Source organism: Lithobates pipiens, unplaced genomic scaffold (genome assembly GCF_037356315.1).
Source record: "Lithobates pipiens isolate NorthernLeopardFrog02 unplaced genomic scaffold, aLitPip1_a1.2 Scaffold_1, whole genome shotgun sequence".
NCBI classification, from domain to species: domain Eukaryota; kingdom Metazoa; phylum Chordata; class Amphibia; order Anura; family Ranidae; genus Lithobates; species Lithobates pipiens.
This window is the reverse complement of record NW_027507685.1, coordinates 178,134,164-178,206,252: the sequence shown is the minus strand read 5'-3', so window position 1 is coordinate 178,206,252 and position 72,089 is coordinate 178,134,164. Positions and strand designations below refer to the sequence as shown.

At 48.2% G+C, this 72,089-nt stretch overlaps 1 long non-coding RNA gene across 1 annotated transcript; it reads right to left on the bottom strand.

The window, feature by feature from the left end:
• Positions 1 to 35,385: 35,385 nt before the first annotated feature.
• On the bottom strand, positions 35,386 to 58,506 carry LOC143979754 (uncharacterized). The gene is made up of 2 exons (XR_013274079.1): positions 58,358 to 58,506; positions 35,386 to 36,013 (listed from the first exon to the last, which is right to left on the bottom strand). It is a non-coding gene; the product is annotated as an uncharacterized LOC143979754 (long non-coding RNA).
• Positions 58,507 to 72,089: the final 13,583 nt, after the last annotated feature.

Here is a 72,089-nt window from a genome sequence, read left to right as displayed (position 1 = left end):
AGTATTGGCAGGGTATTGCAGAGTATTGGCGGGTATTAGCAGGGTATTGCAGAGTATTGGCAGGGTATTGCAGAGTATTGGCAGGGTATTGCAGAGTATTGGCGGGTATTAGCAGGGTATTGCAGAGTATTGGCAGGGTATTGCAGAGTATTGGCGGGTATTGGCAGGGTATTGCAGAGTATTGGCGGGTATTGGCAGGGTATTGCAGAGTATTGGCGGGTATTAGCAGGGTATTGCAGAGTATTGGCGTGTATTGCAGACTATTGGCGGGTTGTCACGTACCTTACAGCGGAGTCAGACTGTTGAGGGTGGCCTCTTGCACGGTTCCGGTCTCCACACCCCTGGAGGTGGTAACAGGGAGCGTGAAGACAGCGAAAGGGTGCAGGTGCCTGAAGGTGGAAGTTGAAGACCTGGAGACGCTGGGACCTCACGGAGGAAGAGGTGTTGGTTGATCACGGAGGTAGACAGCGGAGGTTCAGCAGGTATACAGGAAACACTGCGCGTCTGGAACAAGCAAGGTCGGCAACTGGCAGGCAATGCGGTACAGGAACAAGAGGCAGGTGCGTAGTCAAGGACGAGCAAGGGTCTGGTAACGTGATAGCAATGAGGTACAAAATCAGGAAGCAAGCCAAAGTCAAAAGTCCAAGCCGAGGTCAGAGGTAGTCCAGGAGATCAAAACAAGGAGTATCCAAAGGAATGGGTATCAGGAACAAGGTCACAGGAACAAGAGCACAGGAACAATGGTCAGGGTGTCTCAGGAGTAGCTGAGGACGATCCAGCACTGGTATCACGTCAGGATCCTGTTTATATAGGGTGAGATGTGCCCAGATTGGTGGACGTGGCCGTGCGTGCGTAATTACGTACACACGTTCGGTTGGCGCGAGTGCGTCCACGTGTTCGTATTGGCGTGCGTCCGTTCGTACCGGAACTCGCACGCCTCCGACGGGGACACCGCGCATGATCCTTGGGTCGGAAGTGAGCTGCTGCTACACGGGGACGGATCTTCGCATGGTGAGTTCTCTGACAGTGCCCCCCCCCTTAAGGGCAGCCTCCGGATGCCTCTTCGAACCACACTTTGAGAATGATGAAAGGCCCGTATGAGCCTCTGGGCATGGAGGTTTGTTTCGGGTTCCCAGGAATTCTCCTCAGGACCAAAGCCTTTCCATTTAATTAAATATTGGTTTTGTCCTTGGCGTTTCCTGTAATCCAAAATGGCTTCGATTTCGAACTCCTCCTGCCCTCTACCAACACAGCTTCTGGAGGGCCTATTTCACGACCTGGAAAGGAATTGGGTACATCAGGTTTAAGTAAAGAAGCATGGAACACAGGATGGATCCTAAATGAGTCAGGAAGTTCAAGTTCATATGCCACTGGATTGATTTTCTTTTTAATTGGAAAAGGTCCCAAATATCTGGGTCCCAATTTTCTAGAGGGACATGCCAGTTTTAGGTTTGCGGTTGAAAGCCATGCACAATCACCAACCTTTAAATCCAATTCTCCCCTTTTCTTTCTATCGAAGAATCTTTTATTGTCTTCTTGTGCTTTGGCAATGGTTTCCTTAAGTACCTGATTGTTGGCAACAAAGAAATTTAGCCTGTCCTGGACAGCTGGTACAGGAGAATCCACTACAAATGTTGGCAGAAAAGAAGGATGAAAACCATAGTTAGAAAAGAATGGTGACTGGTTTGTGGCAGAGTGAGTAGAATTATTGAATGCAAATTCTGCCAAGGGTAATCATGAAGCCCAATCCTCTTGGGAAAAGGAAGTGAAACAACGTAAATACTGCTCCAACGTCTGATTAGTACGTTCCGTTTGTCCGTTGGTTTGGGGATGATAGGCTGAAGAAAAATTCAATTTGATGCCTAGTGCCTCACACAAGGATTTCCAGAATTTTGACGTGAACTGAACTCCACGGTCAGAGACAATATCACTGGGAATTCTGTGGAGCCTAACAATTTCTTTAATGAATATTTTGGCTGTTTCAGTCGCAGATGGAGTTCCTCTCATGGGAATGAAGTGTGACATTTTAGAAAAACGATCCACTACCACAAAAATGGAAGAAAACCCTTCAGATGGAGGAAGTTCAACAATGAAATCCATTGCGATCTTATCCCATGGTCTTTCGGGAATGGGTAGTGGTCTCAACAGTCCCCATGCTTTATTCTTGCTATTTTTATTCCTGAGACAAGTTGGGCAAGAGTTGACATAGTCCCTACAGTCTTTTGCAAGATTTGGCCACCAGAAGTGTCTTTGAACTAGATTCGTAGTCTTGTGACCCCCAAAGTGACCAGCCAGAGGATAGTCATGGCAAACCTGTAGAACAGAAGTGCGAAGATCCTGAGGGATGAAAAGTTTGTCTTTCAGCCAGAAGAGACCATCCTTCTCTTGGAGGTTTGTATCTGGAGGGATTAATGTTCCTTGGGAGGACTGACGAACCTGTGATAAGAAACTAGGTTGTGTTAATAAGAAATTTCCAGCTTGCAGGATAGTGTCTGGAGGAGATGAGACTTCAGTTTCTGTGAACATACGGGATAACGCATCAGGTTTACTGTTCTTGGATCCTGGTCTGTAAGTGATGTGAAAATTAAAATGAGAAAAGAAAAGAGCCCATCTTGCCTGCCGAGGCCTGAGACGTTTGGCCGTTCTGAGGTACTCCAAATTTTTATGATCTGTGAAGATCAATATTGGGTGTGTTGCCCCTTCCAGGAGGTACCGCCATTCCTCTAAAGCTGATTTTATTGCCAAAAGTTCCCGATCCCCCACATCATAGTTCTTTTCCGATGCACCTAGTTTTTTGGAAAAGAAAGCTACAGGATGCATTAAGGACTGAGGCCCTTGGCGTTGAGACAAAATGGCTCCTACAGCATTTTCTGATGCATCCACTTCCAGGGTATAAGGCAGAGCAGGGTCAGGATGTTTTAATATTGGGGCAGATGTGAACAGTCCTTTTAATTTATCAAACGCAGCTTGAGCTGCAGCAGTCCATTGAAACCGACTTTGTTTTCTTGTGAGTTGTGTGATAGGTGCAATAATGCTGGAGAAGTTCTTGATAAATTTTCTATAGAAATTAGAAAACCCAATAAAACGTTGTACCCCTTTCTTATCGGTTGGAGGTGGCCAGGATAAGATGGCTGAAACCTTCTGAGGATCCATTTCCACACCCTCAATCGATATCACCAAGCCGAGAAAGTGAATGGTCTGGCGCTCAAACTCACATTTCTCGGCTTTGGCATAGAGTCCGTTTTGCCTCAGTCTGAGAAGAACCTGTTTTACGTGGTTACGATGTGTTTCTAAGGAGTCTGAAAATATCACAATATTGTCCAAATAAACGATCACAAACAAATCCAAAAAGTCTCTAAAAATGTCGTTAACAAAATGCTGGAACGTAGCTGGTGCGTTGCAGAGTCCGAATGGCATGACCAAATACTCGAAGTGGCCAAAGCGTGTCCGGAAAGCCGTTTTCCACTCATCCCCTTCACGGATTCTGATCAAATTATAGGCCCCTCGCAAATCTAGTTTTGTAAATATTCTTGCCGACCGAAGTCTCTGGAATAATTCCGGGATCAATGGAAGGGGATATCGATTTTTAATAGTTACTTTGTTCAAGTCCCTGTAGTCCACGCATGGGCGGAGGGAATGATCTTTTTTCTCCACAAAGAATATTCCAGCACCAGCTGGAGAGGAGGAATGCCGGATGAACCCCTTCTTGAGGTTCTCATCAATATATTCTTTGAGGACCAGAAGTTCAGGTTCCGATAAGGGAAATATCCTTCCGAAGGGAATTTCAGCTCCTGGTAATAATTCAATTGGGCAATCGTAAACCCGATGTGGGGGAAGAGTGTCAGCTTTTTGTTTGTCAAAAACATCTAGAAAACTGTGATAAGTAACCGGGACCAGTCTTTGAGCCTCGGATGCGGGCTCTGAGCAGGCAAGAACTGGGACCAAGTGATGGGAGATCTTGAGGCAGTTCTGAAGGCAGTAGGCGGATTGAAAAACCACTTCACCAGTCACCCAGTTTATTTGAGGATTATGGGCTTGTAGCCAGGGCATCCCCAGAATGATCGGAAATAGAGGTGAAGAAATAACGTCCAGGCAGAGTAGTTCCTGATGGTTGGGTAGTATGTTGGCGGATAGTGGTTGAGTCTCATGGGTGATGGGGCCAGATTTAATGTTTGACCCATCCGCCAACCGTATGGAGAGTTGACGTTGCTTGGATATCAGAGGTATATTATGTTGAAGGACCAGAGCGTGATCAATGAAGCAGCTGCAGGCGCCAGAGTCAACTATAGCTTGAACCTGGAGTGTTCCTTCTGGAAGCTGTAGGGAAATGGGAACAGCGATGTGAATGGATTTTGTTAAAGGCAAAGCATTGGGTTCAAGAAATGAAGGGTGGAACTTACGAGTCTTGTTTGGACACGTATTTGCATAATGACCAGCTTCTCCACAATAGAGACAGAGATTGTTCTGACGACGGCGCTGTTTTTCTTCCCCAGATAACGGCGAACGAAGCAAGCCTATTTGCATTGGTTCTGGAGTTTTAGAAGTGGTAGCAGGTGTATGAGATGAAGGAATGGGAGGATGATTCGGGATTTTAGGCAACATCCATGTGGGAGGAATTTGGCTGATTCTCTCAGATCTCCTTTCCCTGAGACGACGATCAATTTGAATTGACACTTGTATTAGGTCCTCTAAAGAACTGGGAACTCTGATACGGGCCAACTCGTCTTTTAGAGCCTCGGATAGTCCAATGCGGAACTGATAACGGAGGGCGGCGTCGTTCCATTGAGTATCAGAACTCCACCTCCTGAAGTCCGTTACGTAGTCCTCTACAGGTCTGCGACCCTGCTGAAGGGCATGGAGACTGGCCTCTGCAGTTGTGGCACGCTGAGGGTCATCATATAACTTAGCCATCTCATTTAAAAAAGAGTCCATGGTATCAAGCAGAGGGCTGGCCTGTTCCAATAAGCGGTGGGCCCAGGTTTGGGGTTCGCCCTGAAGTAAGGAAACCATGAATCCCACCTTTGTGCTTTCCAGGGAAAAAGTACGAGGCTGCAGCAAAAAATATAACTGGCAGGCGTTCTTGAAGGCGCGAAATTTGCTGCGATCTCCGGAAAACCTCTCTGGGGTAGGAACTCGAGGTTCTGGGGGTGGCATCACTACTGTATGTGCAGATGCGGATGTTGTCGGAACGGAGGATCGGGATGCTGTGGCCCCTTGGAGAGCAGCGGTGCTTGGTGTAAATGACTCCACCCTCTGCTCGAGTTGGTGATAACCATCTTGCAGGCCCTGGACTGCTTGGGTGAGGGTGGAAATTTGTTGGCACAAGGCTTCCAAGGGTGAGGCCCCCCTGTCGGACTCCATTCTGGCTGGATCGTACTGTCACGTACCTTACAGCGGAGTCAGACTGTTGAGGGTGGCCTCTTGCACGGTTCCGGTCTCCACACCCCTGGAGGTGGTAACAGGGAGCGTGAAGACAGCGAAAGGGTGCAGGTGCCTGAAGGTGGAAGTTGAAGACCTGGAGACGCTGGGACCTCACGGAGGAAGAGGTGTTGGTTGATCACGGAGGTAGACAGCGGAGGTTCAGCAGGTATACAGGAAACACTGCGCGTCTGGAACAAGCAAGGTCGGCAACTGGCAGGCAATGCGGTACAGGAACAAGAGGCAGGTGCGTAGTCAAGGACGAGCAAGGGTCTGGTAACGTGATAGCAATGAGGTACAAAATCAGGAAGCAAGCCAAAGTCAAAAGTCCAAGCCGAGGTCAGAGGTAGTCCAGGAGATCAAAACAAGGAGTATCCAAAGGAATGGGTATCAGGAACAAGGTCACAGGAACAAGAGCACAGGAACAATGGTCAGGGTGTCTCAGGAGTAGCTGAAGACGATCCAGCACTGGTATCACGTCAGGATCCTGTTTATATAGGGTGAGATGTGCCCGGATTGGTGGACGTGGCCGTGCGTGCGTAATTACGTACACACGTTCGGTTGGCGCGAGTGCGTCCACGTGTTCGTATTGGCGTGCGTCCGTTCGTACCGGAACTCGCACGCCTCCGACGGGGACACCGCGCATGATCCTTGGGTCGGAAGTGAGCTGCTGCTACACGGGGACGGATCTTCGCATGGTGAGTTCTCTGACACGGGTATTGCAGACTATTGGCGGGGTATTGCAGAGTATTGGCAGGGTATTGCAGAGTATTGGCAGGGTATTGCAGAGTATTGGCAGGGTATTGCAGAGTATTGGCTGGTATTGCAGAGTGTTGCCAGGGTATTGAGGGGTTAAATTCGGTGAGCAGCAATGTGGGCACTGCAGATGCAGCCCACAGCACTGCTGACCCCGATCTCTTCCCCCTCGACTGTACTGATTGGTACAGAGAGGGGAGGGAGGAACTGGCGTCATAACATGACGCTGGTTTATTTACAAGTGATCACTCCGTCATTTGACAGAGTGATCATGTGGTAAACGGCCACGATGAGCGTTTACCGTGATCCGTGAGCGTTTACCATGATCCGTGATGCGCCGGGTCCACTGGATGCTCTTGTGTGTGCGCCCCAGGGGGCGCACAAGAGCAGAATTCTGGGAGGCCATTAATTAACGGCCTCTCAGAGTTAAACAACCGCCCTGAAGCCGTTACTCGGCTATGGGCGGTTGTTAAGTGGTTAATGGAAGATTGAGGGATTAAATAAGATTGCTGCCCCCTAAGTACCAGTGAATCACCAGCATAGGTGTGTGTAGCCTATTGCATTAGGGTGTGCACCTCAAAGATCAAACACACATGCGTGATAGATATATATATATATATATATATATATATATATATATATATATATATACACACGTGTGTATGTGTGATATACATTACATATACATACAGACAAACAAGTCAAAGAAGTACAGTGAAAGAACGGTAGCACTTCATGAATGGCAGAACTGGTCAGAGGGAGATATGTCATCTCCCTGCCTGCATAAAGAGCGCTAATGCACTTAGGGTGTGCCCAGGGTCTGCACATGCCTATTATTATAACCAGTTGGTTGGCAAAAAAAAAAAAAAAGAAGCAAGCAGCGCAAATCTATAACGGTGAACCCACTGCCATTACCTAATCCTTTACAAAATCCCAGATGTGAAATGCATTTAATCCAACAATCATGTATAATGATAAACTTTGTGTCATTTCATAAAATAATTCACTCATACAAAAATTGTTTCTATGAAACAAACCAAGTGCAAATGCTGTTAAAAAAAAAAAAAAGAAGAAAGTGATAATAATCTTGGATTTTTCCTGGGATTGCAAAATGGACTGCAAATATATTTAACACATATGAATTTTTGATGCATGCACTGTACTAAAGAATATTTTCATTTTTTAAATGTCAACATTTTTTCTTTTGCACTTTTTTTAACAGCATTTGCACTTTAATTGCTTTCATAGAAACAAATATTTTTTTTATGATAGATGAATTATGTTATGCAATGGATTGAATGTATTTCACACGTGTACAGTAAGGGATTAGGTTAATAGCAGTAAATTCACTATCACCAGATTGTGGAATTATAGATTTGCGCTAGTCTGTCAAATCCCCAACGATTGGGGAATGGGCAATAGAGATAGTGCTGTGTAATAAAGATGGGGAAGAAGTTGCACAACAACATGATAGATGCAAGGTTTTTTTATTTAAAGTGGCCACCCTGGATTATCTATATGGAAATAGATGATTTTAGGACCTTATGGTGAAGCTTTGTATCTATGAAATTGATGAACCCCTTTGCTCCTAAGGGTAAAACAAATCTAAATGCCACAATTTTACAGCTTTTACTTTGTGCATCCAGGTGGATTATACCTTGTTTTTTTTCAGGACTAATTGGGCTTTCAACTGGTGATAAATGCTAAAGCATATCTCCTGATTTATTTATTTTTGTTATAAAAGGAACTCTCGCCCAAAATAGTAAACAAATATACATTTTTTTAAATTTAGCTGTATATTTCTTGGTGCTACCATAACCTACCACAAAAGAACAACCCCTAAATTTTCCTGCTCCTGGCGATCGCAGTGATACCACATGTGTGTATGTTAGTTGTTGTACGTACCGGTAGTACAGCCCAAAATCAATGGTGCACGTTTTGCTTTTTTTATCCCACCTACTGTAAAACACACTGGCATTAACTGACAATAATAGTACTTAAAAAAACTCAGACCTTGATCCAAACACTAACCCTGGCACTGTCCTGGATCAAACCTTGATCTAGGTATTTTTTGTATTTTTTTTATTACTATTTAAAGTAACCCTAACACTTACCTGAGCCCCATCTCTAACCAGCGATGTGCACGAGTGCCTCAACCCTCCGGGACTCTCCTTCCTGATTGGTTGAGACACAGCTGCATCGCCATTGGCGCCTACTGCTGTCAAAGTCAGTTAGCCAATTTGGAGAGAGAGGGGGTGGGGCTGAACCATGGCTCCATGTCTGAATTAACACAGGGAGCTGCGGCTAACCTCGGGTATCCCCATAGCAAACTGCTTGCTGTGCGGGCACTCCACAGGAGGGATAGGCCAGGAGCACCGGCGAGGGACCCGAGAAGAGGATTGGGGCTGCTCTGTACAACACCACTGCACAGAGCCCTTAAAGAAGAAGTAAACCCTGATGGGTTTACTTCCTCTTTGATTCCCTGCAAAGGTAAGGCATAATGGACTACTATGCATCACATAGTAGTCCATTATGTGTCACTTACCTGACACAGGAGCCAGCTAAGTCATCCCTGTCCCCTTGTGTACGGAGCCTCCATCTTCTTGGTGGGTCTCACTGCTCCGGCGCTGTCATTCGACAGAGCTGCAATGACGTCACTCCCGCGCATGCGCATGGGAGCCGCCACTCGCCGTTAACAGCGGCGCGCTCAGTGTGCCTGTCTTTTGGCAAATATCTCCTAAACCATGTAGGTTTAGGAGATATTTCTTGGATCTACAGGTAAACCTTAATCTAGGCTTACCTGTAGGTCAAAATAGTCTGTAATGCCGCCTACACACGATCAGACTATCTGGCGGACATAGTCCGTTGGACTTTCAAGCGAACGGACTTGGCCACACACGATCACTCCAAAAGTCTGGCGGGTTCAAACGCGATGACGTAGAATAAGGAAGTTCATAGCCAGTAGTCAATAGCTGCCCTAGCGTCAGTTTTAGTCTGCCAGACTAGCACACAGATGAACAGACGGTCCGCTAAAAGCCCAGTCCGGCGGAAAATTTTGAAACAAGTCTTATTTCTAATGCCAAGTACACACGACCGCACTTTTTGACAGCAAAGGTCCGACAGAACGAGTCCGTCGGACAATTCAATCATGTGTGGGCTCCATCGGATGTTTTCTTGCCAAAAATCTGGTGGACTTTAGAAATAGAACATGTTTTAAATTTTCCCACTGGAACTCCGTCGGACCGAGAAATCCGTTTGTGTGTATGCTAGTCCGACAGACAAAAACCAACACTAGGACAGCTATTGGCTACTGGCTATGTACTTCCTTATTCTAGTCCGGTCGTACGTCATCACGGTTGAATCTGTCAGACTTTGGTGTGATTGTGTGTGGCCAAGCCCGTTCATTCGGAAAGTCCGTCGGAACTCCACGGAAAGTCCGTCGGAAAGACCGTTGGACCTAGTCCCTCGAAAAATCCAGTCGTGTGTGTACGCGGCATAAGTCCGCTGCACTTTTGGGAAGAAAAAGTCTGCTGGAGCCCACACACTATCAAATTGTCCAGTGGACTCTGGTCCGCCGGATAGTTTGATCGTGGGTACGCAGCATAAGGGTTTACAACCACTTTAAAGCAATATTGCAATAATACTCAGTGTGCCTGTCTTTTGGCAAATATCTCCTAAACCGTGTAGGTTTAGGAGATATTTCTTGGACCTACAGGTAAGCCTTAGCCCCTGTACACACGGTCGGACATTCTGCCAACCAAATCCGTCGGATTTTGTCCGTCGGATCTTGTCCGAAACTGTTGCATACACACGGTGTCAGGGAGTGATTAGACCAGACTGTGTGGACTGCACAGAGGGAACCCAAACGCATGTGAATGAAGTAACAACGTGTTTATTATAAATAAAAAGGAAAATGAAAACAAACAGTGCACTACCAACCAGAACAAGTAATATATATATATATATATAATAAATGGGAACTACCAGTGACGTCAACGGAAGCCAGGCCGAGGGCAAACACCAGGGAAACAGTAGAAGTGTAAGGACGGATGGATGGGCTGCAGAGCAGGGATCAAGGTAGCAGGAGACAAGAGGGACGGGTCCAGGATGGGCTAAGAATCAGGAAGGGACAGGTCAGGTAAATACAAAGTCCAGGTTCAGGTCCAAAGGTTCAGGTCCAAAGGTTCAGGTCCAAAGGTTCAGGTCCAAAGGTTCAGGTCCAAAGGTTCAGGTTACATGGAGAGAGTGTGATACTGAGACAAGCATGTTAGGGCTTGCTGGGTCTTTATAAGACTACTGATTACCCTCACGTAACAGCTGATCGCTGCAGGTGCTGTCTGCTCCACACTGCCGGAGTACACCCGTTGGTGAGCGCTGGTACTACAGTCCAGGGATCCAATAGTGCCACCAGGAGGTATGTCCTCTTATTACAGGCCCTGGGTGTTAGAAGACACCCGCTGGTGGACACTGGTACTGCAATCCAAGAGATCAACAGCGCCACCAACGGGTGTACCATTTCATGACACACGGTCGGACTAAGTTGTCGAAAAATCCGATCATTCAGAACGTGATGACGTAATTTCGTTACGATGGGACTAGTAGCCAATAGCTTTGATGTAGGAATTTGATCTGAGCATGCGTGGCACTTGGTCCGATCAAAATTCTCTACACATGATCGGAGTATGTCCGAACGAACCAGTTGGTCGGAAAATATTTCCAACATGTTGGAAAATTGGGTCCGACGGATATTCCGCATACCACACACAGTCGGATTATCCGACAACACGGTCCGATAGGACACATTCCGACGGATTCTCCGACCGTGTGTACAAGGGCTTAATCTAGGCTTACCTGTAGGCCAAAGTGGCTTGTAAGGGTTTACAACCACTTTAAGTATAACATGTTTGTTATTTTTAATGAAAAAAGCCCAATCCAGTGGGGCTGCATATTTGTGGCGTGAGGGAGTTAAGGTGGCTAAAGTAAATTATGCCCACTATTTGGATATGCCTCTCTTATTGTCCTTATGCTTTTTTTTCTTGTTTTGTTTTGCTTTATGGGTGTCCATTAGAGTTTTATGAAAAATAATGATGATATTAATATTTCTACAAGACGGATATATAGGCATGTATAGAAATGCATATGACTAGACTTTATACATGTTTAAAGAAGAGGAAATATGGATATTTGTATTTCCCCCTTTTATATTTTATATCTTTTACTTCTTTTGGTTCTGTACTTTTTTTCCCTGTTTCTTATAAAATTTTATTAAAATGGAGCAAAAGGGAAAAGAAAGCAAGGGGGGAAAAAACAAAGAACCTTCCAGGGGAGAAACAAAAAAAAAAAACACCAACAGTAGGGATCTGCTGAAACCATGCACCATACATACCATGGCCTAAAACTTAGCCTTTTATTAGACAACTATATAAAATGCATATTATAGGGAGTATAAAGTAGTCACAGAAAACTGCCAGGTGTGTGACCTTGTTTATAGGGCAATATAGATCTAATACAGAGGCATCATATAATAGTCATAGATGGTCCCAGTAACAATCTCAGCCATGGGTTGGAAAGGACATCAGCTTCAGGCTGGATGGAGACATGGGAAGCAGAGATAGAGTGCAAGCTTGTGCTGGTTGCCGTGACAACGCCTTTTACGAGCATGCACTTTATCAAGTCAAGACATAGACAATCAGGTTATTTATAGTAAACTAAAGGTAAAAACCAAAATATAAAAAAAAAAAATGGATTATTGGAACTGGGTACTAAAAACGGGACTGGATAACCAAAACCCATTCATGTTCAGATCCAGGGGGGATATTCTAAAAATCATTTAGTTATATATTATATGAAAACTGAAAAAGGAATTAAAAAAAATATATATAAAAAATAAAAAGTTACATCAAAAAAATGTAAACTACAAACAGAAAAAAAAACAAGAAAGAGAAAAAAATATGAGAATTACTGTTGGTTTTCCACCTTTGTCTTACATAAAATATAAAAAAAACTTTGAGCCAAAAATAACATTCTATTCACCATTGAAACTTGCAAAATGACTTATGGCTGGAGAGAATATATGTACACAAGATAATAACAAATAATGATATACTAGAACCATTATCAGTACATGTAACACATTTGAATGCATAAAGGATTACAAAATGAAAACAAGTGAAAAAAAATAAAAATAAAAATAAAAATAAAAAACACACTCACCAGGCCTTTATATATAAGAGAAATTATATATAAATATTGCTTCAGATGGAAAACAACTTGGTCAAACGATGAGCAACTGAAAAATAATAATCAAAAACATCATGAGCGGTCTGGAAAACCAGAACAGGAAATATGTTTCAAAAATATAAATAATACGGTAAGATAAAAAAAGAAAACATAGAAATGAGAAACTATACAAACCAACATCACACTATATTATGTTTGAGGCCATTTGGGGACATGGAAGCTGGTTTAAAAATTCAAAAAGTCTCCCTTTTGCATGAAAGGAAGTGCTTTTTTCATTGGCTGTGAGTTGTCACCCCTGTCAATATTATTTTTTTGCTAACTTTGTCTGCTTGAGGAAATGTCCCTTTACTTCCTGTCCCATTGATGCAGGAGGATGTGAGAGGAAATCTTTATAAAGTAAGGAGAAATCTTCTATGAAACAGTCATCACCATCACAGAATTTACCTTTAAAACTTTTCAGCTCTTGTTTTGGTGACAACTGTATTTCAGATTTCCAATCATTTGGTCATTAGGACAAACAATGAAGGTGAATCTGCACAGACAGTGATACAAATTTGACAGGAGTTCTAATCCTTCCCTCCTCTATCCAAAATAAAAAAAAATGCTTTGCCTATACATACACTCTAACCCAATGCTAGGTGGCAGCATTCAATGAACACAGCAGATCCTTGTGCAGTACCTAGAAATTCTACTTCAATATCTCTCTACCCCAAAAATATAACTTTAAAAACTTACCTGATTAAATGCTTTGGCTGTCCTAAGAATGAGGTGTGTAGTGTGTGTTTTGATGAGATATTTATACTTGATTTTAGTGTTACACAATATTTTCACCTGTATTGATCAAATAAAAATGAGCTTCAAAATTGTTTATTAACTTGGGTCAGCCTTTTGAGGTAGGTCAGTGCGTCCTAACCCTCTTTTGAGTAAAGTTCATTTAGCAGCAGAACCAGAATATGGTCATTTACATCTCTGTATAATGTGTAAAACAGTATGAGACAGTCAGGCTGATTTAACTAACGTAATGGAGAATTTTTACTCATTATTGTATGAATAGTGTACATGTACAAACGTCAGCACTAGGGATGAGCTTGATGTTCAAATCAAACGTAAGTTTGACTCAAACATCGGGTATTCGCAGTTCGCCAAACAGCGAATATTATGGGGCATTCGCGAGAAATTCAAGTGCTGCGGAATGCCCCATAATGGACTGTGATTGTAGTGCATTGTTGTATGATGAATAGCCAAAGCATGCACCTAACCTGCATGCTTTGGCCAATCACAACACACTCTGCTGAAAGAGCCATAATTGACCAAAGGCAGGATGCTTTTGGCCATTCATGGCTCGGGGGTCCAAGTCCACGCCCCACGCTGTATAAGGCTTCTTACAAAGACCTTACTGGCTTCTTTGGCAGGTCTCCAAGTCTAGGACCCACAGTCTCATTAGCTGTAATAACATCCTCTTATCTAACTTCCTCATGCTCTAGAACCCCAGAACTGTCTTACCAGAACCGATGGGTGATCTTGCACCCATAGACACACTGAAGTGGGGCAAAGACCAAATTCTCAGTAGCAATGTACCTCTCCGGTAGGTCCACCAATTGGGTTGCAGTTTTGGGGTCCCCTATCCGACCCACTTCCTCAGAGCCACAGGGAGCGCACACTTGTACTGGTCCATTACCACACACTGCACAATCTGAGGGCCTGTTAAGGTCTCTGGCTGCAACCACTTCCTGGTGAGGTGGACCAGGTCGAACATTTGAGAACGGTGTGGCTTGTTGCTGGAGTAGGTCCACTGATGTACGCGCTGGGCCCGGACTGCCATGGTGACACACAAGCGTGCGAGTATCTCTGTCTTCAGAGTCTCATAGTCCTGGGCCTTATCCGATCCTAGATCAAAATAGGCCTTTTGAGGTTCTCCTGTCAGAAATGGGGCCAACAGACCCACCCACTGTTCTTTTGTCCTTCGCGGACAGCAACTTTTAAAAAAGTCGCAAGGTATGCCTCGACATCGGCAGGTGTCATCTTCTGTAGGTGGTACAAGGCACGTACCAATTTTGTTTCCACTGGCACAGTAGGTGCGAACCCCTTTTTCAATTTCACCAGAGCCTCTGCAAACTGCTGATTCATCTCCTACTGGGCCGCCTGTTGTGCTGCAGTGGCCTCTGCTACCTGGAGGTTCATCTCCTGCTGGGGCTACTGTTGTGCTGCAGTGGCCTCTGTGACTTGGTGGTTGGTTTCCCGCTGATCTGCATTGGCCTGTAGCAGGGCCTTTAACATTTCCTCCATTTTTAGAAATTGCCTGCATTCTCCACCGTATCCTTTTATCGGCTCGTGTGGATGACATGATGCATTGTTACTTTTTGTAATAGTAAGTATTTCTAAAATGACCAATTCATTCTTAAACCATGTTCTAATTTCTTTTTTTCTCTACAAGTTGGCTGTAGTTTGGTATCTATGATCTAACTGGCAATCATTAGGGTTCAAATTGTCTAGTCTGTTTTGGAGGCTTTCTGCCCCTCTTTTATACTCTATAATTACTATGCTAAACTGTAGAATGAGCTGGTTTATCAGATCTTAAAAATTTGTGTATTTTTTTTATCTATTTTTTGTCTTTTTATTACTGTCCAGACTGGCCTTCGTCTATGTCCTTTTTTGCTGCATGTCCAGCTATCAGATACAGTGTGTTTTTTGCAAGTTTTTTTGACAGCGAGACGGTTTTTTCTGCTTGGAATAATGGTTGTGGAGCAAGGGTAAGCACCCCTTTTAAAACTCTGGGCTTGTTGGTTATATTGATATGTAACTGTTATTTAATTTTGTTCTCACTCACCTCAATATGTTTTGTATTATTGATCATTAACTACTTTGTTTTGATGTCATTTCATTGTTAGCTTGTATATCCCCTGAGGAAGCTATTGCGAAACATGCCAGGATAATCGATCACAAGCACCTTAACCCAACTGTTACTCAGACCGGTTATTATATGTAACATTTTTAGCAACGTTGCTGTTTTATCAAATTGTTAATAAAATAAATTTACTCTTTTTATTTTATTCTTTTGGAATTTCTTTTTTGAAAACTCAAAATATTGCACTGCTAAAATCCTGTCCCCTCTCCATTTGGGTTTTCCCAAAAATTCTTGAATATTTATAACTGGGATGAGGTGCCATATTTTTTAGGTGTTGATGGAAGCTGGAATCAAATTTTCAAAAATAAACTAAACAGTAGACTCCTCTCTATACTGTGTGGGTTGGTCCCCGTCACCCACAAAACATATGGTAAAGCAAACCTTTTTAAATCGAAACAGAGCTCCTCTCTCAGATTCCCTTCCGAGGCTCAGGACAGAGCTCTGCTGTGCTCCCTTCCTGCTCAATGAGGCTGGGTTCCCACCTATGCGAGTTGGATGCGGGGGTTTCCAGGAAATATCCAGGAAAATGTGAATGGTTCTCTATGGAGCCTGTACACATATCTCAAGGGTGGCTGCAGAGTGCACTGCACTGAAACGCTCTGGGGGTCATTTACTATAGCGCCAAAAAGTTATCCTCCAGTGCCAAAAAATAGCACTCAAAAAAGGCCAAAAAGACTTCAACTCTCAGAAACTGAGCGCTAATGCAAATGGGCGCATCGCTATTGCCGGCAATAATGCCTGTCCAATCACATATGCTGGAATAGGGGAAGTCAATGGGGCTCGAACCTGCAAAATCCAAAGTTCTCACTGAAGGCTTATATGCAAGTTCTTTGCCATAAAAAGTGGTTGGAGACCCGGGTCCTGCCCCAGGAGACATGCATCAATGCAAAAAAAAAGTTTTAAAAACAGCTGTTGCAGTGAAACAATAAAAGTTAAATATTCCTTTAAATTTCGTACCTGGGGGTGTCTATAGTATGCCTGTAAAATGGCACATGTTTCCTTTGTTTAGAACAGTCTGACAGCAAAATGACATTTCTAAAGGAAAAAAAGTAATTTAAAACTGCTTGCGGTTTTAATTTAATATCTGGTTCTGGCAATATGGATGAAAATCATTGAGAAAAATGGCATAGGTAGCCCCCACTGCCCATTACCAGCACCTTTGGGTCTTGTGCGGATATTAAGGGGAACCCCTTACCCATATTAAAAAATGGAAAGGCGTGGGGCCCCCAGGCCCTATATACTCAGAACAGGAGTATACAGTCGGTGCAAACAAGACAGGGACTGTGTAGGTTTGTTGTGTTAAGTATAATCTGTTTGTAATTTTGAACCGGTACATTTTTAACATGTAGCTCCAGTCAAAAAATAAATTTTTAAGCTTTTTCGAAAACATAGGGAAGGGTTATCACCCCTGTAAAATTTGTTTTGCCGTCCGTCTTTTTTCATCTCATTTCCTGTTGTCTCCTTCTGTTTGCAAGTAGGAGACGTTTGTAAGTTGGATGTTTGAAAGTAGGGGCCTGCCCTATATGCTCTGCAGAAATGGTGGAAGCCCTCAAAGTGACTCTTGGTGGGCGTTGGAGCGCCCTGCTGTGAACGATTATATCAAGAATTGTAATTACACGTCATTGTTGAACAGTGGTAGAAAAATTGGGCCTTTGGTGGTTGTGGTGCTGGTGCCACAACACTATAAGTCCTCACAGTTACTCTTGGTGGGCACAGGAACAGGCCCTGCTGTGAAATATTATATCAAGAATTGTAATTACATGCCCCTGTTAAACAGGGGCTGAAAAATTGGGCCTTAGGCACTGCTTGCTGGTGGCGCAACACTGCAACCTCTCCCAGACACTCTAGTTGGAGTGCAGGAATGAGCCCTGCTGCAAAGCATTGCATCAAAGATTGTATTACATGCCCCTGTTAAACAGGGGCAGAAAAATTGGGCCTATACACTGCAACTGCTATCATATACTCTAGTTGGAGTGCAGGAATGAGCCCTGCTGCAAAGCATTGCATCAAAAATTGTAATTACATGCCCCTGTTAAACAGGAGCTGAAAAATTGTGCCTTAGGCACTGGTGCTGGTGCAACAACACTTCAAACTTTCCCATATACTCTATTTGTAGTGCAGGAATGAGCCCTGCTGCAAAGCATTGCATCAAAAATTGTAATTACATGTCCCTGTTAAACAGGGGCTGAAAAATTAGGCTGGTGGCATCACCCAGAAGCAAAAATGTTCTTCCAAGATATCAGTGAAGGAGGAAGAGGATAGACAGTCAACATAACAGGACAGTCACTCAGCATCAGCATAGGCAAAATAGGCAAAATACATTTTGGTTACATCAGCTTCAGGTGCTTGGTAGCTGGTGGTGATCCAAGACTGATTCATCTTTATGAAGGTCAGTCGATCAACCGAGTCAGTGGACAGGCACACCCTGTGATCGGTTACAAAGCCACCAGCAGCACTAAAGGTGCATTCCAAAAGAACGCTGGATGCAGGACAGGCCAGTAGCTCAATTACATACTGTGCAAGCTCTGGCCAGTGATCCATCCTCAAGACCCAGTAAGCCAGAGGATTTTTGGTGGGAAAGGTGTCCAAGTCTGACCTTGTCCCTAGGTATTCCTGCACCATATAAATCAGACGCTGGCAATGGTTGCTGGAACTGATCATACCTTGGGGATGCGGACTAAAAAATTGTCTGAACGCATCGGTCAGACGGCCACCTTCTCCACCGCTCCTTCTGACCGAAGCCTCAGCAACACATTGTTCAGCACCAGGAGTTTGTAACCTCCCAGTCTCTGGAAACGCGTTGCACAGACCTTTCTGCAAGGCCTCCTGGACATGTCATCCCCTGCTCCCTCTGCGTCGGCAAGATAAGGTCGGCAACCTTACCCTTGTACCATGGATCAAGGAGAGTGGCCAGCCAGTAATGGTCCCTCTCCTTGATCCGAAGAATACGAGAATCCTTCCGCAGGCTTTGCAGGATCAGGGAGGCCATGCAGCGTAGGTTAGCTGAGGCATTCAGTCCGGAGTCCTCTGGGTCACTAAGGACAACATGATCCGCAGCCACCTCCTCTCAGCCACGTACAATTCCACGGGTTTCTTGGGACTGTAAATCATCCCTACAAGACTGCTGCTGCTGATGCTGAGTGCCAGGCTCCACTTCCATGCTGACACAATCATCCTGGGTGGGGCAGCAGGAACACTGGATAAAGGGGGCCTTGAGAGGCAAGGAAGTCCTCCTCTTCTCACCCCGCCAGTGGGGCATGATCATGGATGCATGCACTGTCCTGTAACCATTTGAGGAGGCCACAAGGATGGTGAGCAGTGACGGTGCATGCATCAGTGACACTGTACCTCTTGTCCACCTGTTGGAGCATACGCTGCGTGGAAAAATGGACAGGGCACTTGAGGCAGGAAGAGGAGGACTTCCTTGCCTCTCAAGGCCCCCTTTATCCAGACAGTGTTCCTGCTGTCCCACCCATCACACAGGAAGAGGAGGAGGAGGAGGAGGAGGAAGATGATTGTGTCAGCATGGAGGTAGAGCCTGGCACTGAGCAACAGCAGCAGCAGAAGTCTTGTAGGGATGATTTACAGTCCCAAGAAACGCGTGGACTTGTACGTGGCTGGGAGGAGGTAGCTGCGGATCATGTTGTCCTTAGTGACCCAGAGGACTCCGGACTGAATGCCTCAGCTAACCTACGCTGCATGGCCTCCCTGATCCTGCAAAGCCTGCAGAAGGATCCCCATATTCTTCGGATCAAGGAGAGGGACCATTACTGGCTGGCCACTCTCCTTGATCCACGGTACAAGGGTAAGGTTGCCGACCTTATCTTGCCATCGCAGAGGGAGCAGAGAATGAGACATCTCCGGGAGGCCTTGCAGAAAGGTCTGTGCAATGCGTTCCCAGAGACTGGGAGGTTACAAACTCCTGGTCCTGGACAACGTGTTGCTGAGGCAGCGGTTGAAAGGAGCGGTGGAGAAGGTGGCCTTCTGACCGATGCGTTCAGACAATTTTTTAGTCCACAGCCCCAAGGTATGATCGGTTCCAGCAACCATCGCCAGTGTCTGATTTACATGGTGCAGGAATACCTAGGGGCAAGGTCAGACTTGGACACCTTTCCCACCGAAAATCCTCTGGCTTACTGGGTCTTGAGGATGGATCACTGCCCAGAGCTTGCACAGTATGCAATTGAGCTACTGGCCAGCCCTGCATCCAGCGTTCTTTTTCGGAATGCACCTTCAGTGCTGCTGTTGGCTTTGTTACAGATCTCTGCACCTGTCCACCGACCTTCATAAAGATGAATCAGTCTTGGATCACCACCAGCTACCAAGCACCTGAAGCTGATGTAACTAAATATTTTTTTTGAAATATCACATCCCTTCAAGACTGCCTATGCTGATGCTGAGTGACTGTCCTGTTATGTTGACTGTCTATCCTCTTCCTCCTCCGCTGATATCTTGGAAGAACATTTTTGGTTCTGGGCGATGCCACAGCCCAATTTTTCTGCCCCTGTTTAACAAGGGTGTTTAATTACAATTTTTGATGCAATGCTTTGTAGCAGGGCTCATTCCTGCACTACAACTAGATTATATGGGAGAGGTTGCAGTGTCGTGGCACCAGCACCAGTGCCTAAGACCCAATTTTTCAGCCCCCGTTTAACAGGGGCGTTTAATTACAATTTTTGATGCAATGCTTTGCAGCAGGGCTCATTCCTGCACTACAACTAGAGTATATGGGAGAGGTTGTAGTGCCTAAGGCCCAATTTTTCAGCCCCTGTTTAACAGGGGCATGTAATTACAATTTTTGGTGCAATGCTTTGCAGCAGGGCTCATTCCTGCACTACAACTAGAGTATATGGGAGAGGTTGCAGTGTCGTGGCACCAGCACCAGTGCCTAAGGCCCAATTTTTCAGCCCCTGTTTAACAGGGGCATGTAATTACAATTTTTGTTGCAATGCTTTGCAGCAGGGCTCATTCCTGCACTACAACTAGAGTATATGGGAGAGGTTGCAGTGTCGTGGCACCAGTGCCTAAGGCCAAATTTTTCAGCCCCTGTTTAACAGGGGCATGTAATTACAATTCTTGATATAATATTTCACAGCAGGGCCTGTTCCTGTGCCCACCGAGAGTAACTGTGAGGACTTATATTCTTGTGGCACCAGCACCAGCACCACAACCACCAAAGGCCCAATTTTTCTACCACTGTTCAACAATGGCATCTACAGTAATTACAATTCTTAATATAATCGTTCACAGCAGGGCGCTCCAGCACCCACCAAGAGTCACTTTGAGGGCTTACAATGTTCTTCCATTTCTGCAGAGCATATAGGGCAGGCCCCTGCTTTCAAACACCCAACTTACAAACGTCTCCTACTTGCAAATGGAAGGAGACAACAGGAAGTGAGATGAAAAAAGACGGACGACAAAACAAATTATACAGGGGTGATAACCCTTCCCTATGTTTTCCAAAAGGATTAAAAATAGATTTTTGGACTGGAGCTACACTTTAAAAATTTACCAGTTCAAAATTACAAACAGATTCTACTTAACACAACAAACCTACACAGTCCCTGTCTTGTTTGCACCGCCTGTATACTGCTGTTCTGAGTATATAGGGCCTGGGGGCACCACGTCTTTCCTTTTTTTAATATGGGTAAGGGGTTTCCCTTAATATCCGTACAAGACCCAAAAGGGGCTGGTAATGGGCAGGGGGGGCTACCCATGCCATTTTTCTCAATGATTTTCATCCATATTGCCGGAACCAGATATTACATTAAATCCACAAGCAGTTTTAAATGACTTTTTTTCCGTTAGATGTCATTTTGTGCAGGGACTGTTCCAAACACGGGAAACATGCGGCACTTCACAGGCATACTATAGACACCCCCCAGGCACGATATTTAAAGGAATATTTCACTTTTTTTCACTTTAATCGTCATTAAAATCAGTGCTCCCGAAAAAAATGCAATTTTTAAAAACATTTTAGGCATTGACCCATGTCCCCTGGGGCAGGAGCCAGGTCCCAAAACCCTTTTTAGGACAACATCTTGCATATTAGCCATTAAAATTAGCACTTTTTATTTTGAACGTTCGAGTCCCATAGATTTCAATGGGGTTCTAAAGTTCACACGAATTTGTGGTCCGTTCAAAAGTTCTGGTGCGAACCGAACAGGGGGGTGTTCGGCTCATCCCTACCTCCAACACTACTGCATCTTGTCCTGCATCCTTCCTAGCTGCCAGAAGAGTGACCCAATGGGCCGTCCCTGTCCATGCCTGCTGGACCATGAGTCAGCTGTAATATGCACCTTACCGCTGACCGCCCTGTCCAGCGAGGCAAGGACATTGCCTTCCACATGCCGGTATAGAGCCGGAATCACCTTCCGTGAGAAAAAGTGGCATTTGGGGACCTGCCACTGAGGAACCGGACATTGCACAAACTCCCAGAAGGGGGCCAAGTCTACCAACTGAAAAGGCAGCAGCTGAAGTGCTAGCAATTTAGCCAAACTAGCATGTAACCGCTGGGCATGTGAATGGCTGGGAGTGAACTTCTTTCTATGGTCCAGCAGCTGGGGCAGGGAAATTTGCCTGCTACAATCGGACTTAGGTGTACTGCTAGCAGAGTGCCCGCAAGCACTTGGCTGTGACACACCTAATTCTACGCCTTTATTCCTCTCAGTGCAGGTTTCAGAGAGGACTGAAGGTCTAGTGGGGTTGGAGATCCCAGCTGATGAGGAGCAAGAAGAACTTTTAGAATAACACGCAGAGGTAACGTCCTGCACAGGCGGAGCTCTGCGTTGTGATGCAGTCAGTGTGCTGCCCCTAAGCTGGCCCCCGGAGGGCATCCTGCTTCATTGGAGATGTGCCTCCTCCTCCTCCTCTCTCCTACCAGGCACCCACGTGGAGTCAGTGACCTCATCATCCCCTCCCTCTTCATCACTGGAGTAAACCTGCCAGTATGCTGCAGATTGTGGAACATGACTGCCAGATTGCTGTCCTTCTTGAGCATCCCCTCTCTCTGTGCTCACGCTACTGCCTTCCTCTAGCTGAGTATCATAATCGGAGCCTACAAAACACTGGGCATCCTCCTGGAGCATGTACCCAACACTGTGCTCAAACAGTTCGAGGGACTCCTCAGGAGGACATGGTGGGTCTAGGGAAGAAGTGACTGATGATGACATTGAGGCGAGGGAAGAGGATGTGGTGGCAGCTGCTTTGCTAATACCCTGAGCCTGGGTGAGAGAGGATGAGGAGGATGAAGAGGGCTTGGTCATCCACTCTACCAAGTCTTCGGCATGATCCGGCTCAACATGTCCAGCTGACAAAAACAAGGACAAGCGTGTCCCATGGCCACGTGCTGATGACAATGCACCGCGTCCATGACCAGCACTGTTGTCTCTAGACACAGAGCCAGCTTGCCCTATTTTATTGGCTTGTGCCTGTCTGCCTCTCCTTGTTGGCCTTCCAGACATGGTAATGGCCTGCAGGGAGATGGGAAAACCAGCAATTGGGTAGTGTATATTGTGCTGGAGGCACACAACACCCACTAACTCCTGCAGAAGCCTGTATGATAGAACACCAGCAATAAAGGGTAGATACAGGTGTATACTGCGCTGGAGGCACACAACACCCACTAACTCCTGCAGATGGCTGTATTAGAGAACACCATCAATAAAGGGTAGATACAGGTGTATATTGTGCTGTGCTGGAGGCACACAACACCCACTAACTCCTGCAGATGGCTCTATTAGAGAACAGCAACATAGGTAGATACAGGTGTATACTGCGCTGGAGGCACACAACACCCACTAACTCCTGCAGATGGCTCAATTGGAGAACAGCAATATAGGTAGATACAGGTGTATACTGCACTGGAGGCACACAACACCCACTAATGCCTGCAGAAGGCTCAATTAGAGAACAGAAATATAGGTAGATACAGGTGTATACTGCGCTGGAGTCACACAACACCCACTAACTCCTGCAGATGGCTCAATTAGAGAACAGCAATAAAGGTAGATACAGGTGTATACTGTGGGGGTGTCTGTAGTATGCCTGTGAAGTGCCACGTGTTTCCCGTGTTTAGAACAGTCCCTGCACAAAATGACATTTAACGTAAATAACGTCATTTAAAGCTGCTTGCGGTTTTAATGTTATATCTGGTTCCTGCAATATGGTTGAAAATCATTGAGAAAAATGGCATGGGTAGCCCTCCCTGCCCATTACCAGCCCCTTTGGGTCTTGTACGCATATTAAGGGAAACCCCGTACCCTATATACTCAGAACAGCAGTATACAGGCGGTGCAAACAAGACAGGGACTGTGTAGGTTTGTTGTGTTAAGTTGAATCTGTTTGTAATTTTCAACTGGTACATTTTTAAAGTGTAGCTCCAGTTAAAAAAAAAATTTTTTAAGCTTTTTGGAAAACATAGGGAAGGGTTATCACCCCTGTATAATTTGTTTTGTCGTCCATCTTTTTTCATCTCACTTGCTGTTGTCTCCTTCCGTTTGCAAGTAGGAGATGTTTGTAAGTTGGATGTTTGAAAGTAGGGGCCTGCCCTATATGCTCTGCAGAAATGGCGGAACAAGGTGTTGGTTTTGCCACAACATTGTAAGCCCTCAAAGTGACTCTTGGTGGGCGCTGGAGCGCCCTGCTGTGAACGATTATATGAAGAATTGTAATTACATGCCATTGTTGAACAGTGGTAGAAAAATTGACCTTTGGTGGTTGTGGTGCTGGTGCCACAACACTATAAGTCCTCACAGTTACTCTGGGTGGGCACAGGAACGGGCCCTCCTGTGAAATATTATATCAAGAATTGTAATTACATGTCCCTGTTAAACAGGGGCAGAAAAATTGGGCCTTAGGCACTGGTGCTGGTGCCACCACACTGCAACCTCTCCCATATACTCTAGTTTTATTGCAGGAATTAGCCCTGCTGCAAAGCATTGCATCAAAAATTGTAATTAAACGCCCCTGTTAAACAGGGGCAGAACATTTGGGCTGATGGCACTGGTGCCACCACACTGCAACCTCTCCCATATAGTTTATATCTAGTTTTATTGCAGGAATTAGCCCTGCTGCAAAGCATTGCATCAAAAATTGTACTTAAACGCCCCTGTTAAACAGGGGCAGAAAAATTGGGCTGATGGCACTGGTGCTGGTGCCACCACGCTGCAACCTCTCCCATATACTCTAGTTTTATTGGAGGAATTAGCCCTGCTGCAAAGCATTGCATCAAAAATTGTAATTAAACACCCCTGTTAAACAGGGGCAGAAAAATTGGGCTGATGGCACTGGTGCTGGTGCCACGACACTGCAACCTCTCCCATATACTCTAGTTTTATTGCAGGAATTAGCCCTGCTGCAAAGCATTGCATCAAAAATTGTACTTAAACGCCCCTGTTAAACAGGGGCAGAAAAATTGGGCCTTAGGCACTGGTGCTGGTCCCACAACACTGCAACCTCTCCCATATACTCTTGTTTTATTGCAGGAATTAGCCCTGCTGCAAAGCATTGCATCAAAAATTGTACTTAAACGCCCCTGTTAAACAGGGGCAGAAAAATTGGGCCTTAGGCACTGGTGCTGGTCCCACGACACTGCAACCTCTCCCATATACTCTTGTTTTATTGCAGGAATTAGCCCTGCTGCAAAGCATTGCATCAAAAATTGTACTTAAACGCCCCTGTTAAACAGGGGCAGAAAAATTGGGCTGATGGCATCACCCAGAAACAGAAATGTTCTTCCAACATATCATCGGAGGAGGAAGAGGATAGACAATCAACATAACAGGAAAGTCACTCAGCATCAGCATAGGCAGTCTTGAAGGGATGTGATATTTAAAAAAAAAAATTATTCGGTTACATCAGCTTCAGGTGCTTGGTAGCTGTGGGTGATCCAAGACTGATTCATCTTGATGAAGGTCAGTCGATCAACTGATTCGGTAGACAGCCGCACCCTGTGATCGGTAACAAAGCCACCAGCAGCACTGAAGGTGCGTTCCGAAAGAACGCTGGATGCAGGACAGGCCAGTAGCTCAATTGCATACTGTGCAAGCTCTGGCCAGTGATCCATCCTCAAGACCCAGTAAGCCAGAGGATTTTCGGTGGGAAAGGTGTCCAAGTCTGACCTTGCCCCTAGGTATTCCTGCACCATGTAAATCAGACGCTGGCGATGGTTGCTGGAACCGATCATACCTTGGGGCTGTGGACTAAAAAATTGTCTGAAAGCATCAGTCAGACGGCCACCTTCTCCACCGCTCCTTCTGACCGATGCCTCAGCAACACGTTGTCCAGGACCAGGAGTTTGTAACCTCCCAGTCTCTGGGAACGCGTTGCACAGACCTTTCTGCAAGGCCTCCCGGAGATGTCTCATCCTCTGCTCCCTCTGCGATGGCAAGATAAGGTCGGCAACCTTACCCTTGTACCGTGGATCAAGGAGAGTGGCCAGCCAGTAATGGTCCCTCTCCTTGATCCGAAGAATACGAGGATCCTTCCGCAGGCTTTGCAGGATCAGGGAGGCCATGCAGCGTAGGTTAGCTGAGGCATTCAGTCCGGAGTCCTCTGGGTCACTAAGGACAACATGATCCGCAGCTACCTCCTCCCAGCCACGTCAAGTCCACGTGTTTCTTGGGACTGTAAATCATCCCTACAAGACTGCTGCTGCTGCTGCTGATGCTGAGTGCCAGCCTCCACCTCCATGCTGACACAATCATCCTCCTCCTCCTCTTCCTCCTCCTCATCCTCTTCCTGTGTGATGGGTGGCACAGCAGGAACACTGTCTGGATAAAGGGGGCCTTGAGAGGCAAGGAAGTTCTCCTCTTCCTGCCTCTGTTCTGCCTCAAGTGCCCTGTCCATTATTCCACACAGTGTATGCTCCAAGAGGTGGACAAGAGGTACAGTGTCACTGATGCATGCACTGTCACTGCTCACCATCCTTGTGGCCTCCTCAAACGGTGACAGGACAGTGCATGCATCCCTGATCATGCCCCACTGGCGTGGTGAGAAAAATCTGAGCTCCCCTGACCCTGTCCTGGTGCCATAGTCGCACAGGTACTCATTGATGGCCCTCTGCTGCGTGTGCAGCCGCTGCAGCATGGCCAACGTTGAGTTCCACCTGGTGGGCATGTCACATATACGGCGGTTCTTGGGCAGGTTCAACTCCTTTTGGAGCTCAGCCAGCCGAGCACAGGCATTAAATGATCGGCGGAAATGCACACAGACTTTCCTGGCCTGCTTCAGGACATCCTGTAAGCCGGGGTACCTGCCCAAGAACCGCTGCACCACCAGGTTAAGGACGTGAGCTACACAGGGCACATGGGTCAGTTGTCCCCGTCGGAGGGCGGAGAGGAGGTTGGTGCCATTGTCGCAAACCACCATTCCTGGCTTAAGCTGGCGTGGCGTCAACCACCTCTCGGCCTGCCCCTGCAGAGCTGACAAAACATCCGCCCCAGTGTGGCTCCTGTCCCCCAAACAAACCAGCGCAAGCACGGCATGGCATCGTTTTGCCTGCGTACTTGCGTAGCCCCTGGAACGCCTACGGAGCACCGCTGGTTCTGAGGACAGAGCACTGGAAGAGGCCATGGAGGAAGAAGAACAGGAGGGGGTGGAGGAGAGAGGTGTGTCACAACCAATAGCAGCATTTTGGAGGCGTGGTGGCGGAACAACCTCCAACACTACTGCACCTTGTCCTGCATCCTTCCTAGCTGCCAGAAGAGTGACCCAATGGGCCGTGAAAGACAGGTAACGTCCCTGTCCATGCCTGCTGGACCATGAGTCAGCGGTAATATGCACCTTACCGCTGACCACCCTGTCCAGCGAGGCAAGGACATTGCCTTCCACATGCTGGTAGAGAGCCGGAATTGCCTTCTGTGAGAAAAAGTGGCGTTTGGGGACCTGCCACTGAGGAACCGCACATTGTACAAACTCACGGAAGGGGGCCGAGTCTACCAACTGAAAAGGCAGCAGTTGAAGTGCTAGCAATTTAGCCAAGCTAGCATTCAACCGCTGGGCATGTGGATGGCTGGGAGTGAACTTCTTTCGCCGGTCCAGCAGCTGGGGCAGGGACATTTGCCTGCTATAATCGGACGTGGGTGTACTGCTAGCAGAGTGCCCGGAAACACTTGGCTGTGACACACCTAATTCTACACCTTCATTCCTCTCAGAGAAGGTTTCAGAGGACTGAAGGTCTAGTGGGGTTGGAGATGCCAGCTGATGAGGAGCAAGGAGAGGGCCGCTTTGTTCTTTGGTGTGGGTCTTTGAGGTACGCTTGTCAACGAGCTGCATGGCAGGTCAACATATGTCTGGTCAAGCATGTGGTGCCCAAGCTGCTGATGTTTTGGCCACGCGAGATACGCTTGAGACATATGTTGCAAATAGCAGCGGTGCGATCTGATGCACTCGTCTCAAAAAAGGCCCACACCAAAGAACTTTTAGAATAACGTGCAGAGGCAGCGCCCTGCACAGGCGGAGCTCTGCGGTGTGATTGAGTCGGTGTGCTGCCCCTAAGCTGGCCCCCCGAGGGCATCTTGCCTCGTTGGACTTGTGCCTCCTCCTCCTCCTCCTCTCTCCTACCAGGCACCCACATGGAGTCAGTGCCCTCATCATCCCCTCTCTCTTCATCGCTGTAGCAAACCTGGCAGTATGCTGCAGCTTGTGGAACATGACTGCCAGATTGCTGTCCTTCTTGAGCATCCCCTCTCTCTGCATTCACGCTACTGCCTTCCTCTAGCTGAGTGTCATCATCAGAGGCTACAAAACACTGGGCATCCTCCTGGAGCATGTACCCAACACTGTGCTCAAAGAGTTCAGGAGACTCCTCAGGAGGACGTGGTGGGTCTAGGGAAGGAGTCACTGATGATGACATTGAGAGGAGAGAAGACGATGCGTTGGCAGCTGCTTTGCTAGTACCCTGAGACTGGGTGAGAGAAGATGAGGAGGATGAAGAGGGCTTGGTCATCCACTCTACCAAGTCGTTGGTATGTTGCGGTTCAACATGTCTAGCTGCCGAAAAGAAGGACAAGCGTGTCCCATGGCCACATGCTGATGACAATGCACCGCGTCCACGACCAGCACTGTTGTCTCTAGACACAGAGCCTGCTTTTATCGGCTCGCGCCTGTCTGCCTCTCCTTGCTGGCCTTCCAGACATGGTAATGGCCTGAAGGGAGTTGGGTAAAAAAGCAGTTGGGTAGTGTATATTGTGCTAGAGGCACACAACACCCACTAACTCCTGCAGATGCCTTTATTTTAGAACACCAGAGATAAAGGGGTATATACAGATGTATACTGTGCTGTGCTAGAGGCACACACAACTTCCAATAGATCACTAGCTATATAGGTGAGGTGAATATAGCGGTGTATACAGTGGCGTAACTAGAACCTTCAGGGCCCCGGTGCAAGAAACCATGGAGGGCCCCTCTGACCTCCAGCCAGGGCCCTTCCCACTGATCCCAGGGGCAACAGGACCTGGATAGAAGGGGAAACAAATCCCCTCCATTTTCCTCCTGCAGCCACTTAATGCCTATCAGAGCGAGAGGAGGAGATGCAGACTTTTAGTGGCTGCAGGAGAAAAATTGAGAGGATTTGTTCCTCTAAATGCCCCCACCCCATCCGGGTGTTCAGGGGCAACATGTGCGCTAATGCAATTGTGATCCCTGTAGTTACGCCCCTGGGATGAGTGGCAGTGGTGGTGGTGGGGGAGGGATAGGATCAGTGGCATCGGTGGTGGGGGATGGGATGAGTGGCAGTGGTGAGGGAGAGATGGGATGAGTGGCAGCGGTGAGGGAGAGATGGGATGAGTGGCAGCGGTGGGTAGTGTGGGATCAGTGGCAGCAGTGGTGGTTGGGTGGGGGGGATGGGATGGGTGGCAGCGGTGGGGGGGATGGGATGAGTGGCAAGGGTTGTGGTTAGGGAGGTAGGCTCAGTGGTAGAGGGGTTGAATGGGATGAGTGGCAAGGGTGATGGTTGGGGATAAGTGGCATCAGTGGGGGGCATTGTATGAAATGTGTGGCAGTTGTGGTGGGAGGATGGGATCCGTGGTGAGGGTGGTGGTTGGGAGGGTGGGATGGGATGAGAGGTGGGGAGGGGAATGGTATCAGTGGCAAGGATGGTGGTTGCGGGATGGGATCAGTGGCAGTAGTGTTCATTGTGGGGTGGATCAGTGGCAGCAGTGGTTGTGGTGGTGTGGGGGGTATCGGTGGCAGTAGTGGTGGTGTAGGGGGGTACCTGTGGCAGTAGTGCTGGTGTGGGGGGTACCTGTGGTGGTGTGGGGGGTACCTGTGGCAGTAGTGATGGTGTGGGGGGGTACCTGTGACAGTAGTGGTGGTGTGGGGGGGTACCTGAGACAGTAGTGGTGGTGTGGGGGTACCTGTGACAGTAGTGGTGGTGTGGGGGGGGTTCAGTGGCAGTAGTGGTGGTGTATGGGGTACCTGTGGCAGTAGTGGTGGTGTGGGGGGATCAGTGGTGGTGTGGGGGGGAATCAGTGGCAGTAGTGGTGGTGTGGGGGGTACCTGTGACAGTAGTGGTGGTGTGGGGGGATCAGTGGCAGTAGTGGTGGTGTGGGGGGTACCTGTGGCAGTAGTGGTGATGTGGGGGGGAACAGTGACGGTAGTGGCGGTGTGGGGGGTACCTGTGACGGTAGTGGTGGTGTGGGGCGGATCAGTGGCATTAGTGGTGGTGTGGGGGGGATCAGTGACAATAGTGGTGGTGTGGGGCGGATCAGTGATGGTGGTAGTGGTGGTGTGGGGGGATCAGTGACGGTGGTAGTGGTGGTGTGGGGGGATCAGTGACGGTAGTGGTGGTGTGGGGGTACCAGTGACAGTAGTGGTGGTGTGGGGAGGATCAGTGACGATAGTGGTGGTGTGGGGGGGGATCAGTGACAGTAGTGGTGGTGTGGGGGGATCAGTGACAATAGTGGTGGTGTGGGGGGGGGATCAGTGACAGTAGTGGTGGTGTGGGTGGATCAGTGACGATAGTGGTGGTGTGGGGGGGATCAGTGACAATAGTGGTGGTGTGGGTGGATCAGTGACAGTAGTGGTGGTGTGGGGGGGATCAGTGACGGTAGTAGTGGTGTGGGGGGGATCAGTGACAGTAGTGGTGGTGTGGGGGGTACCTGTGACAGTAGTGGTGGTGTGGGGGGGGGATCAGTGGCAGTAGTGGTGGCATGGGGGGTACCTGTGGCAGTAGTGGTGGTGTGGGGGGGATCAGTGGCAGTAGTGGTGGTGTGGGGGTACCTGTGACAGTAGTGGTGGTGTGGGGGGGGATCAGTGGCAGTAGTGGTGGTGTGTGGGGTACCTGTGGCAGTAGTGGTGGTGTGGGGCGGATCAGTGGCAGTTAGTGGTGGTGTGGGGGGGATCAGTGACAATAGTGGTGGTGTGGGGCGGATAAGTGGTGGTAGTGGTGGTGTGGGGGGATCAGTGGCAGTAGTGGTGGTGTGGGGGGTACCTGTGACGGTAGTGGTGGTGTGGGGCAGATCAGTGGTGGTAGTGGTGGTGTGGGGGGATCAGTGACGGTAGTGGTGGTGTGGGGGGTACCAGTGACAGTAGTGGTGGTGTGGGGGGGATCAGTGACGATAGTGGTGGTGTGGGGGGGATCAGTGACAGTAGTGGTGGTGTGGGTGGATCAGTGACGGTAGTGGTGGTGTGGGGGGGATCAGTGACAGTAGTGGTGGTGTGGGGGGGATCAGTGACAGTAGTGGTGGTGTGGGGGGGGATCAGTGACAGTAGTGGTGGTGTGGGGGGGATCAGTGACAGTAGTGGTGGTGTGGGGCGGATCAGTGGTGGTATTGGTGGTGTGGGGGGTACCAGTGACAGTAGTGGTGGTGTGGGGGGGATCAGTGACAGTAGTGGTGGTGTGGGGGGGATCAGTGACAGTAGTGGTGGTGTGGGGGGTACCTGTGGCAGTAATGGTGGTGTGGGGGGATCAGTGGCAGTGTTGATATTGAGGGATGGGTGCCACTCACTTGCAGATCACTTGTGGTTCCTTTTCCTTGCTGTCTTGCTTGGGCGAGCAGAGAGGATGGGCGGGGCTTGTGAGTGAAGGCGGAGCCAGAGAAGATGGCAGGGACTGTGCCCATAAGTGCAGGCGGTGACAGAGAAGATGGGCAGGGCCTTGAATGAAGGCGGAGAAGATGGGCGGAGCAGGCGGGGACTGATCCCGTGAGTGCAGGCGGTGACAGAGGATGGGCGACGCCTTGAGTGAAGGCGGAGCCGGAGAAGATGGGCGGAGCGGGCGGGGACTGATGCCGTGAGTGCAGGCGGTGACAGAGAAGACTGTGAGTGATGTGCAGGCGGAGAGGATGGGCAGAGTAGGCGGGGACTGTCCCCGTGAGTTCGAGAGCAGAGGATGGGTGGAGAAGATAGGCGAAGCAGCCCATCTATCTCCCGGGCATGTCTATCTCCCGGGCGGCGGCGGCGGGCCCCCCTACAGTGGCGGAACTCAAGGGCCCAGTCGCAGATGCGACTGGTGCGACCCTGATAATTCCGCCACTGGGTGTATACTGCGGTCAGGGCATGCAGACAACAACCACTACACAACAGCAAGATTGAAAATCGTCCGAAAACGATCGGTGTGTACTGTGTTGAAGGTACACAGAACACCCACTAACTCCTGCAGATGCCTTTATTATAGAACACCAGAGATAAAGGGGTATATACAGATGTATACTGTGCTGTGCTAGAGGCACACACAACTTCCAATAACTCCTGCAGATGGCAAGTGGTCTCAAATAGAGAAGAGCTATGTAGGTGGATATAGCGGTATGTACTGGGTACAGAGCACGCAGACAGCACGCACAAGCTCCTAACACTACTGACTGCAAGCTCTATTATAAAAGATAGATCACTAGCTATATAGGTGAGGTGAATATAGCGGTGTATACTGCGGTCAGGGCACGCAGACAACAACCACTACACAACAGCAAAATCGGCCGAAAACGATCGGTGTGTACTGTGTTGAAGGTACACAGAACACCCACTGCTTCAGACGCCAACACACTACACAAGGCCGCCGCGCTGGTGGCCTTATATAGTGTGGGGCGTGCACTACACAGCCTGAGCTATGATTGGCCACAGGCATCCTGCCTGTGGCCAATCATGGCTCTCCTCGCTGCTGGCGCTGCGATTGGCCAAGCATGCGGGGTCACAGTGCATGCTTGGCCAATCATGAGCCAGCAATGCACTGCGCCACCGCAGTGCATTGTGGGCCGTGAGCGCCACACGAATTTGGCGCGAACGGACGAACAGCCGATGTTCGAGTCGAACGTATGTTCGACTCAAACACGAAGCTCATCCCTACCCACTAACTACTGCAGATGGCTCAATTAGAGAACAGCAATATAGGTAGATACAGGTGTATACTGCGCTGGAGGCACACAACACCCACTGCCTCCTGCATATGGCTCAATTAGAGAACAGCAATATAGATAGATACAGGTGTTTACTGCGCTGGAGGCACACAACACCCACTAACTCCTGCAGATGGCTCAATTAGAGAACAGCAATATAGGTAGATACAGGTGTATACTGCGCTGGAGGCACACAACACCCACTAACTCCTGCAGATGGCTCAATTAGAGAACAGCAATATAGGTAGATACAGGTGTATACTGCGCTGGAGGCACACAACACCCACTACCTCCTGCATATGGCTCAATTAGAGAACAGCAATATAGATAGATACAGGTGTTTACTGCGCTGGAAGCACACAACACCCACTAACTCCTGCAGATGGCTCAATTAGAGAACAGCAATATAGGTAGATACAGGTATATACTGCGCTGGAGGCACACAACACCCACTAACTCCTGCAGACGTTGGAACACTACACAAGGCCGCCGACCTTATATAGTGTGGGGCGTGTACTAAACAGCCTGAGCTATAATTGGCCACAGGTATCCTGCCTGTGGCCAATCACGGCTCTCCTCGCTGCCGGTGCTGTGATTGGCCAAGCATTTGGAGTCACAGTGCATACTTGGTCAATTATGAGCCAGCAATGCACTGCGATGGCGTAGTGGATTGTGGGCCGTGAGCGCCACACAAATTTGGAGTGAATGGCCCACCGAGTTCTGGTTTCGCCGGACAGGCGAACAGCCGGTGTTCAAGTCGAACACCAAGCTCATCCCTAGTGGTGATGCACAAAGAATAACACATCAAAGAAAAATCAACTTCCCGGTTGGTAAATATTCACATTGTGATACGTCATCCATCCGGCCCCCACTACTATAACATACAGACCAGACCTGGTTCTCTAAGGCTCTGAGGAAGATGATTATCCTCCAAAACGCGTTACCCGAATAAGCCGATTATTCACCTTTTATCCCTTATATGGGCATTGTTTTACATACAATATTATTTGTTTTAGGGTTCATTTTCTTGTAACCTAACCACCTAGGAATACGTCATATTTTCTGTACACATTTATCTGTTTGAAATAAACGCTTTAAAAGGACTCATGCATCAGATCACGTGCCTTTCATATTTCTTTTGCATGCGCATGGGACGTACTTGGACATTCTAACATGACAATGATCCAAAAACACAAGGCTAAGTTCACCTGTCATTGGCTACAGCAGAATAAATTGAAGGTTCTGGAGTGACCATCTTGGTCTCCTGACCTCAATATCATTGAGTCACTCTGGGGAGATCTCAAACGGGCAGTTCTTGCAAGACAGCCCAAGAATTTACAGGAACTGGAGGCTTTTTGCTAAGAGGAATGAGCAGCTTTAATATCTGAGAAGATAAAAAGCCGCATCCACAAATGCCACAAAAGACTTCAAGCTGTCATTGATGTTAAAGGGGGCAATACACGGTATTAATAACTGGGGTGTGTAAACTTTTTATCATTGGCCTTATAAATTGACTATTTAATCCTTGCTGGCCTTCCAGGGAGATGAGAACACCAGCAATTGGGGTAGCTTTAGGTGCACACTGAGCAGATGACACAGGACACCAACTGTAATTACTGCAGCTGCCTGCCTGTGGTATAGGGTCTGAAGAACACGAGCAATTGGGGTAGCTGCAGGTGTACACTGTGCAGGGGGCACAATACACAGACTGTAACTGCTGCAGCTGCCTGTGGTATAGCACCAGAACAACACCAGTAATTGGGGTAGCTTCACGTAAACACTGTGCAGGGGGCACAATACACCGACTGTAGCTGCTGCAGCTGCCTGTGGTAATAACACCAGCAATTGGGGTAGCTTCAGGTGCACACTGTGCAGGTGGCAAAATACATCAATTGTAACTGCTGCAGCTGCCTGTGATATAGGACCAGAACAACAAGTGGCCCTGCCGCTGGTGTGCGATCCTGGCGTTCTTCCTCCTCAGGACTGAGACTTCTCCTGCCGACCACAGCTCCGGAGCCGGCAGCCTCAGTGTCAGCAGCCCCCCAGGTGAAGCAGGCCTGGAGGCCGTGGATACCTGTCACTCTGCGGACCGTCTAATGCTTGACCCTGCCACTGGCCACCCTGTTGCGCCCGCCTGCACTCGCATATCCTCTGGTAGGCTGCGCTTGCTGTCCTCCTCCATACCTAGCTACCCTTGGTCTCCTCCAAAGCCCCCCAGCTGCCAGCCACATCTGAGGACGGCCTGTCAGCCGCACCGCTGCTCCTCCCCCACCATATATTCCCCTTTGATGGGACAGGTGGGGTTTGGGGGATCGTGCCCTCCTTGGTCTCCTGCCACGTGGCGAGGAGCGGGCACCATTATGGCCCGTAGCCCCGCCACCGAGCTCCGCCGGTGATGGGGATTGCACCCGGTGTCCACCTCCGGCTGCAGCTTGGGTGTACTTCGCTGGTGGGACCGGCGGGTCCACAAATGGGCTCCTTAGATTGCACTGATTTCTGCCTTCAGCTCCTCCCCCCTCTAGCACTTTTCCTTCTTAATCGTCCCCTTCAGACCTTTTCCAAATTAACCCCTTGTTGACTCTCTTTTTTACTCTTAGTGACCACTGATTTTGGGACTTTTTCATTTCAATTTTCCACCAGCACTAAGGAATATACAGTATATTTTTTTTCTTCTGCTGATGAATTCTTCCAACCACTGAACCCTAATATTGAAGAATACAAAACAGAGAAGGGTTATAGAGGAAAACGAAAATGCTGTTTTTATTTCTGTAGATTATGTGATATTAAAAGGAAATCAACTTCCATGATAAACCCTCCCCGGCCTTATTGTCCCAGAGACTGTGACACCATAGGAAATAGGGGAAAAAGACCACATACAGTACAAGCTTATTGTGGCATATAGGCAATTTATAACCAAGTAGTAAAGCGAGGAGCTACTTCAGGAAATCTTCTAACATCTTCCTACTTTCACAAAATGAATGGGCTTAGATGTCTTGCAGGTTAAACATATGGAACTGTTCTTTTCCAGTTCAGCATAATGACAATGTCTATCTCTTTCTGTGCATGTGATGAGGCTGAATGGACCGGTACCAGTGACATTCTTCATAGGTTTGATACGGCTGCAGATCTTCTTGATTTTTTCGGTCTTTGAAAAGATGAAGGTATTGCAGAACTTGCAGGCTCCATTTTTAATATATATTGGATTATACATGGCCCTATTGCAGCTGAAGCCAGAACGATTAGCAATATGCTTCTCCTTAAACTTCTCCCAGTTCTGACCTCTGTCTGAATGGGGGAGGCTGAGAAAAATTCCACATACCAGCAGAAATGTTGTTGCTGAAGACATCTTGTCAAAGATGGGCTGCAAAAACATATGTAAAATAAATTGAAATCTAATTCTGGAAAACATTGTTTCCCCTATTAATATGGTGCTGTCATTATAACACAGCTCTTTAGACCCCTTTCACACTTTTACCCCCCCTGCTAGTGGCCCGAAAAGGGGTTAAATCCACCTGCAAACTGAGTTTTGCCAGCGGTATCGCAACGCTGCCCAATTGATTTCAATGGGGAGCAGAGGTAGAGGAGCAGTGAGTTCACTGCCCCTTCAACGCTCCTTCATCGCACCAAAGAAGCTGCTGGCAGGACTTTTTCTGATGCCCTGCCAGTGCACTACTCCAGGTTGAAAGGAGTGCATGGAGCAGCTGTTTTAGGGCATTTTGCAGACGCTATTTTTAACGCTATATCGCCTGCAAATGCTCCATTGTGAAAGGGGTCTTAAGGGTGCAATAACATAAATTTTCATTATGTCACATGTTAATCGTTAATTGTTAACCGTTTCTATAAGTCAGCCCATTAGGCTGGGTTTACACTGCAGCACACTCATCCACATTCACTGTTTCAGGTCCAATTACAGCCCGAGTTTTTGGCTGAATTCTGAGCTGAAATGGACCAAAACGCACACAAGACTCCTGTGCAATTTGCCGCTGAGGAGATGTGTGAATCGGCTCCATAGAAAGCCAGTCACAATCTCCTGCTATGCGAATTGGATGCAGTGAAATCCACATCCAATTTGCAACAGTGTGAACCCAGCCTTACTTTTTAGTGGCTAACCATCCACAGCATGAACATCAGGCATGAATAATTTTCTGTACTGCAGTTTGCCACAACACATTGCAGAGCAATATTGTGTGCTACAGTGTGCTATAGCACACAGCGTTAAGTAACATTGAAAATGAATGGAACTGCAACACACTAATGCATGTATAGTGCATTGTGGTAAAGTGTGCATTACCACAATACATAGTTGTTAATGGTCCTAAAGCAAACTGCCCATTTAGGCAGAATTAAGCCTCTTATACACAATCCAACTTTATGGCCATAATTGTCTGATAGACATGTTGTGTCGGATAATCCGACTGTGTGTATGCTCCATCAGACAATTGTTGGCTGAATTAACAACAACAAAAGTTGGCTGTCCATGCTCACCAATTGTTGGGCAATAAATCTGTTATGTCGGTTTATCCGATCGTGTGTACACAATTACATCCAACTAAAATCCAAAGTACAAGTATGCATGCTCCGAACCAGCACTAAAGATCAGACAACAATAACAGCAGTTGCCCAAAGGGTGGCGATAAAGAGCTGAAAAACCACGTGGTTTGGTGAATGTTGGCTGAAACGGAAAAAATGGACAATAAAACCACGGAAAAGTTAGATGGAAGTCTGATCGTGTGTATGAGACTTTACAGGTTTGATTTAAACTCCCACCCTCAGCTGCATATATGTACCTTTTCCTACTCAGTGCTGGGAGTTGAAAGTAATGCTTGACACATACTGGTATGGAAGTTCATGTGACTTACTAATTTTGCTAAGCTTCCATTTTCATAGTCTTAAAGTGGTTGTAAACCCTTACAATCCACTTGTTACTACAGGTAAGCCTATAATACTTATTTTATTTAATGCACTTGTATAGCACCATCAATTTACACAGCACTTTACATATTCATTCACATCAGTCCCTGTCCTCAAGGAGCTTACAAACTAAGGTCCCTAACACACATACTAGGGTTAATTTAGACAGGATCCAATTAACCTACCAGCATGTCTTTAGAGTGTGGGAGGAAACTGGAGCACCCAGAGTAGGGATGAGCTTCGTGTTCGAGTCGAACGCATGTTCGACTCGAACATCGGTCGTTCGTGCGTTCGCCGAATTCCGAACGTTTGGGCCGTTCGCGGCAAAATTCGTGTGGCCCACAATGCACTGCGATGGCGCAATGCATTGCTGTCTCACGATTGGCCAAGCATGCACTGTGACCCCGCATGCTTGGCCAATCGCAGCGCCAGTAGCGGGAAGAGCAATGGTTGGTCACAGGCATCCTGCCTGTGGCCAATCATAGCTCAGACAGTGTAGTGCACGCCCCACACTATATAAAGCTGCCTTTCAGGCGGCCTCGTGTAGTGTTTGTTAGCATCTGAAGCAGTGGGTGTTCTGTGTACCTTCAACACAGTTACACACCAATCGTTTTTGGCTGATTTACTATTTTGCTCTTGTGTAGTGGTTACTGTCTGTGCCCTGACCGCAGTATACACCACTATATTCACCTCACCTATATAGCTAGTGATCTAGCTTTAATAATAGAGCTTGCAGTCAGTAGTGTTAGTGCGTGCTGTCTGCGTGCTCTGTACCCAGTACATACCACTATATACACCTACATAGCTGTTCTCTATTTGAGCCCGATTGTCATTTGCTGGAGTTATTGGAAGTTGTGTGTGCCTCCAGCACAGCACAGTATACAGCTGTATATGCCCCTTTAACTCTGCTGTTTTCTTGTTATTGTCTGCGTGCCCTGACCGCAGTATACACCGTGATATTCACCTCACCTATATAGCTAGTGGTCCATCTTTAACAATAGAGCTTGCAGTCAGCAGTGTCACTCAGGAGATAGTGCGTGCTGTGTGCCTGCTCTGTACCCAGTACATACCGCTATTATCCACCTACATAGCTGTTCTCTATTTGGGCCCGATTGACATCTGCTGGAGTTATTGGAAGTTGTGTGTGCCTCCAGCACAGCACAGTATACAGCTGTATATACCCCTTTAACTCTGCTGTTTTCTTGTTATTGTCTGCGTGCCCTGACCGCAGTATACACCGTGATATTCACCTCACCTATATAGCTAGTGGTCCATCTTTAACAATAGAGCTTGCAGTCAGCAGTGTCACTCAGGAGATAGTGCGTGCTGTGTGCCTGCTCTGTACCCAGTACATACCGCTATTATCCACCTACATAGCTGTTCTCTATTTGGGCCCGATTGGCATCTGCTGGAGTTATTGGAAGTTGTGTGTGCTTCCAGCACAGCACAGTATACATCTGTATATACCCCTTTAACTCTGCTGTTCTATAAAAAAGGCATCTGCAGGAGTTAGTGGGTGTTGTGTGCCTCCAGCACAATATAAACTACCCAACTACTGTTTTACCCAACTCCCTTCAGGCCATTACCATGTCTGGAAGGCCAGCAAGGAGAGGCAGACAGACGCGAGCCGATAAAAGAGGGCAAGCAGGCTCTGTGTCTAGAGACAACAGTGCTGGTCGGGGACGCGGTGCATTGTCATCAGCACGTGGCCATGGGACATGCTTGTCCTTCTTTTCTGCAGCTGGACATGTTGAACCGCAACATGCCAACGACTTGGTAGAGTGGATGACCAAGCCCTCTTCATCCTCCTCATCCTCTCTCACCCAGTCTCAGGGTAGTAGAAAAGCAGCTGCCAACACATCGTCGTCCCTCCTCTCAATGTCATCATCAGTGACTCCTTCCCTAGACCCACCACGTCCTCCTGAGGAGTCTCCTGAACTCTTTGAGCACAGTGTTGGGTACATGCTCCAGGAGGATGCCCAGTGTTTGGTGGGCTCTGATGATGACACTCAGCTAGAGGAAGGCAGTAGCGTGAGCACAGAGAGAGGGGATGCTCAAGAAGGACAGCAATCTGGCAGTAATGTTCCACAAGCTGCAGCATACTGCCAGGTTTGCTACAGCGATGAAGAGGGAGGGGATGATGAGGGCACTGACTCCACGTGGGTGCCTGGAAGGAGGGAGGAGGAGGAGGAGGAGGAGGAGGAGGCACATGTCCAACGAGGCAGGATGCCCTCCGGGGGCCAGCTTAGGGGCAGCACACCGACTGAATCACACCGCAGAGCTCCGCCTGCGCAGAGCGCTTCCTCTGCGCAGAGCGCTTCCTCTGCGCGTTATTCTAAAAGTTCTTTGGTGTGGGCCTTTTTTGAGACGAGTGCATCAGATCGCACCGCTGCTATTTGCAACATATGTCTCAAGCGTATCTCACGTGGCCAAAACATCAGCCGCTTGGGCACCACATGCTTGACCAGACATATGTTGACCTGCCATGCAGCTCGTTGGCAAGCATACCTCAAAGACCCACACCAAAGAACAAAGCGGACCTCTCCTTGCTCCTCATCAGCTGGCATCTCCAACCCCACTAGACCTTCAGTCCTCTCTGAAACCTGCTCTGAGAGGAATGAAGGTGTAGAATTAGGTGTGTCACAGCCAAGTGCTTCCGGGAACTCTGCTAGTGGTACATCCACGTCCGATTATAGCAGACAAATGTCCCTGCCCCAGCTGCTGGACCGGCGGAAGAAATTTACTCCCAGCCATCCACATGCCCAGCGGTTGAATGCTAGCTTGGCTAAATTGCTAGCACTTCAACTGCTGCCTTTTCAGTTGGTAGATTCGGCCCCCTTCCGTGAGTTTGTACAATGTGCGGTTCCTCAGTGGCAGGTCCCCAAACGCCACTTTTTCTCACGGAAGGCAATTCCGGCTCTCTACCGGCATGTGGAAGGCAATGTCCTTGCCTCGCTGGACAGGGCGGTCAGCGGTAAGGTGCATATTACCGCTGACTCATGGTCCAGCAGGCATGGACAGGGACGTTACCTGTCTTTCACGGCCCATTGGGTCACTCTTCTGGCTGCTGGGAAGGATGCAGGACAAGGTGCAGTAGTATTGGAGGTTGTTCCGCCACCACGCCTCCAAAATGCTACTATTGGTTGTGACACACCTCTCTCCTCCACCCCCTCCTCTTCTTCTTCCTCCACGGCCTCTTCCAGTGCTCTGTCCTCAGAACCAGCGGTGCTCCGTAGGCGTTGCAGGGGCTATGCAAGTACGCAGGCAAAACGATGCCATGCCGTGCTTGCGCTGGTTTGTTTGGGGGACAGGAGCCACACTGGGGCGGATGTTTTGTCAGCTCTGCAGGGGCAGGCCGAGAGGTGGTTGACGCCACGCCAGCTTAAGCCAGGAATGGTGGTTTGCGACAATGGCACCAACCTCCTCTCCGCCCTCCGACAGGGACAACTGACCCATGTGCCCTGTGTAGCTCACGTCCTTAACCTGGTGGTGCAGCGGTTCTTGGGCAGGTACCCCGGCTTACAGGATGTCCTGAAACAGGCCAGGAGAGTCTGTGTGCATTTCCGCCGATCATTTAATGCCTGTGCTCGGCTGGCTGAGCTCCAAAAGGAGTTGAACCTGCCCAAGAACCGCCTTATATGTGACATGCCCACCAGATGGAACTCAACATTGGCCATGCTGCAGCGGCTGCACACGCAGCAGAGGGCCATCAATGAGTACCTGTGCGACTACGGCACCAGGACAGGGTCAGGAGAGCTTGGTTTTTTCTCACCACGCCAGTGGGGCATGATCAGGGATGCATGCACTGTCCTGTCACCGTTTGAGGAGGCCACAAGGATGGTGAGCAGTGACAGTGCATGCATCAGTGACACTATACCTCTTGTCCACCTCTTGGAGCATACGCTGCGTGGAATAATGGACAGGGCACTTGAGGCAGAACAGAGGCAGGAAGAGGAGGACTTCCTTGCCTCTCAAGGCCCCCTTTATCCAGACAGTGTTCCTGCTGTGCCACCCATCACACAGGAAGAGGGTGAGGAGGAGGAAGAGGAGGAGGAGGATGATTGTGTCAGCATGGAGGTGGAGGCTGGCACTCAGCATCAGCAGCAGCAGTCTTATAGGGATGATTTACAGTCCCAAGAAACACGTGGACTTGTACGTGGCTGGGAGGAGGTAGCTGCGGATCATGTTGTCCTTAGTGACCCAGAGGACTCCGGACCGAATGCCTCAGCTAACCTACGCTGCATGGCCTCCCTGATCCTGCAAAGCCTGCGGAAGGATCCTCGTATTCTTCGGATCAAGGAGAGGGACCATTACTGGCTGGCCACTCTCCTTGATCCACGGTACAAGGGTAAGGTTGCCGACCTTATCTTGCCATCGCAGAGGGAGCAGAGGATGAGACATCTCCGGGAGGCCTTGCAGAAAGCTCTGTGCAACGCGTTCCCAGAGACTGGGAGGTCACAAACTCCTGGTCCTGGACAACGTGTTGCTGAGGCATCAGTCAGAAGGAGCGGTGGAGAAGGTGGCCGTCTGACTGATGCGTTCAGACAATTTTTTAGTCCGCAGCCCCAAGGTATGATTGGTTCCAGCACCCATCGCCAGCGTCTAATTTACATGGTGCAGGAATACCTAGGGGCAAGGTCAGACTTGGACACCTTTCCCACTGAAAATCCTCTGGCTTACTGGGTCTTGAGGATGGATCACTGGCCAGAGCTTGCACAGTATGCAATTGAGCTCCTGGCCTGTCCTGCATCCAGCGTTCTTTCGGAACGCACCTTCAGTGCTGCTGGTGGCTTCGTTACCGATCACAGGGTGCGCCTGTCCACCGAATCAGTTGATCGACTGACCTTCATCAAGATGAATCAGTCTTGGATCACCCACAGCTACCAAGCACCTGAAGCTGATGTAACCGAATAATTTTTTTTGAAATACCACATCCCTTCAAGACTGCCTATGCTGATGCTGAGTGACTGTCCTGTTATGTTGATTGTCTATCCTCTTCCTCCTCCGCTGATATGTTGGAAGAACATTTTTGGTTCTGGGTGATGCCAGCAGCCCAATTTTTCTGCCCCTGTTTAACAGGGGTGTTTAAGTACAATTTTTGATGCAATGCTTTGCAGCAGGGCTAATTCCTGCAAAAAAACTAGAGTGTATGGCAGAGGTTGCAGTGTGATGGCACCAGTGCCTAAGGCCCAATTTTTCTGCCCCTGTTTAACAGGGGCGTTTAAGTACAATTTTTGATGCAATGCTTTGCAGCAGGGCTAATTCCTGCAATAAAACTAGAGTGTATGGCAGAGGTTGCAGTGTGATGGCACCAGTGCCTAAGGCCCAATTTTTCTGCCCCTGTTTAACAGGGGCGTTTAAGTACAATTTTTGATGCAATGCTTTGCAGCAGGGCTAATTCCTGCAATAAAACTAGAGTGTATGGCAGAGGTTGCAGTGTGATGGCACCAGTGCCTAAGGCCCAATTTTTCTGCCCCTGTTTAACAGGGGCGTTTAAGTACAATTTTTGATGCAATGCTTTGCAGCAGGGCTAATTCCTGCAAAAAAACTAGAGTGTATGGCAGAGGTTGCAGTGTGATGGCACCAGTGCCTAAGGCCCAATTTTTCTGCCCCTGTTTAACAGGGGCGTTTAAGTACAATTTTTGATGCAATGCTTTGCAGCAGGGCTAATTCCTGCAATAAAACTAGAGTGTATGGCAGAGGTTGCAGTGTGATGGCACCAGTGCCTAAGGCCCAATTTTTCTGCCCCTGTTTAACAGGGACATGTAATTACAATTCTTGATATAATATTTCACAGGAGGGCCCCTTCCTGTGCCCACCCAGAGTAACTGTGAGGACTTATAGTGTTGTGGCACCAGCACCACAACCACCAAAGGTAAATTTTTCTACCACTGTTCAACAATGGCATGTAATTACAATTCTTGATATAATCGTTCACAGCAGGGCGCTCCAGCGGCCACCAAGAGTCACTTTGAGGGCTTACAATGTTGTTGCAAAACCAACACCTTGTTCCGCCATTTCTGCAGAGCATATAGGGCAGGCCCCTACTTTCAAACATCCAATTTACAAACATCTCCTACTTGCAAACGGAAGGAGACAACAGCAAGTGAGATGAAAAAAGATGGACGACAAAACAAATTATACAGGGGTGATAACCCTTCCCTATGTTTTCCAAAAAGCTTAAAGATATTTTTTTTGACTGGAGCTACACTTTAAAAATGTACCGCTTGAAAATGACAAACAGATTCAACTTAACACAACAAACCTACACAGTCCCTGTCTTGTTTGCACCGCCTGTATACTGCTGTTCTGAGTATATAGGGCCTGGGGGCCACACGCATTTCCTTTTTTTAATATGGGTACGGGGTTCCCCTTAATATGCGTACAAGACCCAAATAGGCTGGTAATGGGCAGGGAGGGCTACCCATGCCATTTTTCTGAATGATTTTCAACCATATTACAGGAACCAGATATAACATTAAAACCGCAAGCAGTTTTAAATGGTGTTATTTCCGTTTAATGTCATTTTGTGCAGGGACTGTTCTAAACACGGGAAACACGTGGCACTTCACAGGCATACTATAGACACCCCCCAGGCACCATATTTAAAGGAATATTTCACTTTTTTTTTTTCACTTTAATCGTCATTAAAATCAGTGCTCCCGCCAAAACGGTAGTTTTTAAAACTTTTTTTTGCAGTGACCCATGTCCCCTGAGGCAGGAGGCAGATCGCTAAAACCCTTTTTAGCACACTATCTTGCATATTAGCCGTTAAAATTAGCACTTTCCAATTCGAACGTTCGAGTCCCATAGACTTCAATGGGGTTCTAACGTTCGTGCCGAACGCGGGGGTCGTTCGCAAGTTCTGGTGCGAACCGAACCGGGGGGTGTTCGGCTCATCCCTAACCCAGAGGAAGCCCACGCACATGGGCGTCCGCAGCAGGGGGCAGGGGGGGTCAAGTGCCCCCCCCGGAATCCCCAAGGTGTTGCCGCCACCGCCATGCTGCATTATTTTTTACTCAGTCCGCTGGCAGCTGCATCCTCCGCTCTCTCCTCCTCGCCTCGTTGTGTTCGGCGGCCACTCTTTAACACAGTTCCACCCCCCCAGACCAGCTCGTGTGATAGTAGAGAGAATCAGCGTTCCGCCTATCACATGAGTCGGTCTGGGGGGGCGGGACTGTGTTAAAGAGCGGCTGCCGAACACAGCCATCCAGCGCTGTGATTCAGAGGAATAGATGCCCATCTGTGCCACAGTGCCTGGATAGGAGGATCGAGGGAGGCTCTCCTCCACCACCACACTCTCCTGCCCCCCCCCCAGTGTTCTTCTCCACCACCGCACTCTCCTGCCCCCCCCCCCCAGTGCTCTTCTCCACCACCACACTCTCCTGCCCCCCCCAGTGCTCTTCTCCACCACCGCACTCTCCTGCCCCCCCGTGCTCTCCTCCACCACCACACTCTCCTGCCCCCCCAGTGCTCTTCTCCACCACCGCACTCTCCTGCCCCCCCAGTGCTCTTCTCCACCACCGCACTCTCCTGCCACCCCCTGCTCTCCTCCACCACCGCACTCTCCTGCCCCCCCCGATCTCCTCCACCACCACACTCTCCTGCCCCCCCAGTGCTCTTCTCCATCACCACACTCTCCTGCCCACCCAGTGCTCTCCTCCACCACCACAATTTCCTGCCCCCCCTGCTCTCCTCCACCACCACACTCTCATGCCCCCCCAGTGCTCTCCTCCACCACCACACTCTCCTGCCCCCCCCAGTGCTCTTCTCCACCACCGCACTCTCCTGCCCCCCCAGTGCTCTTCTCCACCACTGCACTCTCCTGCCCCCCCTGCTCTCCTCCACCACTGCACTCTCCTGCCCCCCCTGATCTCCTCCACCACCACACTCTCCTGCCCCCCCAGTGCTCTTCTCCATCACCGCACTCTCCTGCCCCCCCTGCTCTCCTCCACCACCACACTTTCCTGCCCCCTCCGCTCTCCTCCACCACCACACTCTCCTGCCCCCCCCCCAGTGCTCTCCTCCACCACCACACCACTCTCTTGCCCCCCCCAGTGCTCTTCTCCACCACCGCACTCTCCTGCCCCCCCAGTGCTCTTCTCCACCACCGCACTCTCCTGCCCCCCTGCTCTCCTCCACCACCGCACTCTCCTGCCCCTCCTGCTCTCCTCCACCACCACACTCTCCTGCCCCCCCTGCTCTCTTCCACCACCACACTCTCCTGCCCCCCCGTGCTCTCCTCCCCCACCACACTCTACTGCCCCACGTGCTCTCCTCCACCACCACACTCTCCTTCCCCCCGTGCTCTTCTCCACCACCACATTCTCCTGCCCCTCCAGTGCTCTCTTCCACCACAGCACTCTCCTGCCCCACCAGTGCTCTCCTCCACCACCGCACTCTCCTGCCCCCCCCAGTGCTCTCCTCCACCACCACACTCTCCTGCCCCCCGTGCTCTCCTCCACCACCGCACTCTCCTGCCCTCCCAGTGCTCTCCTCCACCACCGAACTCTCCTGCCCCCCCAGTGCTCTCCTCCACCACTGCACTCTCCTGCCCCCCCGGTGCTCTCCTCCACCACCACACTCTCCTGCCCCCCCAGTGGTCTCCATCACCACCACACTCTCCTGCCCCCCATGCTTTACTCCACCACCGCACTCTCCTGCCCGCCCCCCGTGCTCTCCTCCACCACCACACTCTCCTGCCGCCCCCAGTTGTCTCCTCCACCACCACACTCTCCTGCCCCCCCCCCAGTGGTCTCCTCCACCACCACACTCTTGCCCCCCCTCTAGTGCTCTCCTCCACCACCACACTCTCCTGCCCCCCCCCAGTGGTCTCCTCCACCACCACACTCTCCTGCCACCCCCCCAGTGCTCTTCTCCACCACCACACCCTCCTGCCCCCTCCCCCACAGTGCTCTCCTCCACCATCACACTCTTCTGCCCCCCTCAGTGCTCTCCTCCACCACCACACTCTCCTGCCTCCCCAGTGCTCTCCTCCACCACCACACTCTCCTGCTACCCCCTCCAGTGCTCTCCTCCACCACCACACTCTCCTGCCCCCTCCCCCACAGTGCTCTCATCCACCACCACACTCTCCTGCCCCCCCAGTGCTCTCCTCCACCACCACACTCTCCTGCCCCCCCAGTGCTCTCTTCCACCACCACACTCTCCTGCCCCCTGTGCTCTCCTCCATCACCGCACTCTCCTGCCCCCCCCAGTGGTCTCCTCCACCACCACACTCTCCTGCCCCCCCCCCAGTGGTCTCCTCCACCACCACACTCTCCTGCCCCCCCCCGTGCTCTCCTCCACCACCGCACTCTCCTGCCCCCCCAGTGGTCTCCTCCACCACCACACTCTCCTGCCCCCCCAGTGGTCTCCTCCACCACCACACTCTCCTGCCACCCCCCCAGTGCTCTTCTCCACCACCACACCCTCCTGCCCCCTCCCCCACAGTGCTCTCCTCCACCACCACACTCTTCTGCCCCCCTCAGTGCTCTCCTCCACCACCACCACACTCTCCTGCCCCCCCAGTGCTCTCCTCCACCACCACACTCTCCTGCCCCCCCAGTGCTCTCCTCCACCACCACACTCTCCTGCCCCCCCCCCCCAGTGCTCACCTCCACCACCGCACTCTCCTGCCCCCCCCAGTGCTCTCCTCCACCACCACACTCTCCTGTCCCCCCCATGCTCTCCTCCACCGCCACACTCTCCTGCCCCCCCAGTGCTCTCCTTCACCACCACACTTTCCTGCCACCCCCCCCACAGTGCTCTCCTCCACCACCACACTCTCCTGCCCCCCCAGTGCTCTCCTCAGCCACCACACTCTCCTGCCCCTCCCCCCAGTGCTCTCCTCCACCACCGCGCTCTCCTCCACGCCACACTCTCCTGCCCCGCCAGTGCTCTCCTCCACCACCACACTCTCCTGCCCCCCCCAGTGCTCTCCTCCACCACCACACTCTCCTGCCACCCCCTCCAGTGCTCTTCTCCACCACCACACTCTCCTGCCCCCTCCCCCACAGTGCTCTCCTTCACCACCACACTCTCCTGCCCCCCCCCCAGTGCTCTCCTCCACCACCACACTCTCCTGCCCCCCCAGTGCTCACCTCCACCACCGCACTCTCCTGCCCCCTAGTGCTCTCCTCCACCACCACACTCTCCTGCCCCCCCCGTGCTCTCCTCCACCACCACACTCTCCTGCCCCCCAATGCTCTCCTCCACCACCACACTCTCCTGCCCCCCCATGCTCTCCTCCACCGCCACACTCTCCTGCCCCCCCCAGTGGTCTCCTCCACCACCACACTTTCCTGCCACCCCCCCCACAGTGCTCTCCTCCACCACCACACTCTCCTGCCCCCCCAGTGCTCTCCTCAGCCACCACACTCTCCTGCCCCCCCCCCCAGTGCTCTCCTCCACCACCGCGCTCTCCTCCACGCCACACTCTCCTGCCCCACTAGTGCTCTCCTCCACCACCACACTCTCCTGCCCCCCCCAGTGCTCTCCTCCACCGCCACACTCTCCTGCCCCCCCAGTGGTCTCCATCACCACCACACTCTCCTGCCACCCCCTCCAGTGCTCTCCTCCACCGCCACACTCTCCTGCCCCCCCCAGTGGTCTCCATCACCACCACACTCTCATGCCACCCCCTCCAGTGCTCTCCTCCACCAACACACTCTCCTGCCCCCCCGTGCTCTCCTCCACCACCACACTCTCCTGCCCCCCCCCCCGTTTTCTCCTCCCCTGTTCTTGCTGCTCTCCAGCTCTCCCCATCCATCCCAGTGCTTTCTCCCCCAGTGTTCTCCCCCCTGTTCCCCCCCCCCCCCAGTGCTCTCCCCCGTTCCCCCACCCAGTGCTCCCCCCTGTTCCCTCCCCAGTGCTCTCCCCCCGTTCCCTACTCAGTGCTCTCCCCCCTGTTCCCCCCAGTGCTCTCCACTCCGCCCAGTGCTCCCCCCCTGTTCTCCCCCCCCCCCCCACAGTGCTCTCCACTCCCCCCAGTCCTTTCCCCTACGTGCTCTCCCCCCGTTCTCCTCCCCAGTGCTCTTCCTCCTGTTCTCCCCCCAGTGCTCTCCCCCCCGTTCTTCCCCCCCCCCAGTGCTCTCCACTCCCTCCAGTGCTCTCCCCCCCAGTGCCCTCCACTCCCCCCAGTGCTTTCTCCCCCCAGTGCTCTCCTCTCTCCCCCTGTTCTTTCTCCCCAGTGCTCTCCCCTCAGTGCTCTCCACTCCCCCCAGTGCTCTCCCCCCTGTTCTTCCCCCCCCCAGTGCTCTACAGCTCTCCCCATCACTCTCCAGCCCCCACCCCAGTGCTCTCCAGCCCCCCATTCTCCCCACCCCTGTTCTTTCTGCCCCCCTGGTGCTCTCAAGCTCCCCCCAGTGCTCTCTACCCTCTGTGCTCTCCACCCCTGTTCTTTTTGGCTCCCCCCCCAGCACTCTCCACTCCCCACCCCTGTACTCTCCACTTCCCCTGCATTTTGCCCCCACCCATGTGCTCTCCACCCCCATAGTGCTCTCCAGTCCCCTGTGTTTTCCACCCCTGTTCTTTCTGGCCCCCACTGGTGCTCTCAAGCTCCCCCCCATTGCTCTCCACTCCCTCTGCTCTTTGTACCCCCCCAGTACTCTCCAGCTCCTGTGTTCTCCACCCCTGTTTTTCTGCCCCCCCAGTGCTCTTCACCACCCCACACTCTTAGCCCCCCCAGTGCTCTCAGCCTACCGTGCTCTCTACCCCTGTTCTTGTTCGCCCCACAGCGCTCTCTGCTCCCCACCCCTGTGATTTCTACTCCCCCTCGCTCTTTGCCTCCACCCATGTGTTCTCCAACCCCGCCAGTACTCTTTGCTCCCCCTTCTCTCCAACTCCCACTCAGTGCTCTCCACTACCCCAGGACCAGACGGCAGGCTGACTGGGGCCGGAAAATGAGGACGGCTGAAGGTGCAGGTGGCCAGGGACCACTCCATCTCACAGCAGACAGATCCTCTGGAAGGAGCACCGTCACCATCCAAAACGAGAACAGACCCTGCCTGCTGCTGGCCGTCATGGATATCCTGCTGGCATGCAAGGTACTGTACCGAGCATCAACAACACACCTTCCCACAGACAGGGACTGCAGACTGGGACATGGGGCACAGGAGGGGCTGCAATGATGGGCACAGTGAGACTGCATTCGCGGCACAGTAAAGCTGCATTTGATGGGCACAGTGAGGCTGCATATGATGGGCACAGTGAGGCTGCATTTGATGGACACAGTGAGGCTGCATTTGATGGGCACAGTGTGGCTGCATTTGGTGGGCACAGTGAGGCTGCATTTGGTGGGCACAGTGAGGCTGCATTTGGTGGGCACAGTGAGGCTGCATTGGTGGACACAGTGAAGCTGAATTTGATGGGCACTGGTGAGGCTGCATTGAGCTCTTGCATCAAGTCTGCAGTCTCTGTCCATCTCCTGTAGCATGTCTGCAGTCTCTGAGGGAGTCTGGAGAGGAGTCAAGAGTGGGAGCACCACGGGGATGGGGGTCATGGGAGAAGTCAGACTTGTATGGACTGTGGACAGGAGACTATAGGATAAAACCTCCAAGCTGGAGCCGACTGACTGAGCCCTGCACAGTGCACCTGAGAGGAGGTAAGTAAAAGCACCGCCAGGCCAGTCTGGGGTCACTGATGTAAGGGGGGAGTGAATACGATAATGTAAGGAGCACTGATATAAAGGGTTTCCTCCTTATATTAGTAACCCCCCCTTACTTTAGAGTATTCTTTCTGCAGAAGGTGGTCCCCCCCCACGTTCTGAGTTTCTGGGGTCCCCCTTGATGATTGATCACTTACCACTATTATCTGGAATTTGAATATATATATATATATAAAGCCCTATGTGATTTCATATCTATATCTAATACTCTCTTCATCAAATGTGCTTTAAAATGTATGGTTTTTCCCTTTCATGAACAAGAAAATAATGACGTTATGCTGTTGGGCTGGTATAATAATGCTGTGAGGCTGGTATGAAATTTTTTCCAGGGCTGGTTTTTGAAAGCATGGGCGTCCGCAAGGTTACTCAGGTAGCTGGGTACCATGCCCATATATCCTAGAGAATGTACATCTTTTTACATTGCAATAAATCTGTTGTTGCCATATTTTTATCTTGATGAAAACAGCCTATACAGTGACAGTATGAGATCAAAATATGGCCACAACAGATGTATTGCAATGTAAAAAGATGTACATTCTCTAGGCTATATGGGCATGGAACACAGCTGCCAGAGTAACTTCCAATACAAAGTGAAGATGAATTATCTGTTATATAACACATATGTATTACCAGTGGAATGATTTTCATGAGATTGTCGAAAAGGGGTGGAGCATGAGTGGCCTTGAAATGATGCCCCCCCTTGGAAAAAGTTCTGCGGACACCCATGCCCACGCAGGCACAGAGAGAACATGCAAACTCCAGGCAGATAGTGTCTTGGTCAGGATTTGAACCAGCAACCCTTCTTGCTGTGAGGAGAAAGTGCTAACTGCTACACCACTGTGCTGCCAATAATAAGGTTTGCCTGTATCTACCATGGATATCTCCTAAATCTACACAGTTTAGGAGATATCCCCTGTATCAGCATCTGCCGACGTCATCGGCACATGCGCACTGAAGCAACGGCTCCTTTGTGTCGTTACCGGCAGCTTCCGCACGCATGCATGTCATCGTGGCTCCGGCCAATCACAGCACCGGAGCCCGCAATACCTGGAAATAACTCTGGGAGCGATGTCGCGCTCAGAGCAGTGTATGGGAACCTCTGCAGGGGCTTTAATCCAAGGTGAGTATTTCATAATGAGCCAGTATGCTATGCATACTAGCACATTATGCCTTTATCTTGCAGGGGTTTTATTTTTGTGTTTACAACCACTTTAAGACTGGTACACATGTGCCACATATTGGACGGTAGTGGTCGGTTTAATAGAAACCGTCTGACATTCGACCCAAATATATATCCGCCTGTCTGACAGAAGGGCCAGCTTCTGTCAAATAGGCATGCTGGAAAACCAGAATCCGATCCGCGCTGGCAACCAATGGCTTCCAGGGCTGGCCGTTCTGTTCTAGAGGGGGTCAGAACACAATAGCTCAGTGGGGGGATCACTGTACTAACATTGGATATTCTATATATATTCTATACAGTCATGCAATCCTTATGCATCGTATACACGATCCGATAATCGTACAACTTATCGTTTGCATTTTGTTACATAATACTAATATTAAATAAAGCAGTGCAGAATGTGCTCTACGAAATATAATTTTTTTGTCGTACAATACTGGAAAACCTTGCATAGCTACATATCGGAAATGATGTCAAATACGTGTGGCCCCTTTGTCTGCCACTCCTTTTGGCTATTTCCGTTCATATTGTTCTCCCATCTCCTTCTGGGTTATTTTCGTGTTTCCAATAATGCGTGGCGTTTGTCTATCGATTTTTAGTGGACGCATACTGTACTGATTAAACAATTGTCATTCACTGGGCTATCATCCTCGCAAAGTTTTCGTGTTTGTCCCTTCGGATTTTGTTGGGTGGACTGTTGTGATCGGCTGTTGAAATCTGTGTACTAATGATCAGACTGTTGTGTGATCAATCCAAAAGTGATTTTTATCATCCGATTATCTGGTCACATGTACAAGGTATTAGAGTGTCCAATCGTGGATAGACACTAATAGTGAACTTGTATAAACACTGAATGTACGGCAGAACTTGTGACGTCATCACGCATTACCAGGAAGTACACCAGTATCCAGCAGGGCTGAGGACTTGCTGACGTTCCTGTGATCCCAGTGGCTTTATCCCTTATGTGGTAAACCTATCACCTCCATTCAGCAGGGCTAGTGCATTGTTACATGTGAGTGAAGCACTTTTATCGCAAAAAAATTGTGGTTTTATCAGTCATGTCAGTTTTCTTTATACCTGTATGTCACCAATGCCTATGAGGGATTACGTTTAAGACAATTGGAGTCTTTCCTTTTTAGCTCAAAGACCACCGGATTTATACCCCTAAGGGGAAGGTACAACTAGGTCCATTGGGGACCATTCTGGGAGGTGAGCGCATTGTGTGACTGGTGGAGGGCACAGTCGATGTTTATACAAGTTCACTATCAGTGTCTATCCACGATTGGACACCCTAAGAATTGCACGATTGTACAGAACATACACATTATTTATGGACTGAAAGTTATGATTTTTTGCAACAACTAACTTTATGGACTTTTTTTTTTTTTTGGCTGCTTTAGCACTTATTGCAGACTCCATGTGGGGTCATTTTTATCACTGTTAATTATTTAGTCACTTTGTATGTGGGTTATTGTTTGATGAGGTAGTGCTTCCCTTTGTATTGTAATAGTGTGCACTAGGTTTTACATCCACTTACTTGTTTGTAGCTTTGTACAATGTCTAAATATCAATGATCAGTCCAATAGACTCCAGAGCTGAACCCACTGCTCTCAGTAATCAGCACTTACAGTGCCTTGAAAAAGTATTCATACTCCTTGAAATTTTCCACATTTTGTCATGTTGCAACCAAAAACATAAATGTATTTTATTGGGATTTTATGTGACAGACCAGCACAAAGTGGCACATAATTGTGAAGCGGAAGGAAAATGATAAATGGCTTTCAAGATATTTTTCCAAATAAATATGTGAAAAGTGTGGCCTGCATTTGTATTCAGAGTCCCCTTTATTCTGATACCCCTTAGACCCCTTTCACACTGGGGCAGTTTTCAGGCACTTTAGTTCTAGAAATAGCCTCTGCTAAGCGCCTGAAAACCACTTCCTATTCATTCTATTGTGACTTTTCACACTCGGGCTGTGCGCTTGCAGGACGTTACCAAAAGTCCTGCAAGCAGCAACTATATTCAGCGATCCTAAAATGCCCTGCCCATTGGAATCAAAAGGCAGCACTTTCAAAGAGCCTGAAAAGCACTTTCAAACAGGAGTTTTTAAAATTCTTTTTTTTTTAATATATTTTTTTATTTTAAAGTTTAATACAATACATTTCATGAATAGTTATACAAATATCAATCTTTTAAGACGTATATAACTTGAACTGCTATATTTATCATTCCATTTATCTATAACTTAACATAACCCTCACCCTCCCTAACCCCCAAAAAAAACAAAACAAAAAAACAAACCCCCACCATCTCCCCTTCTCTCACTCCACACCTTCTCAGTCCTCATTACCCTCTAGCATTAAACAGTATCTCTCCATTTTCATAAATGTAAACCATTGCTGCCATGTCTTCTGATATTTTCCCCTAGTTTCCTTCATCGTGTGTATTGACTCTTCTATTAATCTTATCTGCTCAATCCTCCTAACCCATTCCTTTACTGTTGGAACCTGTTGGGTTTTCCAATGGCATGGGATCAAAGCTTTGGCTGCATTCAGCAAGTATGGGGTTAGTGTTCGTTTATATTGTGCAACCCCCTTCTCTGTATCGTGGAACAGACATGTCCATGGGAGTTTTTCAATCCTATCCCCAGTTATCACAAATATTATTTCTATTATTTTATCCCAATAAGTAGTTATTTTAGGGCAGTCCCACCAAAGATGTTTGAAAGTCCCCAATGCCGTGCAACCCCTCCAGCAGTTGGACGGGCCATCTCCTCTAGTTTTCTGTACCCTTTGGGGAGTCATATACCACCTTGCTAATATCTTGTAGGACATTTCTATCGTTTGTACGTCTTTTGATAATAGATATGTCATTTTGATTATTTTGTCCCTGTGATCGTCGTTTCTTATTGGGCCTAACTCCCTTTCCCATTTCTCAAGATAAACCGGGTACCCATAATCCGCCTCCCGTCTTAGTATTTTATATATTTTGGATATCCTTCTCTCTAAGCTCTGTGGTGATCTTAGCAATTTCTCTAAAGGTCTGAGCTGTGTTATGCCTCGTAGTGGCTGTGGTAAACCTTGTGTAAAATGTAAGATTTGCATGTGTCTCCATTTATCTAGTGGTTTGTGCCCCTATTCCTGTAAAATCTCCCTATAAGTGCATATGTTATTCCCCTTCATCACATCTTGCAGTATTATTTCCTCTCTCTTTGCCCACCTGCTGAAATATAAGCGCTCATCCTTCCCGGGTGGAAAATAGTTTGTGTCTAAAAGAGACATTAGTGGAGAATTGTAGCTCCACGTATGTCTCTTATTTATTTTATCCCAAATTTTTAATGTGTTTATTGTTAAAGTGCTCGTGCTTACTCCTAAGTCTCGAAACTGGGGTGGTATCCATATCATCTTACCTGTGTCTGTCCTACTCAGTGTCATTTCTAACTCCACCCAGCTCTTCTCTTTCTTATTGTGGAGCCAGTCCGCTAATCTAGAGATTGCTATTGCTTCATAATATTTTTTAAATTCTGGCAGTGCTACTCCTCCCCTATCTTTATCTTTCACCAAAGTGCTATAGGCAATACGTGTATTTTTGCACCCCCAGATAAACCTCACTACCACAGATTTTAATTTACTGAAATAACTCTGGGGGAGGGGTACTGGTACCATCTGAAATGTATAGATTGCCATTGGCAATATAAACATTTTAATTGCATTTATCTTGCCAAACCATGTAAGTGTTTTGTATTGTATACTGTTCAGCTGGTCTTTGATTTTATTGAGAAGGGGCATATAGTTAGCTTCGTACAGATTGGTCGTTTGAGCTGTCAATTTTATGCCCAAATAACTCAACTCTCTTTTACACCACTTTAACGGCAGATGGGCTGTAATGGCTCTCTGTTCTACTTCTGTTAAATTCAGATTCAAGATCTCTGACTTAGACATATTTATTTTAAAATTCGATAATCACCCATACTGCTCTAATTCCTTGAGGAATGTCGGGATAGTTGTTCTTGGGCGGGTTATGTAAAGTAATACATCATCTGCGTATGCAGACGCTTTGTATTCTTTCTCTCCCACTCGAATGCCCTGAATGTCCGGATTCCTCCGAATTGCCACCAGGAGGGGCTCCAAAGTAATTACAAACAGGAGTGGTGAGAGTGGGCATCCCTGCCTTGTCCCGTTGAATAATTCCAGGGGGCGAGACAGGGAGCCATTAACTCTGATTCTTGCCATCGGGTGAGTATATAGCGACCTGATCCATCCCATCATCTTCTCCCCTAACCCCAGGTGCTTCAATGTCTCATACATAAACTCCCAATCCACTCTATCAAAAGCCTTTTTGGCGTCTACCGACATAAGTACTGTCTGAATACCCATCCTGGTGGCTTCCTGGATCAAGAATATAGACTTCAGGGCATTATCTCTCCCCTCCTGTCCATGGGCAAACCCAACCTGGTCTATATGTAGCCATTTCGGTAGAAGTAATTTCAGTCTGTCTGCTAATACTTTTGCAAAGATCTTTATATCAGTGTTTAGTAACGAGATAGGGCGATAGCTCTCCTGAGCTGCTGGATCTTTACCCTCTTTCAATAATAAGGTAATATGGGTGAGAAGAGCCTCCTCACGGAAGCTCTCCCCGACTCCCACTGCATTAAAATATTCACAAAGCTTAGGGGCTAGATACTCCTGGAACTTTTTATAGTACAAAATAGAGTATCCGTCGGGACCCGGACTTCCCCCCAGGGCTATACTCTTGATTACTCTTGTAAGTTCTTCTATTGATATGGGGGCCTCCAGTGCCTCCATCTCCTCCTTTTCCCCCCTGGGGAAGTCCAGGTTCCGGAGGTACCTCCCTATTATTTCTCTCTTTTTTACTCTATCTCCATTTCTGGGGTTTATGTTATAGAGGGTGCTATAATAAGCGCAAACATTTTCTGAGATTTCCGGAGTGGCGAATCGCATCTCCCCCCATCTATCCCTTATCATCGGGATGTAAGTCCTGTTTTTATGTTCCTTCACTCTTCTTGCCATCCATTTGCCTGGCTTATTTCCCCACTGATATCTATCCTTATTTATTTTATGAAATGCTGACTTCATTTTTTGTTCTAAGCATTCCTCTAGCTCTCTTTTTTTTTCTATCAACTCCTGTCTTTCCCGGAGCCCCTTAGGTCTAGTTTTTTGCTCTAATTCATGAATCTCCCTGTAAAGCTGAGCCTTCTTTTTCCCCCTCTCCTTATTTTTCCCAGCTCCGATCCCAATCAGGGTCCCCCTTATGACTGCTTTGTGTGTTTCCCAGAGTATAGCTTTGGGGGTTTCTGGCCTATCATTTAAATCAAAAAAGGTCTTCAGCTCCTGCTCTATCTTACTGCACACTTCCTGATCTTGGATGAGCAAGTCATTCAACTTCCACATTCTCCCAATCTCCTTATCTCCTTGCACCTCTAACTGTATTTCCACTGGGGCATGATCTGACAGGGTTATGGGCTTAATTTCTGCCTTTTTGAGGTTTGTCACTAATTGATGCTCTATTACTACGTAGTCCAATCTGGCAAAAGAGTCATGGGTAGCAGAGAAATGGGTGTAATCCCGTTCTTTTAAATGACTTATCCTCCATGCGTCTTGTAACTGCCAGTTGGACAGTGCTCTTTTGACTGCTCTTTGTCTCTGATCAGACACCCGGGTTTCTCCCCCCGAAGTGTCTAATCCTGAGTCAAAAGACCAGTTCAAGTCTCCTGCGACAATCAATTTACCGGCCTTGAAATCCTCTAGTCTTTTTAATACTTTCTTTAGAAACTTATCCGGTTTCCTATTTGGTGCATATACATTTACTATCGTGCACTTCATGTCAAACAGTTTGCCTTTTATAAACAAGTACCTTCCCTCTGGGTCAGCCAGGCGTTCCTCTACTTCAAACCTAGATGTCTTATTAAAGCCAATTGCCACTCCTCTAGAGTGTGCTGATAGCGTGTCCCCATAAAACCACATTGGAAAATGGGATGAGTTTAGTTTAATCCCTGACACATGGGTGATATATGTCTCCTGTAGACATACTACGTTCGCTCCCCAAGTTTGGAGTTCATTACTAATTTTGTGTCTTTTTTCCTTTGTATTTAAACCCTGAACATTGTACGTGATCACATTAATCGCAACCATGTATCTTTATACACAAAGTTCCCTGGTCTGCATGTACTGACCCAGAGGACTCCTAACCATAAGATATGTAGTGAGTGAGAGAAGGGGAGAGGGAAAAAAAAAGGAAACCCCCCCAACCAACGGAATGAAATCTCCCGCACGCATGCGCGGGAGTGACAATATCGCGGCTCCGGCCACTCACAGCGCCGGAGCCGCGATACCCGGAAGAAACGCCGAGGGAGCATGTCAGCTCCCTCGGCGTGGATCGGGCCAGATGTCGGGGCCTCGTTCGAAGGTAAGTATTTCATAATGAGCTAGTATGCGGTACATACTAGCTCATTATGCCTTTTCCTTTGCAGGTTTAAAAAAATAAATAAAATTTGCGGGTTTACTACCGCTTTAAATCCACAAGGACTTTTTTTTGCCATTCCGATTCCTTTATATTGGCTTTTAAAATGTACAAATGCAGCAATTTAGAATTTAGATGAAAGGTTTAGCACTGGGAGACACTTTTTGAAAGATAAAAATAGCGTTTTATATACTATATAGATCAGACCAAAATGAGGGACAAATAAGGGGGAAAGAGGGACAGAGGGACATTGCTTCAAATCAGGGGCAGTCCCTCGAAATCAGGGACAGTTGGGAGCTATGTAAACAGGGAGCTGACCTAGCAAGCAGTAGAGCTAAACCAGGTAGCTGTGTATTAGCAAATGTGTGTGTATCACAATGACTAACCTTAATTACAAATCCTATAGCAGAGAAAATAGTAAAAATGTATTATGCTGGAGTTCCACTTCAAAGTGTGGGACTACTTACCTCTATTGTAATGTCCTGTATCCTGTAAAGCAGTGACAGATATGCAGTGAAGTTCTGTAATGGAATACAAAAATATCAAAATGATTAACAGACTGGAGTAGCAAAAGTGCGCAAAAGCCTGGATCTCTCCACTGTCTACAGCCCTCCTACCAGTGATGTAGATAGATATATTGAGCTGTCTTCGCGTTATTGACACTAGATTAAAAGAAAAAAAAAAAACTAAAAAGGAAACCACACGTTCAAAGCATTTGTGGTTACTGGACACTTTTTTTTTTATCTCCACTGTGCCTAGCACCTTGTGGTCAACATGTCTACTTTGCTATTTTCATTGATTCAATACTCTAGGTGTCTAACGTTTATATCTTTCACATCTACTTAAAAAAACTAATTTCCAATGCTAAAAAACACCACTTTATTGTGAAGCACCCTTACATCTGGAAATTTTATAACCAACTAAAGTAGCCGATATGGATGGTGCAAGCTGCTTGAGCACCATCCGTATTAGCCACATGAGTTGGGAGTTGGTTACAAGATTCCCAGATGTAAGTGTGCTCCACCATAAAGTGTTGCTTTTTTTATCCTTTACTAATCTGGCACCCTACTTTTCCTCCTTTGCATGCCCATGAGGGATTCCACCATGGTCTGCCTGCAAGGATCTGGAGGATTATGTGCATCTACTTAAATATTTTTCCATCTGCCATAGTCTTTGCGGACTGTCCCTTTCTTGTGTTTTACAGCGCTGATTGTCCTCCTTTGCTATAAAAGTCTTTGTTAAATTCCCAGTGCTGTCTACCTGGAAAACAAATGCTCACATTTCTCTATGCTCCTTTTTTTGCAAAGTTTAGACCAATGCTGACTGCTTGCTAGATTGTAAAAATTTAGGCTACAATGCTCAGAAGTCTCATGGGGGTCACCTGAGGAAACCTTGTCAGGTCTCCAAAGATTTAAAACCACCAGATCCCTGCAACAGGAGACACCTTTCCAGAAGCCAGTCTCCTATCGCTTCTCTTTTCTGGTTCTGCGGCATCCAAAAGTTTCTTCAACAATAGACACTACCAGTAGGGATGAGCTTCGTGTTCAAGTCAAACATACGTTCGGCTCGAACATCGGCTGTTCGCCCATTACGTTATGGGCCGTTCGTGCCAAATTCGTGTGGCGTTCACGGCCCACAATGCACTGCGCCATCGCAGTGCATTGCTGGCTCATGATTGGCCAAGCATACACTGTGACCCTGCATGCTTGGCCAATCACAGCGCCGGCAGCGAGGAGAGCCATGATTGGCCACAGGCAGGATGCCTGTGGCCAATCATAGCTCAGGTTGTGTAGTACACACCCCACACTATATGTGTGGGGCCAGCGCGGCGACCTTGTGTAGTGTGTTGGCGTCTGTAGGAGTTAGTGGGTGTTCTGCGTACCTTCAACACAGTATACACCGTTCGTTATCAGCAGATTTTGCGTTCTTGCTCTTCTGTAGTGCAGTATACACCATTATATCCACCTATATAGCTAGCTATCTTTCCCCTTTTTAAATAGAGCTTGCAGTCAGTTGTAGGAGATTGTGCGTGCTGTCTGCATGCCCTGACCGCAGAATACACCGTTATATCCACCTATATAGCTAGCTATCTTGCTCTTTTTAAATAGAGCTTGCAGTCAGCTGTAGGAGATTGTGCATGCTGTCTGTGTGCCCTGACCGCAGAATACACCATTATATCTACCTATATAGCTAGCTATCTTGCTCTTTTTAAATAGAGCTTGCAGTAAGTTGTAGGAGATTGTGCGTGCTGTCTGCGTGCCCTGACTGCAAAATACACCATTATATCCACCTATATAGCTAGCTCTATTGCTCTTTTAAAATAGAGCTTGCAGTCAGTTGTAGGAGATTGTGCGTGCTGTCTGCGTGCCCTGACCGCAGAATACACCGTTATATCCACCTATATAGCTAGCTATCTTGCTCTTTTTAAATAGAGCTTGCAGTCAGCTGTAGGAGATTGTGCATGCTGTCTGTGTGCCCTGACCTCAGTATACACCGTTATATCCACCTACATAGCTCTTCTCTAATTGAGCCATCTGCCATCTGCAGGAGTGGGTGTTGTGTGTGCCTCCAGCACAATATACACTACCCAATTGCTGGTTTTCCCATCTCCTTTCAGGCCATTACCATGTCTGGAAGGCCAGCAAGGAGAGGCAGACAGGCGCGAGCCGATAAAAGATGGCAAGCAGGCTCTGTGTCTAGAGACAACAGTGCTGGTCGTGGACGCGGTGCATCATCATCATCAGCACGTGGCCATGGGACACGCTTGTCCTTCTTTTCAGCAGTTGGACATGTTGAGCCGCAACATGCCGAAGACTTGGTAGAGTGGATGACCAAGCCCTCTTCATCCTCCTTATCCTCTCTCACCCAGGCTCAGGGTACTAGCAAAGCAGCTGCCAACGCATCGTCTTCCCTCCTCTCAATGTCATCATCAGTGACTCCTTCCCTAGACCCACCACGTCCTCCTGAGGAGTGTCCTGAACTCTTTGAGCACAGTGTTGGGTACATGCTCCAGGAGGATGCCCAGTGTTTTGTAGGCTCTGATGATGATACTCAGCTAGAGGAAGGCAGTAACATGAGCGCAGAGAGAGGGGATGCTGGAGAAGGACAGCAATCTGGCAGTCATGTTCCACAAGCTGCAGCATACTGCCAGGTTTGCTCCAGCGATGAAGAGGGAGGGGATAATGAGGGCACTGACTCCACGTGGGTGCCTGGTAGGAGAGAGGAAGAGGAGGAGGCACCTGTCCAACGAGGCAGGATGCCCTCCAGGGGCCAGCTTAGGGGCAGCACACCGACTGAATCACACCGCAGAGCTCCGCCTGTGCAGGGCGCTGTCTCTGCGCGTTATTCTAAAAGTTCTTTGGTGTGGGCCTTTTTTGAGACGAGTGCATCAGATCGCACCACTGCTATTTGCAACATATGTCTCAAGCGTATCACGTGTGGCCAAAACATCAGCCGCTTAGGCACCACATGCTTGACCAGACTTATGTTGACCTGCCATGCAGCTCATTGGCAAGCGTACATCAAAGACCCACACCAAAGAACAAAGCGGACCTCTCCTTGCTCCTCATCAGCTGGGATCTCCAACCCCACTAGACCTTCAGTCCTCTCTGAAACCTTCTCTGAGAGGAATGAAGGTGTAAAATTAGGTGTGTCACAGCCAAATGCTTCCAGGCACTCTGCTAGCAGTACACCCATGTCCGATTATAGCAGGCAAATGTCCCTGCCCCAGCTGCTGGACCGCCGAAAGAAGTTCACTTCCAGCCATCCACATGCCCAGCGGTTGAATGCTAGCTTGGCTAAATTGCTAGCACTTCAACTGCTGCCTTTTCAGTTCGTAGACTCGGCCCCCTTCTGTGAGTTTGTACAATGTGCGGTTCCTCAGTGGCAGGTCCCCAAACGCCACTTTTTCTCACGGAAGGCGATTCCGGCTCTCTACCGGCATGTGGATATTACCGCTGACTCATGGCCCAGCAGGCATGGACAGGGACGTTACCTGTCTTTCAATGCCCATTGGGTCACTCTTCTGGCAGCTGGGAAGGATGCAGGACAAGGTGCAGTAGTGTTGGAGATTGTTCTGCCACCACGCCTCCAAAATGCTACTATTGGTTGTGACACACCTCTCTCCTCCACCCCCTCCTCTTCTTCTTCCTACATGGCCTCTTCCAGTGCTCTGTCCTCAGAACTAGCGGTGCTCCGTAGGCGTTCCAGGGGCTACGCAAATACGCAGGCAAAACAATGCCATGCCGTGCTTGTGCTGGTTTGTTTGGGGGACAGGAGCCACACTGGGGCAGATGTTTTGTCAGCTCTGCAGGGGCAGACCGAGAGGTGGTTGATGCCACGCCAGCTTAAGCCAGGAATGGTGGTTTGCGACAATGGCACCAACCTCCTCTCCGCCCTCCGACAGGGACAACTGACCCATGTGCCCTGTGTGGCTCACGTCCTTAACCTGGTGGTGCAGCGGTTCTTGGGCAGGTACCCGGGCTTACAGGATGTCCTGAAGCAGGCCAGGAAAGTCTGTGTGCATTTCTGCCGATCATTTAATGTCTGTGCTCGGCTGGCTGAGCTCCAAAAGGAGTTGAACCTGCTCAAGAACCGCCTTATATGTGACATGCCCACCAGGTGGAACGTTGGCCATGCTGCAGCGGCTGCACACGCAGCAGAGGGCCATCAATGAGTACCTGTGTGACTACGGCACTAGGACAGGGTCAGGGGAGCTTGGTTTTTTCTCCCCATGCCAGTGGGGCATGATCAGGGATGCATGCACTGTCCTGTCACCGTTTGAGGAGGCCACAAGGATGGTGAGCAGTGACAGTGCATGCATCAGTGACACTGTACCTCTTGTCCACCTCTTGGAGCATACGCTGCATGGAAAAATGGACAGGGCACTTGAGGCAGAACAGAGGCAGGAAGAGGAGGACTTCCTTGCCTCTCAAGGCCCCCTTTATCCAGACAGTGTTCCTGCTGTGCCACCTATCACACAGGAAGAGGATGAGGAGGAGGAGGAGGAGGATTGTGTCAGCATGGAGGTGGAGGCTGGCACTCAGCATCAGCAGCAGCAGCAGTCTTGTAGGGATGATTTACAGTCCCAAGAAACCCGTGGACTTGTACGTGGCTGGGAGGAGGTAGCTGCGGATCATGTTGTCCTTAGTGACCCAGAGGACTCCGGACCGAATGCCTCAGCTAACCTACGCTGCATGGCCTCCCTGATCCTGCAAAGCCTGCGGAAGGATCCTCGTATTCTTCGGATCAAGGAGAGGGACCATTACTGGCTGGCCACTCTCCTTGATCCACGGTACAAGGGTAAGGTTGCCGACCTTATCTTGCAGTCGCAGAGGGAGCAGAGGATGAGACATCTCCGGGAGGCCTTGCAGAAAGGTCTGTGCAATGCGTTCCCAGAGACTGGGAGGTTACAAACTCCTGGTCCTGGATAACGTGTTGCTGAGGCATCGGTCAGAAGGAGCGGTGGAGAAGGTGGCCTTCTGACCAATGCGTTCAGACAATTTTTTAGTCCGCAGCCCCAACCATTGCCAAAGTCTGATTTACATGGTGCAGGAATGAAAAAAAAGAGGAGAAAAAGGGGCGGGACTTCGTATGGAGTAAGAAATGGTTGTAAAGTTAATTGGTGAGTATATAGGAATTTAATTGATTGTAACAATAAAACACACATAGAAACCAGGTACAAAGATGTAACATCAATATCATAAGGTACAATATTTAAGCTTATTGATAACATCAATTACTCATACTGAATTAACAATCAAATTCCAAAATTCACCAAGGAAAGGATTAAATAAAATGTTTGACACAATAAAACCTGCAAGACCTATTGCCTCCCTGGGTCAGTAATTAGAAATGATACAATAATAACTTGAGACTCAAATAAGTGATGGTAGGGACACGGCAGTTTGTAGCTCTACGCGTTTCGTGGCTTTTGAGCCACTCATCAGGAGCAAGGCGTGATGAATCTATAGTAAAATAATAATGAATGAGTAATCTAATAAAGAATAATAGACGACATAAGTATGGAAAGAATGAATGGGCCTTACCCCGAGTATATGTCTACTTGCTCAAATACACAAATTGACAATAGGATGACCGGACAACGCAAACCGTCCAGGGACACCCCTTGCCGGGAGCTGTGGTAGGCAGCCCCGGAGACATAACCCACATAGGCTTCACCCAGGGCGGGCATGGAACCAACTAGGCACTCCTGAGGGAGAACAATTAAGGATGTGAGAAGTGAGCAAGAAGAAATTGCTCAAAAAGGAAGGTGAAGAGAAAATAAATAATGGGCAGAGAGCCCGTGCTATTACAAAGTTAACAGAATGGGACAGTGAAAATATTCCCAAAAAATAAAATAAATTAAAAAATAAAATAAAAAATAAGTGTAAAATGCATGAGAAAGATGAATAAGAGGCTTGTTGTCCAAGGAAAAAGACATACCGTGAATAGGAATTTAAAGTGCACCGATACCTGTGTTCAGGAAGATGTATGGAAGAAAGGACAAGAAAAAGCCCTAATTGTGTGTAAACCCAAGTGCAGGTAGCCTAGAATGCCAGCCACTTCCCAGGGAGATACCCGCAAGCGTGTCGCCAGGGATAGCCCGCCAACGCCACGACGCATGGCGGAAAAACGGGGAGGACGGGTCAGCAGTCGGGCTAGCTAGGTCACCGGCCGACTGACTAAACATCCCCCAGTCCGCCTGCGGATGTAAGCTCCACGTGCAGGAACGCAGTGACGCCATGACTGGCGTCACGCGTTCAGCGTGGGAACCGTGACGTCGACGCGCTGTGCGGAATCTCCACCCCCCAGGCGTAAGACGACGCGGGGGCAGGGGGAGGTCCGCAGAGCGCGACGCAGCTCCCGGAAGTGAGGACAAAACTGGGCAGCGCAGCAATCCGGCCACCCCACATATCAACAGTGTAGACAGACCAAGAACACATGTTCACAGGGGACCTAATTATATATAAATAATTGTTTAAAACAAGTTGGAGAAAAAAATAAATAAATAAAAATTGCTTTGAAATCAAGAAATATTATAATAAAATAAGGAAAGGGAGGCTAAGCCAGAGGTCAATAGATTGCAAAATATTAGGGGTGAACAGATAAAGTGTAAATAAATAATTCCTGATTAGTTAAATAACAGAAAATAGGGGTTTTTAGGGACTTAAGCGAAATCATGTCCTGGTAAGGATCATGTAGTTCTATCCCTAGGGACTTTGAGTGAAACCATGACCTGGTAAGGTCATGCGTTTCCATCCCAGTTCATTGAGAGGAAAAAGAGCAAGGGGACGAGATTTGATATAAAGTAAAAGGTAATTATAAAATTAGTTGGTAAATGTATAAGGGTTTAAATGATTGTAACAGTAGTACATACATAAAAAGGAGATACAAAAATGTAACATTGGTAACAAAAAGTAAGGATTTTTAGGGACTTTATTGAAATCATGTCCTGGTAAAGGTACATGTAATTCCATCCCTAGGGACTTTGAGTGAAACCATGGCCTGGTAAGGTCCTGCGTTTCCATCCCAGTTCATTTAGAAAAAAAAGAGGAGAAAAAGGGGCGGGACTTCGTATGGAGTAAGAAATGGTTGTAAAGTTAATTGGTGAGTATATAGGAATTTAATTGATTGTAACAATAAAACACACATAGAAACCAGGTACAAAGATGTAACATCAATATCATAAGGTACAATATTTAAGCTTATTGATAACATCAATTACTCATACTGAATTAACAATCAAATTCCAAAATTCACCAAGGAAAGGATTAAATAAAATGTTTGACACAATAAAACCTGCAAGACCTATTGCCTCCCTGGGTCAGTAATTAGAAATGATACAATAATAACTTGAGACTCAAATAAGTGATGGTAGGGACACGGCAGTTTGTAGCTCTACGCGTTTCGTGGCTTTTGAGCCACTCATCAGGAGCAAGGCGTGATGAATCTATAGTAAAATAATAATGAATGAGTAATCTAATAAAGAATAATAGACGACATAAGTATGGAAAGAATGAATGGGCCTTACCCCGAGTATATGTCTACTTGCTCAAATACACAAATTGACAATAGGATGACCGGACAACGCAAACCGTCCAGGGACACCCCTTGCCGGGAGCTGTGGTAGGCAGCCCCGGAGACATAACCCACATAGGCTTCACCCAGGGCGGGCATGGAACCAACTAGGCACTCCTGAGGGAGAACAATTAAGGATGTGAGAAGTGAGCAAGAAGAAATTGCTCAAAAAGGAAGGTGAAGAGAAAATAAATAATGGGCAGAGAGCCCGTGCTATTACAAAGTTAACAGAATGGGACAGTGAAAATATTCCCAAAAAATAAAATAAATTAAAAAATAAAATAAAAAATAAGTGTAAAATGCATGAGAAAGATGAATAAGAGGCTTGTTGTCCAAGGAAAGAGACATACCGTGAATAGGAATTTAAAGTGCACCGATACCTGTGTTCAGGAAGATGTATGGAAGAAAGGACAAGAAAAAGCCCTAATTGTGTGTAAACCCAAGTGCAGGTAGCCTAGAATGCCAGCCACTTCCCAGGGAGATACCCGCAAGCGTGTCGCCAGGGATAGCCCGCCAACGCCACGACGCATGGCGGAAAAACGGGGAGGACGGGTCAGCAGTCGGGCTAGCTAGGTCACCGGCCGACTGACTAAACATCCCCCAGTCCGCCTGCGGATGTAAGCTCCACGTGCAGGAACGCAGTGACGCCATGACTGGCGTCACGCGTTCAGCGTGGGAACCGTGACGTCGACGCGCTGTGCGGAATCTCCACCCCCCAGGCGTAAGACGACGCGGGGGCAGGGGGAGGTCCGCAGAGCGCGACGCAGCTCCCGGAAGTGAGGACAAAACTGGGCAGCGCAGCAATCCGGCCACCCCACATATCAACAGTGTAGACAGACCAAGAACACATGTTCACAGGGGACCTAATTATATATAAATAATTGTTTAAAACAAGTTGGAGAAAAAAAATAAATAAATAAAAATTGCTTTGAAATCAAGAAATATTATAATAAAATAAGGAAAGGGAGGCTAAGCCAGAGGTCAATAGATTGCAAAATATTAGGGGTGAACAGATAAAGTGTAAATAAAAAATTCCTGATTAGTTAAATAACAGAAAATAGGGGTTTTTAGGGACTTAAGCGAAATCATGTCCTGGTAAGGATCATGTAGTTCTATCCCTAGGGACTTTGAGTGAAACCATGACCTGGTAAGGTCATGCGTTTCCATCCCAGTTCATTGAGAGGAAAAAGAGCAAGGGGACGAGATTTGATATAAAGTAAAAGGTAATTATAAAATTAGTTGGTAAATGTATAAGGGTTTAAATGATTGTAACAGTAGTACATACATAAAAAGGAGATACAAAAATGTAACATTGGTAACAAAAAGTAAGGATTTTTAGGGACTTTATTGAAATCATGTCCTGGTAAAGGTACATGTAATTCCATCCCTAGGGACTTTGAGTGAAACCATGGCCTGGTAAGGTCCTGCGTTTCCATCCCAGTTCATTTAGAAAAAAAAGAGGAGAAAAAGGGGCGGGACTTCGTATGGAGTAAGAAATGGTTGTAAAGTTAATTGGTGAGTATATAGGAATTTAATTGATTGTAACAATAAAACACACATAGAAACCAGGTACAAAGATGTAACATCAATATCATAAGGTACAATATTTAAGCTTATTGATAACATCAATTACTCATACTGAATTAACAATCAAATTCCAAAATTCACCAAGGAAAGGATTAAATAAAATGTTTGACACAATAAAACCTGCAAGACCTATTGCCTCCCTGGGTCAGTAATTAGAAATGATACAATAATAACTTGAGACTCAAATAAGTGATGGTAGGGACACGGCAGTTTGTAGCTCTACGCGTTTCGTGGCTTTTGAGCCACTCATCAGGAGCAAGGCGTGATGAATCTATAGTAAAATAATAATGAATGAGTAATCTAATAAAGAATAATAGACGACATAAGTATGGAAAGAATGAATGGGCCTTACCCCGAGTATATGTCTACTTGCTCAAATACACAAATTGACAATAGGATGACCGGACAACGCAAACCGTCCAGGGACACCCCTTGCCGGGAGCTGTGGTAGGCAGCCCCGGAGACATAACCCACATAGGCTTCACCCAGGGCGGGCATGGAACCAACTAGGCACTCCTGAGGGAGAACAATTAAGGATGTGAGAAGTGAGCAAGAAGAAATTGCTCAAAAAGGAAGGTGAAGAGAAAATAAGTAATGGGCAGAGAGCCCGTGCTATTACAAAGTTAACAGAATGGGACAGTGAAAATATTCCCAAAAAATAAAATAAATTAAAAAATAAAATAAAAAATAAGTGTAAAATGCATGAGAAAGATGAATAAGAGGCTTGTTGTCCAAGGAAAAAGACATACCGTGAATAGGAATTTAAAGTGCACCGATACCTGTGTTCAGGAAGATGTATGGAAGAAAGGACAAGAAAAAGCCCTAATTGTGTGTAAACCCAAGTGCAGGTAGCCTAGAATGCCAGCCACTTCCCAGGGAGATACCCGCAAGCGTGTCGCCAGGGATAGCCCGCCAACGCCACGACGCATGGCGGAAAAACGGGGAGGACGGGTCAGCAGTCGGGCTAGCTAGGTCACCGGCCGACTGACTAAACATCCCCCAGTCCGCCTGCGGATGTAAGCTCCACGTGCAGGAACGCAGTGACGCCATGACTGGCGTCACGCGTTCAGCGTGGGAACCGTGACGTCGACGCGCTGTGCGGAATCTCCACCCCCCAGGCGTAAGACGACGCGGGGGCAGGGGGAGGTCCGCAGAGCGCGACGCAGCTCCCGGAAGTGAGGACAAAACTGGGCAGCGCAGCAATCCGGCCACCCCACATATCAACAGTGTAGACAGACCAAGAACACATGTTCACAGGGGACCTAATTATATATAAATAATTGTTTAAAACAAGTTGGAGAAAAAAAAAAAAAAAAAAAATTGCTTTGAAATCAAGAAATATTATAATAAAATAAGGAAAGGGAGGCTAAGCCAGAGGTCAATAGATTGCAAAATATTAGGGGTGAACAGATAAAGTGTAAATAAATAATTCCTGATTAGTTAAATAACAGAAAATAGGGGTTTTTAGGGACTTAAGCGAAATCATGTCCTGGTAAGGATCATGTAGTTCTATCCCTAGGGACTTTGAGTGAAACCATGACCTGGTAAGGTCATGCGTTTCCATCCCAGTTCATTGAGAGGAAAAAGAGCAAGGGGACGAGATTTGATATAAAGTAAAAGGTAATTATAAAATTAGTTGGTAAATGTATAAGGGTTTAAATGATTGTAACAGTAGTACATACATAAAAAGGAGATACAAAAATGTAACATTGGTAACAAAAAGTAAGGATTTTTAGGGACTTTATTGAAATCATGTCCTGGTAAAGGTACATGTAATTCCATCCCTAGGGACTTTGAGTGAAACCATGGCCTGGTAAGGTCCTGCGTTTCCATCCCAGTTCATTTAGAAAAAAAAGAGGAGAAAAAGGGGCGGGACTTCGTATGGAGTAAGAAATGGTTGTAAAGTTAATTGGTGAGTATATAGGAATTTAATTGATTGTAACAATAAAACACACATAGAAACCAGGTACAAAGATGTAACATCAATATCATAAGGTACAATATTTAAGCTTATTGATAACATCAATTACTCATACTGAATTAACAATCAAATTCCAAAATTCACCAAGGAAAGGATTAAATAAAATGCTTGACACAATAAAACCTGCAAGACCTATTGCCTCCCTGGGTCAGTAATTAGAAATGATACAATAATAACTTGAGACTCAAATAAGTGATGGTAGGGACACGGCAGTTTGTAGCTCTACGCGTTTCGTGGCTTTTGGGCCACTCATCAGGAGCAAGGCGTGATGAATCTATAGTAAAATAATAATGAATGAGTAATCTAATAAAGAATAATAGACTAGTGATGGACGAACTTCCGACGGGACGTTTCGCGAACGCGAAACGCGAACGGACACAAACGTTCGCGAAAACGACCGTTCGCCGCGGGCTCCATTGACTTCAATGGGAGGCGAATTTCGCAAACCTTTAGGTCGAATTTGCGGCCACGGGGTAATTATTAGGGGGTAGCACGTAGTCCCACCACCTGGACAATAGCATAATACATGTATGAGGTGAATTTGGGATCGATAACTACAAGCATTTTTTTTTTATTTGGGAAATTGTTCTGACAATTCAGGACTATGGAGCTAATGAAGGCAATGGAGGAGAGGGAAGGTCAGGGACCAGGGTAGGCAAACAAGAGGGTGCAGGAGATACAGAGCACTGACAGCAGCACCGTAATACAGAGCACTGACATCAGCACCGTGACATACAGCGCTGACAGCAGCTCCGTGACATACAGCGCTGACAGCAGCTCCGTGACATACAGCGCTGACAGCAGCTCCGTGACATACAGCGCTGACAGCAGCTCCGTGACATACAGCGCTGACAGCAGCTCCGTGACATACAGCGCTGACAGCAGCACCGTGACATACAGCGCTGACAGCAGCTCCGTGACATACAGCGCTGACAGCAGCTCCGTGACATACAGCGCTGACAGCAGCTCCGTGACATACAGCACTGACAGCAGCTCCGTGACATACAGCGCTGACAGCAGCTCCGTGACATACAGCGCTGACAGCAGCACCGTGACATACAGCGCTGACAGCAGCTCCGTGACATACAGCGCTGACAGCAGCTCCGTGACATACAGCGCTGACAGCAGCTCCGTGACATACAGCGCTGACAGCAGCTCCGTGACATACAGCGCTGACAGCAGCTCCGTGACATACAGCGCTGACAGCAGCTCCGTGACATACAGCGCTGACAGCAGCTCCGTGACATACAGCGCTGACAGCAGCTCCGTGACATACAGCGCTGACAGCAGCTCCGTGACATACAGCGCTGACAGCAGCTCCGTGACATACAGCGCTGACAGCAGCACCGTAAGCAGCCCCAGGAGGAAGTCAGCACAGCACAGGGATGGTGTGATCCCCTCATAATAAGAACCCCCAGGAGGAAGTCAGCACAGCACAGGGATGGTGGGAGCCCCTCATAATAAGAACACCCAGGAGGAAGTCAGCACAGCACAGGGATGGTGGGAACCCCTCATAATAAGCAGCCCCAGTAGAAATATGACACCGCTCAACCTCTTCAAAGAGGAGGGTAGGGGCATATAGTACGGTGTGCTTTTTTGGGTCAGGGAAGTGAGCCAAATGAATTAAGAAGGTCTGTGTGCTTGATTCCAAAAATTGTTTATAGACATATACATGGTCTACTGATCACATGTGTTGAATTCCTCCGAGATCCATGCCTCATTCATTTTTAGAAATGTGAGGTAGTTAACACTGTGGTGAGCTAGGCGAGTACGCTTATCGGTCACAATCCCCCCTGCTGCGCTGAACGTCCTTTCGGACAGGACACTGGATGAGGGGCAAGCCAACAGTTCGATTGCAAATTGGGCAAGCTCTGGCCAGAGGTCAAGCCTGCCCACCCAGTAGTCTAGGGGTTCATCACTCCTCAGAGCGTCCACATCGGCCGTTAACCCAATGTAGTCGGACACCTGACGGTCTAGGCGTTCCCTGATGCTGGATCCGGATGACACCTGTCGATGGGTCGGCTGAAAGAATGACCTCATATCCGAAGTCACCAACACATCTTCAAACCGGCCTCTTCTTGCAGGCGCTGTTGGATTGGTACCCGCAAATCCTTCTCTGGGAGTGGGAATTGCTCCTCTGCCAGCGCACGCAAAAGCAGAATGCAGCATTTCTCGAAGCAAGGCCTGGAAGTGCTGCATTCTGACAGCCCTCTGCGACGGCGGTAACATTTCCGCCATTTTGTGTTTGTACCGGGGGTCTAAGTACGTTGCCACCCAGTACTGGTCCTTGACCCTCATGCTTTTTATACGGGGGTCCCTATTAAAACACTGGAGCATGAAGGCCCCCATTTGCACTAAAGTGGAAGCGGTGTGGTGGCCTGGCTCCTGCTCATCATCCAGGATAATGTCGTCCTCTTCATTCTCCTCTCCCCATCCTCGCACAACAGGGATCCCAGAAAGGTTTAAAGCATGCTCTTCTTGCTCCTGCTCATCCGCCCCGGCACCATCCTCCTCTGACTCCTCATCAGACTCCTGTTGTTGACTTGTCTCAG